Source organism: Amphiura filiformis, chromosome 9 (genome assembly GCF_039555335.1).
Source record: "Amphiura filiformis chromosome 9, Afil_fr2py, whole genome shotgun sequence".
Classification (NCBI taxonomy): Eukaryota; Metazoa; Echinodermata; class Ophiuroidea; order Amphilepidida; family Amphiuridae; genus Amphiura; species Amphiura filiformis.
The window spans coordinates 2,768,095-2,840,183 of record NC_092636.1 but is presented as its reverse complement, the minus strand read 5'-3'; the positions used below and the strand labels follow the sequence as shown (position 1 = coordinate 2,840,183).

General features: G+C 35.9%; 3 protein-coding genes across 3 annotated transcripts in view; 1 reads left to right on the top strand and 2 right to left on the bottom strand.

Annotated features, from left to right (window-relative positions):
- Positions 1-3,906, bottom strand: part of LOC140160258 (uncharacterized) — a 5,228-nt gene extending 1,322 nt beyond the window's left edge. Inside the window, exons 1-2 of the mRNA XM_072183533.1 lie at positions 3,660-3,906; positions 1-662 (exon numbers count right to left, since the gene is read on the bottom strand). The exon at positions 1-662 is cut by the window's left edge and continues 1,322 nt beyond it. Of these exons, the coding sequence (XP_072039634.1) occupies positions 1-662; positions 3,660-3,683 (686 nt within the window). The 5' untranslated portion in view covers positions 3,684-3,906. The remainder of the gene's footprint in view (positions 663-3,659) is intronic.
- A 7,647-nt stretch (positions 3,907-11,553) lies between these two features.
- On the top strand, positions 11,554-14,477 carry LOC140160454 (uncharacterized). The gene is made up of 3 exons (XM_072183690.1): positions 11,554-11,562; positions 12,902-14,018; positions 14,092-14,477. The coding sequence occupies exons 1-3, from the start codon at positions 11,554-11,556 to the stop codon at positions 14,475-14,477; spliced, it is 1,512 nt and encodes a 503-aa protein (XP_072039791.1).
- Positions 14,478-18,658: 4,181 nt separating this feature from the next.
- On the bottom strand, positions 18,659-46,076 carry LOC140160518 (uncharacterized). The gene is made up of 8 exons (XM_072183754.1): positions 45,420-46,076; positions 29,503-29,616; positions 28,666-28,827; positions 28,052-28,298; positions 26,941-27,057; positions 26,089-26,271; positions 20,865-20,984; positions 18,659-18,805 (listed from the first exon to the last, which is right to left on the bottom strand). The coding sequence occupies exons 1-8, from the start codon at positions 45,729-45,731 to the stop codon at positions 18,765-18,767; spliced, it is 1,296 nt and encodes a 431-aa protein (XP_072039855.1). The 5' UTR covers positions 45,732-46,076; the 3' UTR covers positions 18,659-18,764.
- Between the last annotated feature and the right edge of the window lie 26,013 nt (positions 46,077-72,089).

The window sequence follows — 72,089 nt, the reverse complement described above, 5'->3', positions numbered from 1 at the left end:
AGTTCAATTGCACTCTTCATCTGATCCAATTTGGATAACAGATCAGTTTTGATGCCATAAAGCTCCTGAGCTTTTTCAACTTCAATGATTTTGAGATCATTTTCTTGCTGTGTGAAAATCTGCTCCAGCATCTTGATGTACTCGCCTCTCATTTTACCAACAGCTTCTCGATAAGCCCTGGCAGCATTTTTGAAATCTTCCTCAACTTTTTCCGTTTCTCGTATAGCATCTTGGCATTCTTTTTCCTTTTCTTTGCTTTTGTCAAGTAGCTTCGTGAGAGATTTAGTATGTTTATTTGCAGCTTCACTTAAAGTAACATATCTGTGATCACGACAACACTGCTTCACCACCACACAATCACGACAGACAAGCTTAACACAAGTCTCACAATAGAATCGCTTAATCTCTCCATCATGCACATTACAGTGTTGATCTTCAATGTCAATCCCACTCAACGGAACCACTTTGCCTGATCGCAGGCCTTCGATGGAGACTACTTTATGATGCTTCATGGCTTTGAAGGCTTGGTGAGAAGTGTGACAGGAGTGGCATAGGTGTTCCTTGCAGTCCAGGCAGAAGACATCTGCATGTTCTCCTGTGTTACAGGTATTACATGTGGTGTTGGTCTTCTCTTCTGGTTGTGAGGTGGTTGTATGATACATCTGAAATGTATAAAATCAGGAAAAAGTGTCATTAAAGGTCCCCATCCTACATAAAGTAACATTTACAGATATTTCTTAGAAAATAATTATTGTTTGAATGTTTGCTCAGCTTTCAGTTGATTAGTAAGTCTATGGTTTGATTGGTTTCCAAATTTGGCTTCCTTGCTTAATGCTCAGTTTTTGATACAAGTTCTGATATTTGTCATTATTGATGTGAAAATACAGTTTGGGAGTGTTTACTGATTTAGTAAGGATTTTAAATGTACACAAAAGTATCAAGGTTTGTCAGTGACCTAGATCTAGATCAGTGGCAACACTTTCTGATGGCAGCATGTTGCATACGGTGGACACGTTGTATCTTACAATGCATTGCTCTCTCTGTGACTTAATATTTTATCTTTATTTCATAGTTTTGAGCTTCGATTCAAAGTAGCATAAACATTATCCATACACACTCAGAGATATATTTCAAAACTTATTGCAACAAATTGAAATGATTTACATATTTAAAATTGCAGGTCCAAAAGCACCCAAAATGATTTCTCTCAACTCCACCAAAATTCTCTCAACACATAACTATGTCCAACGTTTATTTTAAGATGCGGAGGCACCACACCACTCTTCGTCATACATAAATTCTCCCAGCCACATTTCCCTAACAGGGAAATTCAGTTTGGCAGAGGTGGGGCTCGAACTCACGCCGCAACGCTATCATGAATTCTGAATGAGCCTAGCGCCTTAGACCGCTCGGCCACCTAACTTGTTGGTATCCATCTTGAAACTTTTTTGAACATATAATTGCAACTTCAACATAGGCTTACCACATGACAAGCAAAGACAGAAAACGTACCATATTTTGGAATTTTATTTGCTTAAATACATTTTAATGTTTTTAAGCAAATAAAATTCAATTTTATTTGCTTGAAAACATTTGAAATATTAGAGATAGCAACACTTATTTGAACTCAGAGATAGCGAACCTTTTAACCTTGAAATTAGTGATATCGAACCTTATTTGAAATTAGTGATATCGAACCTTAGGAATAAAGTTCTAGAGCACATTTGAAATAATAGAAATAGCGAAACTTATTTGAAATTAGAGATAGCGATCCTTATATGAAATTAGTGATAGCAAACTTTATTTGTAATTAGTGATAGCGAACCTTAGAGATAGTGAACCATAGGTATAGCGGTCCTTCTATGCCTCTGACCCGCACAGTGTCATCGCCCCGATATCTTCATGGCAGAAGTCTCCATGGTAGGTTGAATCCACAGCCACGCATGGCCATTTTGTTCTGACCTTTGAGACACATAATGAGCCGAGGGACATTCGACTAAGGCTACTGACAATAGCCTGGTAATTGACCTCTCTGTGTGTGAGTGAGCATGTATACGCCATTGATGAGGTCAATGGTCATATGCTTTTAGACTGCTTGCATGAGTGAGTGCAGCTATAGCCTACGCTATAATAGTTCGGCACATATAAAATCAGAATATTTTTGTCAGGTTTTGAGTTCAAGATGCAATGGTTCTTTCTCAAGACGCAAGCTAATGACTATCATATCTGTTGAACACGTATATTCAAGTGCAAGGAACAAAATCTGGCTTCTTTAGACTAAATCAATTACGAGAGATATTCATCATTTTCTACCCCGGTATACAAAGATTTATCGTGTGAATATCAAATGTGCATAGCACATTCATGTGTATCGATCCCGGTATTCATTTCGGTGTCTCTGCTGTATAATGCTGTATAGGGCCTCTGAAACTGACAGTGCAATTGATTTCGGTTCACATGCACTACAATCGTGCAAATCATATTTAAAGCCATATTATAATATTTCTGTAAAAATAGATTAGTATTTATTTTCCATAAAATGTTAGCTTTTACTGTCAGACATGTCCCCTTTTAATTTTGAGCTGAACAAGTGAGGTAAAGCATAGAAAATTGGAATTTACTACTAGCGCCCATGCATGTTACTTCCGCGGTTGTAATACAGCACCTAAAGTCTTGATTTTTGCAGAGTATCTTACTGACTAAAGTACATTACAATCGTGTAAAAACCAGAATTTAAGAAAAATTTGAGGGTGTTCTCCTCAGCAAATGTTATAATATGGCTTTAAGTTGTCATATTTGGCAGATGAATAGTACTTACAGTGCTAATTAATCTAGGCTATGGAGGCACTTTAACAGTACCCTCATTCTAGTAGAAAATTGTGAAATTTGCTCTTATTTTAATGAAACTGGTCTCAAATTATTTGTCTTGTTGCAAGAAACCAGAAAAATGTGATTACACTAGAAGTCATGAAGATGTCAAAAGTGATACCAAAATAGCGCGAGAAGCGCGTACGCTTCTTGCGCAAAAAGGATAGTTTTAACTATCTAAGATGCTTTCTTATCCAGTTAATACAACAATTTGTCAAGGTCAAATTGATTCACTATAGAACTCAATGCGACTCAGAGGTGATTGCCGATTTTGATATATTCCGGAGGTAACAAAACATCCTACACAGTACTATTATTTTCCTGATTTATCATTGAAAGGCCAATAATTTGGGACCATTTTCAACAAAATCGGAGCATTGTTCAATTTTGCTTCATGGGGTGCCAAAATTAGACCTATGACGTCACAACGTTACATTTTTGCTCATAACTCCATAACTGTACATCATAAATAGGTCAAACTATACTTTTTCTGAATCCTTACAACTAGAGGAGCACGTCACATTGCCTTTGTTTTTAACCAAGTCTGAGCAATTTGGAACTTGACCTCTGTGTAAAAGTTGAACTACCTTTTCCTACCAAATAAGGGTGTTGTTGAAATGCCTCCATAGCCTATAATGATTAGCGTTATAAGTACTCTATCTCTGCCAAATACAGAAAATTTAACATGATTGTTTGGCAACTATTTATGCTTATTAGCTTTAATTGCTTTGAATATTGAAACTATCTTCATGATTATGAGCCTATCATGATAGTAAGCCTGTAATTCTTACCTTGTTTTCCTTGGTGATGTCCATCCTGTTTTAAATAATTCTTGCAGTAATCCTGTACAGTGATCATGGGGATGCACTCTTATTCAATCTCATACAAGAACGAAAATGCTTACTAAAATGTGGCTAACATAAGTAGGGTGGGCTTGAGGGGTCACAGTTATACAATGGTAGACCTGTAAGAGGTTGCTATATTAAAATGTATGATTCAGTGTTATGCAAGTTTAATATTGAGGTGGCCACAGCTACAGCTTACAGCCTGGGACAGATTGCTGTATGATTCATGTTGACATGTTTAGTGACTTGCTTGTTTCAGTAGTCAGTGTTATGTAATTGTCTGTTATAAGAAGTGCTAAATGCCAACGACAGGGAATGGCCTATAGCCAGGGGGAGCCCCCATAAAAATTTTAGGGTATGAAATGGGGATGACAAAGAGTAAAATGTCTTTTGAAATGACTAAACAGGACAAAAAATTGACAAATGGGGACAAATATTTGGCTTAACATCCTCCCCCACCCCACACACACACACATACTAAAATGCTGGTTATGCAGGTCAATATTGATTGTAGGCCTACACTGCAGTTTATTAAGGCCAGAGTAATGGAAGACACATTCGTTCACGCCCGAATTTGAGATTTCTTGATATTTTATCAACACTAAGATGTATTCTTTCATTTGAAACTGATAAAATACAACTTGCTAATATTTACTCGTATTTTTGCTTAATTTGTTTCACTCTTTTTAACTCTAAAAAGTCACGTGGCTCAAGACAGCTTAGTAAATTGGCGGGAAATAATGAGTCAGAAATGCGCAAATGCGAAATATTGTGATTACGCCCGTGATTCGCGTAACGTGACACGGCGCAGCTCTGCGCGTATGTCCAATGCAGTCTAGGCCCATTTGGTAAGTTGTTCATGCCAGCAAATGTGGTGTAAACAAAACAAAAATTTGCAGTCAAAATGTCACTTAGATTTTTTAATTATTTTGAATTTTGGCACACTGAAAGCAGACATTATAGATTTATTGGTGCAAAAAGATGCATATTTAGACCATGCACCAGATACAGCTTTTACAAGCGTGAAAGTCTTACCGTTTTAAAATATAAGGACGCCGGTTTTGTGCATAATTTTCACATTTTTTTACTAAAACGTTGATTTCTCAGAGTTCACTTTTGACAATATTGCACGATTTTTGTGACAAGATAACTCGAAAAATATGCAAGCAAAAGGTAAACTTTTTGCACTATCGTTTAGAGTATATCAAAGCCTATAGGGAAGGTTTTTTCAAAATATTTGTTTTAAACAAAAATATACATCATTATGTGCAATTTTTAGCTTAATAGAGTGACAAAATTGTTTTTTTCACATGTTTTTTCCAATATTTGAAAAAGAGACGAATTTAAAAAAATTAAAAACCTTCCCTAAGTTCACAAAAAAATTGGGGTAAAAAAGTGAATTTTTGTGATTTTGTCAAAAACTCAAGATTTTTGAACAAATCTGACGTCACCATGAGATTCCTTGACTCATTTCCTTTCCAAAAATGTATAGTTTTATATACTTTGGACATACAATTCAGAAATAATGATGCTCGAAAAGGTCCATGTTCTCTCCCATTACACTGGCCTTAAGTTGATCTGAATACAAATCTGTGTTCGGAAGCAGGGGCCTCACTGAATATGTGTGACAGCTTGTGACGGAATGTGCGGACACATTCACTCCCATTTTTCTAATCTCTCCAACCCAATGTCCCCATTTAACGGCCATTTTGTTTTGTTGTCACCCAATGACCCCCTTTTTAAATAGTTCTGAATGATTATGAATAGAATGTTTCCCAATATTGAATGCTTTTCTGAAACTTTTTGTATTTTGGTACTGTTTATGCATGGCGTGTCCAGGGGGATGCTTTGTAAAACATCATGTAAAATCAGCCGTTTTTTAGCGATTTTAGCCATTAAGCCCCCCGCATAACTCTGAAAGCCCCAGCTGAGCCCCCCGCACAACAGATCCTGGGCACGCCAGTGTTATGTGCCCAAAATTGCCCAGGCCTCACTGAATGACCCACATTTTTAAGGGGCTAGTCACCCATTGACCCACACAATAACACTTACCCCTAGTACTCTTTCTTGTACTTTGTGTCTCACTTTAAATGTCCCCCCTATCCTACTAACATGTTAGGCCAACACTTTTAGTCCTTGGGGAATTAACTTTAATTTTGGCAGGGGTGTGTGGCACTCCATGCCAAACTGAGAACTGATTTTCAACTTAAAGCAACATAGGGCTTCTGAACTGTCAAATTTCAACAGATTTTTTGGTCGCGTGAAATAAAATTGGGCCAAATTATAGGCTTTGAAGCTAAGAAATTCCAAATTTGAGCTAATGAGCTGAATTTTGTGTGAAGCTTGTATATTTACATATGAGCAGTGAGCACTCCCTCCAGGATTTAAGTAAAACATGTTACTAGGCCTATATGGCTTTAATGATGAGGCTTGTAAATTTTGGACTACATGTAATTACATACCCCTGTGTACAGTACCACAGACATTACTAGTATTTACATGCCCACTATATTGAAAGACAGATAAAAAAGACTAGTTTGCATCTGACATCAGGGCAAAGGCATACCGTGATTGGTTGATTACCTCGTGGTACGCCATTTTTCTGTCTAGTTGTCAGAATTTTAGACGCCTTGAACTAGTCTTTTTATAATAGGGTTGCAGTCAGGAAATTACACAAATATTACCATAGACCCTAGAAAGAACTCTACATGGTCTATTCCTGGGGGCACCCAGGGGCACTCAACTTTAATTTTGGCATAGGCCTATTCCCCTACCCTGGTGTGTACCAAATTTTTATGCCACAGTGTTGTTTCTAATATTGCCAATCCAGGGGTTACAGTCAGGAAATTACACAATGTTAGACCAAAAAAAAACAAGTTTGTTTCCTGTAGCGCTCTTTATGTTTTGACAGATTATTTTGTGCATTAGAAATGTTTTTCACTTAATACAAAGAAAGAAAAAAACCAAACCGGAAAAAATAATATAAAACACTACTGGAGTAAACATTTACACATCACACAACAAATGAACGTAGTGAAAAACTACTGGAGAAAACGTCACACATTTTATAAAATACCTTTTTTAATCTGCAGGTCGAAAGGGAATCATAAATATTATTGAAGAAATGTGATTTTTTTTGTGTGTGTTGGAGAGACCCACTGTAAATTGCAGCAAAAAAGGTATTTTGTTTTTCATTTGAAGACATGGATTATAAAAAGAAATTAAAAAAAAAACATTTCAGTATTTGACTTTTTGACCTGCTACAGAAAACAAACATGTTTTGTTTTTGGCCTTACATAACTCTACATACTCTTGTCCTGGGGGGACTCAACTTCAATTTATGTTTTTATTTATTTTTTCTACCGCTTTTTTAAAAGTTACACAGCTGAAGCTGTGATAGTAACAGAGATACCACAATATCATGGTATAAACAAGAATATGTTCCTTTAGTAAATATTTCAGAATGGCCAGAAAAATTTTTCATGTTGAAATTAATGACCGTAATTGTCTGAGTATAGTCCAACGTTCGAGTAACCACACCCAATTTTTCGAAAAATTACAGAAATTGTAAAAATTCTTTCTTCTTTTTGATTGAATTTTCGGTTTGTAGTGTATCTGAACCTAGAGCTAAATGCTAAGATAATTCATGGTTGACCTTAAAAAATTACATTTTGTTATTTTAATATGCAAAATTATAATTTTTTTTCATTTCATAATCTTTTAATGATTTCAAAATGCATTGAGGGTATATCCATTTGCAGACTATGACAGACTGTGACCCAGGGGTGTCACTCACTACTTGACTTGCTACGCACTCGCGTCCAAGAAAAAACGCCTAAAAGGGTATGTTTTTCACCACACAGCGTCGTCGACGTCTTTTTGAAAAAAGGGGTACTTTTTTAGAAGGCATCTCCATTTAGGGATCCTTTTTAAGCCAAATCCTTAGACGTTTAGGGTTAGTAAAATTATTGTTTGAGTGAGTTTGCACTAATTTTATAAAAATCACCACTTTTTAATTGATTCTTGTTACCTTTTTGCATTTTTTCTTTAGTATCTATAGGTCTGCAACATCAGAAAGACACCTTGGGTATCAAATTAGCTCATTTTCCTGTTTATGCCATTAGGGTATAAATTAGATATTTCTCAGTTGACGCTATTTAGGGTATGGTTTTTGCATGTGCCACGCCATTTAGGGTAGGATTTTGAATGTGTTTCGCCATTAAGGGGTGCAATTTGGTTATATGAAAATTCGCCATTAAGGGTGCATTTCAGAGGTGGTCGGACACGGGTGGGTAGCACTTTTGTGTGAGAGTGACCCACCCCCACCCCCGGGACTATGACATGAATACAAATTATAACTTTACATATTGAAGACACAATTTGTTTTTTAAATCAAGTATGAATTTTTTTTTTTTTCAATTCAAGTATAGTCACACCACCACTTCCTCCCTCCCCCAATTTTGGAAATTTTTCACCTAGACATAGGCTTAGGAACCAGGGAGGGCTTGAGGGGGCTCATAGGCTTAGGAACCGGGGGCTTGAGGGGCTCAGCCCCTCAATAATTTTGGTGCGGATGCTGGAATACCTTTCAGCCCCCCACCCCCAATAATCCTTGGTGAACTTTAAAAATTGTGATAAAATAGAGGGAAAAGGGGTCTTTGACATGTGACGTATCTTCCTAAGCCTAGGCTAGAAAAGGGGTGGGACTATTACAAATTTATGCAGGAACCAAAGGGGAGAGTACTTTATGCAGCTATGTGTAACAATGCCTTTCTTATCCTTGATTAATCATAATTACGTTTTGAAGATGAAAATAGTTTCAAAAATAAAAGTACAAATTTAGTTCATTTCAACATTTGTAATTAATTAGACTAGGTCCTGGAAGGACCATTAGGCCCTTCACAATTGACATTGAGTTTGCTGTTTCCTTCCCGCCTCCAAAATTGAGAATTGCAAAATATTTAATTATTTGATTTTTATTTGACCTTTTCTCTGTTAAATGACATTTTAATTACATTAATTTGGTACTTTCTTACTTTGATCATCTTAACTATGATGCTGAACGAACAAATAACACCCCTACATTATTATCAATGTATAAAATCAACCATAATTGGTACCAAAATGTACCATTGATATAGGGCTGTGACCTCATGTTTTAAAATAAAGGAAATAATAAGTAATTAATAATTAAATTTAACTCATGCCTTTTTATAATGTGTGAAGGACCATTATTACATCATGTAGACTTATTAACCTTGCATGTAATGTTGTTTTGTCAATTGAATTGTAGTAAAAAGTCAGCCCACATTTAGACAGTGACAAATGAACCTATCATCTTGACATCCAGGGTAGAGACATGTCCAGTGATAGTGCTTTAACCCTAGCATGGACCATGTTTTTTTGCTATCATCGGAAGGCAGAGAAAAGGAGTGAAGATGAACATAGATTTCAATTAGTACCCTTGGGTTTTGTCATGGTAAAGGCATCCGCTACCCACAGCCTGTATAGCCAACCAGGGTGTGGCCAGTCAGTGGTGTAGCCAGGGGGGAAATGGGCAGCTGTCCCCCAGTGAGCAGTCTTGCCCCCTCCCCAGAATGTTACATCTAATGAGCATAAAACAGCTGCTTTATTATTTATTTGGGTTATTCTCAAACTATTACAAGATACATAGGCCTATTTGATGCATAGGCACCAATATGAACCTCCCGTCCAAGCTATATATTTTAATGCTAAAGCATTGGAGAAATAGGTAACCCTGAAAATAGGGACCCACATTTTATGATTTTGCCTATAACTATAAAACTGTTAGATGTACGACCCCCAGTTTTTTTTTATTGTATTCCTTATTTTTTTGTCATTCATTTGACACCACCCTGGGGGTCTTACTCTTACTATGCATTGCCTCAAGTTTGGTAGTGAAACCAATGATCCTACAGTTATGTGACCACTTCTTTGTTCCTTATGACCAGAGGAAAAGTTTGTATCCCACAACTCTCTAGGATTGGTTAAAAATATAGAGGGCTAAATGCACAAAGTACAAAAAGTTACTATATCTGATTAACCATGATCCTGCTGATTCCTGCAGATATGCAACCCCCGGATGCAACCACTGACTTTTTTGTTCCTCATGGCCAGAAGAAAAGTTTGACATACAGCACGACTTTCTAGGATATTTGGTTTAAAAGATAGAGGGTTAAGTGCACAAAGTACAAAAAAGTGGCTATCTCACTAACCAATGATCCTACAGATATGCGACCACTGACTTTTTTGTTCCTTTTAATGAACAAAAAGACCAAGGAAAAGTTTGACATATCGCATGACTCTCTATGATGATTGATTAAAAAGAAAGAGGGTAAAGTGCACAAAAGTACAAAAAGTGTCTACCACCAATGTCAAAAAGAACTATAGATTGACCCAGTATAACACCCCTAACCAACCATGAAACCCTTGACCCACTATGACACCCACATACTCTCAATGACACCTCATGACCAACCATGACACCCCATGACCTACCCCGACACCCCTTCGCCGTCTGAGCCCCTTATTATATATGGATCCAAAATAAAAATGACAGACACAGCCCTTTATAAAGGAATTTGATCAATAACTGATATTTTCCAGTTGACGTATAAGTGACGTATATTTATTGCTTAGCTTTCCTTTTAAAGCAGGGGTGTGATTTTTCCGGATTTTTCCGGATTTCCGGATTTCTGGGATTAAAAAAAAAAAAAAAATCCGGATTTTCAACAAAAAAAAAACAAAAAAAATGGAAGTATCTATTCACAGATAATAAATGTTTTGATACTATAAAGTGAAGTATTTTAACAGTTTCTCATTTTTGCATTTTACCCCATGAAATTGCATCTCCAGTGGTGCTCAAGTGTGTAAAACCCTCTGGCGTTGCCCTGGATTCCCACCAGGGGCCCTTAAGCGGCCCCTGGACCCCCCGCCGCAACAGGCGATATAGCTACGCTTCGCTCGCTCGCCCGCCGCAATTTCATTGCTTTGGGGTTTTTTTCAGAAAGCACCAATCACACCCCTGTTTTAAAGGGAATTTTATAAATGAAAGAATGTTTTGTCAATGTATCACCACACAAGCTCAATACAATTAGTAAAAAAAAACATCTAGTCTCGGTCCTAGCCGAATTGTCCTCCTTCGTCAAAACAAACCATTTTAGTGACGGATGGACACACGCCGGCTGGGACCGAGACAAATCAACCTCAATCCAGAAAAGAAATCAATTTTGTCTAAAAACACCATTTTCTTTGAAAATAGTGACATTTTATATTTTTTATATTACACACTATCATCCCTTAAATTTTGTTTTCATGAAAGTATCATAAATATTTAAATGAAGATAAATATAATTTCCTTTATTCTGCCTTTTCTTCATATCCCCATGTTCGATTCAGAAGTAATGAGGTGCGAGGAATAAGTCATTAGATAAACTAGCTGTAACAAAATGTATGTTACCTTTTTTTAAATGTGAGAGTGGCAACTTTTTTTTTACTGTTTTGATGAGTAAGCCATTTTAGGGTGCTTCAACTTGCTGTGATAGTGATTTGTAAAACATATATATCTTGCATTTTGACATCCCAAGAAGTTTGTATTTAGCATTGCATTGATTATTCAACAGACAGTGGATATTGTGTAAGCAAAATGGTGATTCATGGATTTAATGATTCATGATTGAACCTTGGAATCAAGTTTCCCCCTTTTTAAAGTGTAAAGTTCCTGGTAAAGCTAAGTTTCAAATGGATATTTATATATGAGCAGTGTGAAGGACCGGCAGCATAAACATGTTATTTCTGTTACAGCTTTTACTGAAGAAAAATGTCTAAGGTATGATGATTGCATGCATGGGTTTGTAGCGTTTTCATCTGTAGTTCTGTTTTTTAGGCCTACCTGGTCCAGTGAGGAGTAGGTCCATCAGCATAATGTGTATGTGCAGGGACTGTCTTTTGGAAATTGCAGGAATATACATTCTGGGGCCTTCGAGGAGAGCTGTTTAGAGCATTTAGATATAATGTAAGGAGAGAATGGCCAACTAAGGCTCCTATATCAGATATAAGGAGAGCAGTTAGAGCAATTGCTCTCGCTCTCCTCAAAAGGCGGTCCTTGTATGCGCCTACAAATGTTTGTATAAATGCAGGACTAGCATGTGCGATGGTGGTTTACCTCATGAGCTTATGTGGTGCAATGATGAGAAAGTGTCGATGCTCGGATGTTTATGGTCAGGGGGTAGATGAAAATTCAGGGCCCTTTGAAAAATTCTTCAAAAAGGCGAATGGGCAAACTTTTGCCTTTTATATGTCTCTTGACTGCAGGCCCCCTCCCAGGGCCCCCTCAGACCCCCATTTTCAAGTTCTTGGAAAATATGCACACTGCAAAGGCTGTTTGTGGCCCGAGGGCGGGGGGGGGGCACTTCAATATGAAATGGATATACATGTAGGGCTGGCACTTTCGGCGCAGTAAGGGGCATTTGGTGAGAGCAAAATGTAAAAAATATGGGGTCATTGTGCCCGGTGAGAGCTTGATTTTTGGCATTCAGTGAGAGCAAAATGTAAAAAATATGGAGTCATTGGGTGAGAACATGACCTTTTTTTAAATGGAACCTTTGAGTGACAGCCGAAATAGTGCCACAGAAACCTCAAACATCGAAATTCTAGTTCTAAATGGCTCCAAATTTGAAAATAAGTAACAAAATCAGTGATAAATGAAAGTTGCTGTTCAAATTGAACTTTGGGTGACAGATCAAATGGAAAAATAGGGGGTCTTCGGGTGACAGAGCATGTGTTCGTAAAAAAATATGGGGTCTTTGGGTGACAGCGACGCTGAAAAGGGGGTCTTTACTCTTTACAGTCCTACATACGTGTCAACTCCAAAGTGGGAGTGCCCGGCAAGCCTGGCAAGCTGATTACAAACTGCTAGCAAATACAGACTGTGTATTGGGGTGTAATAACATCATCATCATCATCATCATCATCATCATCATCATCATCATCATCATCATCATCATCATCATCATCATCATCATCATCATCATCATCATCATCATCATCATCATCATCATCATCATCATCATCATCATCATCATCATCATCATCATCATCATCACTATCATTACATTAAAACCTAGATACAGAAAATTTGAATTTCTACGCATATACTTTGTTTCTAGATAAAAGATGGTCTACCAATAACCGAGTGCAGGATTTGCAACATCCCAGGCACCAAACCAATAGCATATTGCCTAGACTGCCAGGAAGCTCTCTGCCAACCCTGTCATGCATCTCATGAATCCTTTAAGGTTATGAAACATCACAATATCTTAAAAGTGGAAGACCATGATGTATTGAAAGGTGGCCTCCAACCAGAACAGTGTTGTAGCAAGCATAGAGAAGTCAAACGGTTTTACTGCAAGACATGTGATGAAGTCGTATGTGGGGATTGTATTTTGAAGAGCTTTTGCTTTGATCATCTTTATATGACTTTGAAAGATGCATCTACGGAGCAGTTGAGACAACTGAACACTCTTATTTACCAATGTAAGTTTACTGTCATAAGATGTCAGTTTGCTTTAAAGAAGACTGAGGAACTTGAAACTAAGTTTGCAGATGCGGTGGAAACATCAAGAGTTACATTGAATAATACCAGAAATGAATGTATAAGTAAGTTGGATGAAAGTTTTGCATCCTTTGAGAACAATGTGATGAAGATTGAGGAAACAGGGTTACAAGCAATAGGTGAAGTTAAGACCAATCTGCAGTCAGATTATGATGCTGTAAGAGATGTTATTCATTCAGGAGCATCTGCTATGGAATCTTCCAAGTTTGAAATTGTGTCGAAGTTTACGATGTTATCAAATAAGCTTCAAGAAATCGGCAACTTGAGGATTATTCCAGCAGATGCTTCATTGAGCAAAATGGAAGTGATGCTTCCAAGTGTGCCATTCTATAGCAAATCGTCATGGAAACGGATTCAAACGATTGATGCAAAGTGTTATTTGAATTCCACGCCTGTTGTTAGAATTGAATCTCACAGTAATGGAAATATCAGTATAGTTATGGACTGTAAGCTAGTCATTCTCTCAGAACTTGGAGAATTGATACATACTTCCGAAGTTCCTCCAAAAGATGGTGTCATCATCTTATCAGATGGAGGATTCATTTCTTACAATAATAGCAGATTGGCAGTGCATCAGCTTGATGGGAAGGGACATTCTTCATTCTCTCTTCTAGGAGCAAATGGGATCCCTCTGCCATTTCACAAACCTGTTATGACTTCCGATTCGAAAGGTAGGATCTTAGCTGGATCAAAAACAGCCAACTTTAGTCCCCAGGCCACCTTGCGTCTCCGTTCACAACCCAGATGGCTCACTCATAAACAGCTTCATTACTTCATCAAGTCCAAGACATCTTGCAGCTGTTGGCAACAATGAAGATATCATCATCATATTCTATGATAACACTGTTCAATTAGTGAAGTATTCAGGAGATAATGTCCGCATCATTCCATCTCCTCCAGATGTTACACATTGGGCACCAAGAGACGTTTGGTGCTGTGGCAATGAGTTGTACATTGTGAATGCATCTCCAGTGATGAAGATCTTCTCTTATACTCTGTGTGGTATTTATTTGGCACAGGTGGATGTTGATTTTGACATCTCTGATCAAGTTGGGGTTTCATTAGATGGGAAGAAGTTGTTTGTGTTGAAGGAAACCAGTGGAATGATTCAGGTTTATGAAAAAGAATGAATGTGAAAATGACTAATTAGTCTAATTGTTAGTAATGTTTTTAGCGGGTTCGCCATCGTACAAGTTTAATTGTGACTGTTATTTTACCAGCAGATATGACAAGAACTGAAATCATAGCAAGTCAGTGACATATTGTGAAAACAGGATGATGTGGTAATTTTGGTTCTTGTTTTGATAGTGCATCAGCTTAGGTGGGAATATACATGTGTATTTCATTCTCTCTTCTGGGGGCAAATCTGATCAAGTTGGGGTTTGGGAAGAAGTTGTCTGTGTTGAAGGAAAGCAGTGGCGGCGGGGGGGGCATTAGGGGAAAAGTGAATTTCAGGGGGGCAAAATCAACAAAGTTTGCGCAAAATTACCGTAATAAGTGGAAATTTTCGTAATTTTGGGTTTTTTCTGGGGGGGGCAACAGGGGGGCAAGAGTTCTGACTGGGGGGGGGGGCATTTGCCCCATCCCCCCGTGGCGCAGCCACTGAAGGAAAGTGGAATGATTTAGGTTTATGAAAAGAATGAATGTGAAAATGACTATTTAGTCTAATAATGTGACTATTATTTTACCAATGGATGATACAACAAGAACTTAAATCATTTTTGAACATAATGAATACGGTGAACAACTCAGCAAAAACAAAAATGTTTTGAAAATGTTATAAATATGTTATAAACACATTCTGGTTTTGGTCAAAACTTTTGATAACATTAAATGCGGGTTATATAAAGGTTATGGAAACATTTTAAAAACGTTTTATATGAAAAAACACTACAACATCATTTTTAAAATGTTGTCAAAATTAATTTTTAGTTTTTTGGCAAATATCTTTGCAAAATATTTTATGAACACTTATAACTTTATATATTATAATGTTTTGCATTAAGTTTTCAAAAATGTTTTCCGAATGTTATTAAAACGTTTTATACCCTTAAACCCAAAATTTAAATGTTTTCTGTTAAACAATTAGTGTTTTCTGGGATGATTATTTTGTGTAAATACTGTTGAGACAACACAATGGTTGGTTCCAATTTTTTATTTAGAAATTATAACTCACAGACAAAGGAAATTGTTTTGTTTTTGGATTTTTTAATTGAATATATTTAGTTACACCTTCATATTAAACATTTCATGTGATTCAATTGTAGGCTACTTTTGGAAACCCTAACAGCTTTAACTTGCCAGTATTGAGGGCAGTATACAGTGATCACACTGGCGTTGGGGGGGGGGGGTACTTGTATTTCAAAGTAGACACCATGCTTGGGAACAAAAACAAGTAAAACAAGTTGTTTTTCAGCATTGGGCAAGTACAGCGCTGTACTTGTTTAGGGTGTCAAACATGCCACAAATCAAGAAAAAGGGTATACTTGCCAAGCAAAATACTTGCTTAGGCATGTTAGGGTACCAAAGTTTAATGGCAAAATAAAAAAGGGTGAAATAGGCTATGTTTGGCTTCTATCAGCACACAATTGTAGGGTAAAACATTAAGAAACATCAAACTAAAAAAATGGCAAAATACTAGTTTAGGGTATGTTTTGCACGCGCCGAGTAATACTCTTTTAGGGTGCGTTTCGAGAGTCCATACCTGAGCATGGTGTCCATCACGTAATGTAAGTGCCCCCCCCCCCCGATCACAATTTTAGTGTAGCATTAGCTTCAACTATTTTTGGGATAAAATTGCACAGCATGCATTGTGAACATGTAAATATCAAATTGTGCATAGTGTTTGGGCCTGTGCACTCTAATTCTAAAACAATAAAAATGGCCTATATCTCCATGGCGATGTAGGCCCAGCAAATAAAAACATGTTTTTAAACATAATAAATGTGTTTCAGTTTTGGATAAAACGTATCAATAACATTAAATGTTGTGTCACATTTAAAAATTGTTATATAAAGGTCATAAAAATATTTGTTTTGTATGAAAAAAACACTACAACATTTTAAAAATGTTGTCAAAATGTCATTGTAAAATATTTTTTCAACTCTTAAATAATGTTGTGTTTGAATGTTTTGCAGCAAATATTTAAAAAATCATGTTTTTGAATGTAAACACGATTTACAGCCCTTATACATGTAACCTGACATTAAAACATTTTTTGTAAAGCATTTTGTGTTTGCTTTGGGATGCTCGCTTCGGAACGTTTGGCCTCTTGAGCATGTCCTCATTCAAATGTTGTATAGAATTGTATTTTGTTTGAATAATAAATGATGAAACTTGTATGATATGATGCAAAACATCTGGTGGTTATTTTTTGATCATATGGAATTATAAAATAATGATATTATACATCTCGTTATAATACAAATACAATCATTCAGAACAGTCCAGATGAACCTAATACAACACATTCAGAACAGTATATTTGGTTGCTTTTATATTGTATTATTAACACCAAAACTATGTACTATAATCATGTTGATATAAGTCCATCTGCAACAGGGATGCACCATGATACAAGAACTGTAATTTGGCATGATTTGAGCCACAAATAACTTAAAGGAGGATTTTGTGATCCTAGCATCCATTTTTTATGACATTTTTCAGTAGATATCCATAAAAAAAGCTTATTCCCAAAATTTCAGTTGATTCCGATTTTGCATTTGCGAGTTATGCATGATTATGTGCATTACACTGCGCCATAGGCCACTGTTGTAATTTCATTCTGGTATACCAGAACGAAATTAAAATTTGACAATATTTTGGTTAAACCAATTAATCTGCAAGAAATTTTTGGTACATAAACATAAGTAGCGAGAGGTTTCCAGTGGTATAAAAATCTCAACTTTTTTTGAGAAAAGTGGGGGGATGAGGCTGTGGATCACGAAATGCCCATTTAAATTCAATAACTTAGATCACATAGATGCGTGTGTATACTTTGGTTCACCTCAGGTTTGGTAGTGACATAGCGGGTGACGTAGGTATGTATTTCGCTGGTCACAGTATTGAATCATGGACATAAAAGTTATTCATGCAGGTTTGTGGCAATGTTTTCAGAGCGGGGCACATGTCTTGGGCACCACCTTAGGGGGGCACTGAATTGACCATTTTTTAGCATGGATTCTGCACCCCCTCGACGATGGAAGTAAAAATTTTGAGCATTTTTGCATTTTAACACAAATACTCATTTGAAAAATCAATTTAAGACCGAAATTGACTAAACTTCACTATAACCAAAATTACTTAGTGGTACCGTATTTGTGAAAATTTTCATGAGCTTCACACATAATTGTTTCAAGAATGGGATGGATGGGGCGTCATGTATCCTTGGGCGCCACAATTAACCCATAGCTACGCCACTGACAGCATTGATGTCACTACCAAACTTGAGGTTGGCCTCGGTTTGAGGCTTCTGGGCTCTGGGATGGTGTTTTTTTTCTTCTATTTTTTCTATAGAAAAATAAAACACCATCCCAGAGCCCAGAAGCCTCGAACCGAGGCTAACTTGAGGTATGCTGATGTTTAAATTGCACATAATACATGTACAACATAAACATGCACTGACAAAATTACTATTATAATAAATAATTAGAAAATTGAATACATACTAGACTAACTTAAAAACAACCACAGATCTAAATCTAAAATTACTACTCCCAGATGGACGCAGCATATACTTTCACTTTTTAGCAATTTTACACAATTTTTTCTACACTTCCACTGAAATGGCATTTTTATTCTAGGCATTTTTATGCAAACTTTTGCAAACTCCCCAGCAACATGGGCCTTATAATAGTGTTTTTAAACCAAATTCTTCAACCTGTCTATATCTATCTTCCATCATCCTTATAATGTAGCCTTTACTGATATTTTACTGCATCTTTCAATTGCCTCCTCTTTTCTACTGAAGCAGGGGTGTAGTCAGCTTTGGGGGGGGCAAAATAAAATTTTTGGGGAGCACAGATGAAAAAATTACAGTTGCATTATACAGTACATAGAGACTGTATGTCTGAGCTTTAAGAGAGGCTTTACTGGGAAGATGTGTACATGTAGCGTGCACAATTTTGGTATTTTACACTATTTTTGCCCATTATCAGGATGAAAATTGCAAAGTGTGCACGTAGCCCACAAAAAATTGTATTTTACACTATTTTGGCCCATGATCAGGCTGAATTTTAGTAGTTTTTTTTTCCTTTGCCTTCCTGATTTTCTCTTTTTTTTTTGTCAGAGGGCGCTTTTTCTTTCATTTCCCCCTGCTGGCTATGCTACTGTACTGAAATGCCCCCATTGTTTTTTTTATATACTCCACAGTGTTCTGGTCATCAATCTCTGTATCTTCTAAACAACTCCAGTCTTTGCTAATCATTCATACTCATGATACTCAACCGAGCAAGGAGAGCTGTGAAAAAATGTAGAACAGCAAGTAAAGATTTGATCAGGAAAAAGATATACAAAGCATAGATTATAAAATCAAACCTTTAAAAATAACATAAATTCTAAATTCAGATTTTGTCTTCAATATTTTAACATTTGCTGAGGAGGATCCCATCAATTGGTTTTACAATTTTTATGATTTTTACACACGACTGTAATGTATTTAATTAAAGAAAAATTGTAACTTGCTGAGGAGGATACTCTTAATGTTTTTCAAAATTCTGACTTTTATGTGATTGTAATGTACTTAATAAACTAACATACCCTGCAAAAACAAAGGCTTCAGGCACTGTATTTGTGATAAAAATTTAAGATTTTAAATAAAACCATGGAGTCAAAACAAAATTACAGCTCTTTGCGCAAGATAAGGGCCTATCTGCAATAGATGACGGTTGTCATATTTCTAGATGTGTACAATTAGAATGCAGAAATTGTCAAATGTCAATTATGGAGTACAGAAATTACGATGTGATGTGATCAAGCAAATGAGTTAGATGTCTGGAATATTACTTATGAGATATAGCCAATAAATTATGCAGAGATTGCTGTGTTACCAGCAAAGAGAATGATGGGATAGCAAGTACTCTGAAGAAGTATGTTGTCCAATAGCAATACATACAAAACTGTCAGGTCAGTGTCAATATTTTGGTTTTAAAAGATCAAATACTCAATAATACTTTCTTTTGTATTTTGTTTTTCTAAGCAACATTTAAAAGGCATTATCACTGGAAATGTACGTTTAATTATGATGAAGTTTTCAGCAAAATAAAGGTATATGAGAACGGCACTTGTAATGAAATTGAAAACTGAATTTTGATTTTGATCGACAGACTCATAGCTTCATCGCATCACAAAATTCTATAGGGTAGCTATTGCAGATACAGCTTATTGGTACTAAATCATTGATAATAATAATATCTCCCATTTTATTGTGATTTATCCCAAGTTGTGAAGTTAAACAAGAAGACAATTTACAAATTTAAAACAAGTCCAAATTTGTTCTAAATCTGTTACATTTGAATATGTGTCTGATTATTACGGGGTGGGGTATGATCGTTTGGACAGTATTTATTGTGGGACATTGGAGCACATCAGACATATCGAATTGCATTCTGAATGCGAAGAATGTCCTTCTGATATCAAATAATTTTGATTTTTTGAAATTAGCAATGTAATACACATTTTATGGCAAATGATTAAAAATTGATATTTTTGATATTTAACAGTACTGGTAAACTTTATAAATCTGATGATTTATACTTAAAGTGTATGTAGGTGGGATGAAAAGCCGACGATCAATTGAAAATTTTGACCTTTTCGTATTGAAGATATGGATTTTTTCCCAAAACACCAGAAAAAATTAGGTCTTTTTGGGAAAAAAATCCATATCTTCAATATGAAAAGTCAAAATTTTCATTTGATCGTCGGCTTTTCCTCACAGCTACATACACTTTAAGAATATATCATTAGATTTATATAATTTATTTCGAGGACTGTTATATATCAAAAATGTGAAAAATATCAAATGTTAATAATTTGTCATAAAATTGGTATTATAAATTATCATGAATTTCAAAAATGAAAATTATTTGATATCAGAAAGACATTCTTCATATTCAGAATGCAGTTCGATATGTCTGATGTGCTCACATGTCTCACAAAAGATACTGTCGAAACGCTCATTCCGGATCCCTTAAGCAAAGTCAGAAAATCACAAAAACAAGTTTAACAGATTAATTATTAATTAATAATAAAGAGTTTTTAAAAAAATTAAAAGATTAAAATCTGTCAAAACCAACTTAGTTTCTTGCTGACAGTTTTGTTAGTGAACCACTGACTTTTTAAAGCTTATTTTGTCGTCAAAAATGTTTGGATAATCTAATGTAAGAACACGGAAAAACAGTGGCAAGATCAATGGGAATTATATAAATAAACATTATTTTTCACCAGGTTCGCCGTCGCAAATGGCGAACCTGGTGAAAAAATAATGTTTATGTAATGTAAGAAATTAGAACACTACCTACCTCTCTGTGATGGATTAGTTTTAGCTTTCATTAAAGGTGTGCATATATGGCAGTTCTTTCTACGAGCAGAGCAGTGGTTCCAGTGAGAAAGGATTTGTCTTGATGACCTACAATTTGGAACTGAAATTGGACAAAATATGAGTTATAAATAAATATTCATTATTATGAAAAAATATCTTAATAGAGAGTAATAGCACTTACGAACAGGTAAAGTGAAGCTGCCAATGAAAAGGCTAGCTCTATCTCCAGCACCCTTCTTTGCTGTAATAATGTAGAAAAGATCTGATTTCACACCACCAAATAGAAATATAGTTGTGCACCCTTAATTTCAATTCTCAGAAAAAATCACTGTCTGCATTAAATTAAGCATTAAAATGAGCAGAAATTTGCATAATTTTGGCTAAATTTGGATTGGTCATGATTAGTGATGTTAAGAGAGATTTTCTGAGAAATACTGATGCCATGGGAAAAAGGTGGAAGATGGGGGTCAGCAAATTTCAACCATATTTTGGCAATTTAATAAGTTTGGATAAGTGTTCATAATAATCAGTATAAAAAAATCTGCTATGCCCCTCCTGGGAAATATGGGCCCCTAAAATATGCCCCCTAACACGTATTTCCCTGACTTGTAAAATGCCGTTTTATGCCATTTTGAACAAATTTTTGGCACCTAAGACAAGCATCTATGAAAGTAAATTTTTCTACACATCTTCTTTCATCCTTTGTCTTTATCAAAAAATATAAAACAACAAATGTTTATATTGGGATGTTCCATTTATGAACAGGGGTGGGGGCCAATATTTCACATTTTACAACTTTTGAAAAAAGGTGAAATATCCCTCTACTTTGTGACGTCATTGTAGGAGTTCCTCAATCTTTCTCAAATTGTTCATTACAGGAGAGAACCTCTGTACATAGGTCATTTATATAATGCAATAAAAATCATGGAGACTTTTTTACTTTTCATAGAAGACAAACATGGATATTCCCAATATGTGAGATTGGTATAATGATGCTGTATATAACGCCAACATCAAATATAATATCTTTTCACTGTAGCAGTCCCTTTTCTTGAGCCAATAGTCAGTTATTCCATTGAGGAGTTAAGAACCACATTTAAGAATGCAAATCAAGTACAGGGGTAGGTGTTTCTCTTTTACAGCATATTGGTAAAATCGCCAGTAGATAATGCTCCTTGAATATGAGCCCCTCTAATGTCACAAGCTCGTATTCATACATGTTAGTGGTATTATGATTATTATGAAAATCACAAGCTCCTATTCTGATTCTTAATCATTTCACATGCATCAGTACTTAAGCTATAGGAACTAGGCCTAGTAGGGCCCCATACCCCAAAGTACTAAATCCTAATAACCTGGGGTGGAACTTAATGCTAGGAGTGGGCTATAAATGGGACTTGTTTTGTTTTGCTTGGGATAAGTTTTTTGTATGTTCTATTTAACCTAGGCTTATCTCAACATGAAATTACAAAATGTTAAGCCTGTGTTTCAAAAAGAATGTGCACAGCAAAAAATCCAAAATGGCCACATTTTCCCTGAAAATCACATTTTAGCCATAACTTTGTCATTTTTGGGTCTTTTACCAGGTTCTGGTGTCTAGTCTATGGGTTTTTTGGTCAATCAATCTATTTATGCAGTTAGAAGTAGTCTCAAATCTTCATGTGTTGAGTTACGACCATTTCTGACCCAATGCACCTTTTTTACCCAAATTTTGAACCAGGCCCATAGACCTCATATTTAAATTACAGAAAAAGCTAGACAACAGGTAAAAACTTCCATAACACTATAAATTGGAAAAACGAAATAGACACACAACATACGTTACATCAAGTAAAAAATGTAGATTTTTGCATTGCAGACTTTTATACAATTTTGATAGTTTAATGGATTTTATTGTATTTACATTTTTAGCAATTTCTTGCATTACAAAAGTTACACTTTATATTTACTGATTATATGAGGCTTCTTTAATTGTGAGCTAGGATTATTCAAAGAGAAGGCAGTTTCCATGGCAACGGCCATATATACTAATTTTAAAGCAAATTTTCCCCAGTAACATTTGACAAATTCCCTCATCATGTGAACATGACCTATACATTTTACCCGGAATAGCCAGTATCAGGGATAATAAATTCTCTTTTCCTGATCTCATTTTTTACACTGTCAGTATGGGAGAGCTCCAACTAAGCCATGTGTATTGACCCTTGACCTTCTACGGTGACAGTGGTATGTTAAAATAAGATGAGGGAAAGAAAATTTGTTATCCCCAATACTAACTATTTGGGAGTAAAACTTTAAGACATCTCCACAATATGAGGTAAAATTTACAAAAAAAACCATAATATAAATGGCTACTTGTTATGTTGCTACGGAAACTGATAAGTGTCACAGGCACAATCTCAAACTGCTGCATGATAGTGTCCTAGATATCATCATCAGTGCCATGTTGTCGCTGCTAACTTTCATCTCCGGTATCAGTACCAAACGCCAAGCATCAGGTGATCCACTCGAAGGTTTTGTCCCCGCGTTTCATCCCCATTATCATCAAGGTAAAACCCAATATACCAACTTTTGTTGCCTCCCTCATCCCAGATGACAGCAACAACATTTTGAGCAATTTGTTGTTTTAAAAAAGTTTGTATTACACTTAATGAGTATATTATTGATATATGGATTCTTTAATTTTAAGTTACATGTATTAGGAGATTTCAAAGGAAGGCAATTGCCATGGCAATGGCCATTTATACTAATATTTAAGCGAATTTCCCCAGTAATCTATGATCTTTGAATTTTGGGCAGTTTGACCCAAATTGACCCATTTTCTTCATTTTGAGCAATTTGTTGCATTAAAAAGTTTGTATTACACTTTATAAGTATACTATTGATATACATGGATTCTTTAATTTTAAGCTACATGTATTGGAGATTTCAAAGACAAGGCAGTTGTCATGGCAATGGCCATTTATACTAATATTTAAGCGAATTTCCCCAGTAACATTAAGCAAATTCGATTTCACCAGAAAAGTATAGGCCCTCTCCGAATAACTGCTAACAGAGCCCGTTTTAGTACTAATTTCGATGTTGAAATAGCAGCATCACTTTCTAACATTTGTTAATAAAAACTGAACCTTACCTGTAAAGATAGACAAAATTGGAGCTTAAGTGAAAATTTAGGCTTTATTTAATACAGCTAAAAATAAAGAAAACTATTGTCATGCGTGGTAGAATTGCCGCTTAAAAATGTTGATTTTTACATGCTTTTCACTATGATGGAGAGGTTATTTGGTGGTCTGCGCCCTTAATAGACAGAGGTCACTCAGATGAAAGAGAGCAGTTTACTAGTATATTGACCATCAAAGGATCCTCAATACAAACCCCAAAATCCATATAATATGTCGGCATTTTTGGTATTTCAAAAATCGAGAATCATAGATACATAAGCGTTTTTATGTTTAACACAATAACACCCCTACTTGATCAATGTAGTGTTCCAATATATTATTGTCTTTGTTGTTAACTACATAGTGATAGAAAATAATTATTGTAAGCCCTACCTGCGTTCCTTGGAAGAAAAAGGTAATATTCATTTGAGGGTGCATAAAGCATGATGCAAAAAGGTTATTTTTAAATCAGCACAGACAGAATTTTAGTACTGACCCGGGGTAGGCCTACTGAACCCCTTTATAGAATAGTCCTGTTCTATAAGCATTTATCCAACATAATTTAGGCCCCAATTTATTATGTAATAGTTTTGTTGATGTTGTTTACTTCTGATAGGCTCCCTTTTCATCAAATTTCATTTTTAAACTTAGAAAAATCACCGTACCTGAGTTTAGCATGAAAATATCGCAATTTTGCACTTTTCTGAAAAAGAGCATAAAGTAAGATGTGCTCATTTTAAAACGGAAAAAGTCTCCACAATTTTTATTTGCTCAATTGTTCAACCTATATCAACTTTATCCAACAAGTAAATAACTTTGACAAAAATATTGAGGAACTCTCACAATCATCTTGCAAACTTTGCTTCAAAATTAGTATTTTGCACTTTTCTGAAAAAGAGCATAAAGTAAGATGTGCTCATTTTAAAACGGAAAAAGTTTCCACGATTTTTATTTGCTCAATTAATCAACCTATATCTACTTTATCCAACAAGTAAATAACTTTGTCAAAAATATTGAGGAACTCTCACAATCATCTTGCAAACTTTGCTTCAAAATTAGAATTTTTCACATTTACACAATTGCTGAAAAGGGCATTACACCCCTCTCTGAATATGGAACAACCCAAATGTTGTACAAAGAATTTTTAATTGTTATGTCGAGACAAAATGTGTATTATTACTGTGAAGTATAAATAAAATGTCTGCAGATGCGCGTTATTACGTGGCTCTAATCAAAAGTTAGTGCACATTTCAAAGTTTTTGTGTCTGAGAAGACAATCATGGGGGTCAATTTGAGGGGGGTCCAGTATCTCCCAGTGGGGGTCCTCAAAATTTTTAATACCTCCACTGTAAATACTCATGGACACATGTTTGATTGACAAAATATGAACAAAATTTGCTGACCCCCATCTTCCACCTACCATCTGAGTCTATCGGATAAACCCTCTTAAATCCTGCAAGTGTACAACAGATGGGAGAGGTCAAGTCATTTTTAATGATTTTAAGCAGCCCTTTTTGTTCTATACAGTAACAATGGCATGATTTTGCATGTAAATTTTCAGGACACAATAATACTTTTGTGAACCAGTTGTGCAAAATAATGACGGTCAACCTATTTTTTTCCAGCCAGAGGGGCCAGACAAGGGTTGATTTCAACCCTCATAGCTTCCGCTAAGAACTGAGTCACTCCTATGAAGAAAAAATGATTTAGTACATTATCTCTATGGGACTTTGATTTGGTGGTGGGAGATCTTCTCTACCTTATCATGCTTATGAGATGATCTTTTTACAGTCAGGCAGTTATTTACTTATGTTGAAATCTGTTTTCCGTACTTCCAGTTTACAGGAAAAAATGCTGTGCATCTTTCGAGACACAGCTTTCTGCCTCAGTAGAAACAAGAGCTAACAAGCTGGGTAATCATGGCGGTTGGAATATGATCGGTATTTTGTACCCCGGAAATAGCATGTCAAAAAAACGCCATACTCTCAGTATAAACACACTGAATGTTAGCTGCCATGCAATAAGGGACAAGGAATACCATACCTTTACAGGACTTTCCTGCATGACAGTTTCTCATGTGATTCAGCACATTTTTCATAGCTTGGCAGTGAGGGACATGTTGAGTGCATGGTCGGATTGGTTGGTTAGCCTGGTTCCTTTCTCTACGCATACAACGGTGTGCATGTAACAGCAGCAAAAGCCGACGTATGATCAACCTGTTTTTGTCTGAAGAGAAATTGAGAGAAAAACAGAATTTAAGTCATCATTGAGGGCATTGAGGGGGCAAAGTGAATTTTAGGGGGGCAAAATCACCAAATTTTGCACAAAATTGCAGCAAAATATGGAAATTTTCGTAATTTTTGGTTTGGGAAACAGGGGGGCAAGAGTTGTGACTGGGGGAATTTGCCCCCTCATCAACCCCCCTCCCCATTTTAAACACATTGTCAAAATGTAATTGTAGAGAGCACTGAAAGACACTTGATTTCCAGGTGATTTTCAACCAGAAAACTGGGAAAGCCCTAGATTTTGACCTTTTGTTGGTCCAAATGACCCCCTTTGACTGGTATGCCTTCAGCTCCCAAATACCATGCCCTCAAAATTGTGGGGAGCATTCAGTCAGTCGGACATCCATTTTTTTGTTGTTGCTTTGATGGATTTCTACTTGGACACAATGACCCTTGGGTACATTGACATTTGTGATGTCAACAGACACAAGGTCATATGTCATCTAGGGGTCAATGGAGGTCATTGTGCTTATACTTTAATATCATATCATAACAAACCATGAAAGCCCTTCTGGGAGGACCCATTTTACGCACTGCATGATAAACTATTACTTGTTATGTACTATGGAGACTAAGCCCAACCAAAATCCAAGAATCTTGAAGTACTTACTACTCTTTCGCCTTTCTGAAACTTGCCTTATAGGTGTGCATACAGGGCAGTTGTTTCGAGGAGCAGGGCAGGTTTCCCAGTGAGAAAGGATTCGTCTTGATGAAGCACAATATGCAACTGAAATGGGATAAAAATGCAGACTATTAGCCCAAATAATAGCATATTATTTTTAAAAAACTATAAAAAACTATTTTATACTAACTTTTTGTTAATATTATTAAAATATTTTGGTAGTGTTTTTGATTTTTTTTAAAGTTTAAAACATATTTATGATCTTAATTTAACCCATCCTGTCTAAACCATGATCTTCTTATTTCTTTTATAACAAACAAGGTTAAAAAGCACACAAAAAACCCAGGACAGTGGCCTTCATGTCAGTGCAAAACAACAGCATGGACCAATGCAGGGAAAACAAAGCAAAACAAACAAGTACATACAATATTGTTCAGTTTACATTATGAAGATTTGTTCTTACTGTACTATCTACTGAAGATAGCTTTAATGTTTTATACGAGTTGATGGGCTACAATAGCTATTCAAGACACAGGGTATATAAGGGATAAACTGTGCAAATAAGATATGTGTTTATCAAGTGGAATCATAGTTCACTCCACGAACAAAACATTCTTGTAAGTGTTTGTGGTGTGGTTGGAGAATTTTTTAATGAGCCATGTATAATATGTGCTGCCAGTGCTATCTACTGAAGATAGCTTAAATGTTTAATTTGCCCTTTTAAGGCATCCTATTAATATTCACCAAAGATAAAAATATTAAGTTGTGGTGTGTGATTTTAAACTTTTGGAATTAAGTGGAAAGCAAGTTTAAATATATTAGTTGAGCACAGCACCCTTTTTAGTTTTTTCAGAAAAATTCGGCGAAAATCAGACTTTTTTCCTAAAAATACCGTAAAAAAAGTCGGGAATAAAATTTTTTTTTAAATCGCATTTCGCATTTGTTTTCAAACCACTCGTGGTGACTGGCACACACTTATGTCAATTTAAGATGGTGCTTAATTGACATGTGCAGTAACAAAAACAATCATTTTCACCAATTATAAGCCTAACAAACCATAATCATAAAACTAACCAAGACTTTGTAGAGAATATCATACCTTGGCATAAGCTTTTGGAATGGCAGAACTTTGTCATGTGATTCAGCACATTTTTCATCGTACGGCAATAAGCACGAAGTCGATAACGATGCAAAGTGCACTGTCTCTGGCACTTTTGTGCATGTAAGAGCATTGCAAGCCGCTGAATTGCCGTTTGTTTGTCCACCCGACCATTGATTGCAGCCATGTTTGGTTGGTGAGATTGAGGAACTGGATTTCGCTGGATTTGCTGGTCCTGTTTGGGAGGCTGATAGAAAATAAATGCACTGTTAGCAATACAATGTTAGCAGATATAGTGAAGCTTATATTGACATGATTATTTTTTGTAAAAGTGTGATTTTGGCATCATTAAGTATCGTATCTGGAACTTAATTTCCCCAACACAATTGAATATCAGATAATTTTTTAATCATGTTTCTCACAAATAGCTTTTTCCTGTATTATACAGACTTTGTTCTGCATCTTGCCACTGGGCTGGGCTGCTGCTAAAATTCAATCTATCAAAATAAATTGTTCTCATCTCATATGCCTGTAAAATATCACACGGCTCCCGCCTTTAATGTTCATTAATAAAAATGATCAAGTCTCAATGATTTAGCTATACAAATATGTACCTGCATGTCAGTGCTATTCAAATTGCAGACTAAGCAATCTATAGTGGTGGCAGGAGGGCGCTTTTCACATTGGGGACATATATCTTCATTTTGGTCCATACTGGCTGCAGATTCGCTTTCCATGAGCAATGACTGTTGCTCCTGCTGACCCTGTTCCAGAGGCTGATATCAAATAGAAAATAAATGCACTCTTAGTCGGTTAGTCCCTGGGTGTTAGCGCCCAGGGCCGTTCCTAGGGATTTTGCCGCCCTAGGCAAAGCCTCTCCCTGCTGCCCCACCAAAACATACCAAATAAGTGTTTAGGGGGTTACACCCTTTCTTTTTCTTCACCCGTGTCCTCTTTCCTTTTCTCTGCCCCGTTTCATTTCTTTTTCTCAGGTCCCCCTTTTTCGCTCTGTTTTCTGTTTCTCTTTTCGCCCCCTTTTCATTTTGTCCCCCATTTTTTCTTTTTATCCACCCTCATTTTTCCTTTTCATTTCTTTCTCCATTCCTGTTTTTTCTTTTTGCGCCCGCCCCTCTGCGTTTGCTGCCCTAGGTGACCGCCTTACCTGGCCTAATGGTCGGAATGGCCCTGTGTTAGCCATTGTGTTTTTTTTAAAGATATAGACATGAGTCCAAGCTGCCATGCCAGTTAAGGCCTGCTGCAGACTTTTTATTCGACATTCGATGCTACATGCCTTCGTTATTTAATCTGGATTTACTTGGTAAATCAATATGTAATTTTACATGCTGGAGTTGATTAATAGAATTCTTTGCATGTCAAGTGTAAATTTTGCCTTGTGTGTCATGACACAAAAAAGTTGAAGACCTTTGATCAGTATACTGTATACAATGTACCTGTAAATCAGCGTCAACTAAGTTATTCAGATTGCAAACCAAGCAATCTTTAGTGGTAGCAGAAGGGCGCTTTTCACATTGGGGACAGATGTCTTCAGCTTGGTCCATACTGTTCTGAAATGAAGAAAATATTAATTTAAACCATTCTATTGAATAGTTTTTGTTATCCATGCACTCTCAGCAATATTATAGCAAGAGTATCTGTAATAGCACTCAATACAAATAAAAATTAGAGCTTTTCGTCAGCCTGCTACGCTAATTGCCTAAGTCATTTTTTGTAATTTTGAGAACAAAGAACAAAATGTGGTTCAGGCATGCATCAGTTACGTAATCATCCTAATTATTTCGGATTATTCCCTTTCATTTGTATTATTATCATTTGTTCTTGTGCAAAGATTGGTGAATAAATTTGTTTAAATGCATGATTGAACCATATTTCGTACTTTGTTCTCAAATTTATCAAAATTGACTTTGGCAAAAAGCGTAGCAGGCTGACGATTTATAAAATATTCCGGGGGTCATGTCCCTTTGGTGAGTATCATAGATTTGTCAATGTTAAAATGTAATTGTGTTAGTTATGGCAAACCCGGGTGATAGGTCAGTGAAAAGGATAGCTTATGGTGGTCAGTGAAAAGGGTGCCAAAATATTAATGGTCAGTAAAAAGGGTCCTTTTTTTTACAAGAAGGACATTGATTAGGGTATGAATATGAGTATCCCCCCCCCCTGGAAAATATTACATCGAGTTACAACTCTGAATTTCACGCCATAGGTGCACAAAACTTAACGTTGTAATAACTTTTAAGCTAATTTGGGGGTATTTGGAGGACAATTGAGCCAAGTGTGTCTTGGAAATGAAGTTGGACTAATTACATTTGAAAAACATACTCCCCAGGGGTAATGTGTATTTTAGATGGAATAACCCATTCTAATAAGGCCTAAAAAAGCAAATTGTGTGATTGGCGTAACATAAAAAATAAATTAGGTTAGGTCAGTCGGGATTTTTTTTTTTTTTTCTTTATAAGATGTAAATTTTGTTTGACAAAGGCTTTGGAACTTTTGTTCATCTTTTTTTTAAAATTTAGTTAGAAGAAATTTAGAAGAAAAAATGTCAGGGTCTGGCCTACTTTTAGGGTCGGTCGGGTTACGCCAATCAAACAATTTTCTTTTTTAGGCCTAAGATAGATATTCAACCAGGATGCGAGTACATTCATATAATGTGACTTTCAAAACATCTTCTTTTTTAATACATTGCATACAGGAAAGTGAGTGCTAATGTTCGCTTCCCAGCCATTTACAGAAAACGTATAAATGTCTGGTTATATAAAGGGTATAAAACGTTTTAATATAACTTCCAGAAAACATTTTGAAAATTTGATGCAAAACATTCTAACATAAACATTATGTTTTTGTAAGTGTTGATAAAATATTTTTCAAAAATGTTTCAGCATAAAATATTTTGCAATAACATTTTGGCAACATTTTGAAAATGTCGTTGCAGTGTGTTTTCATGTAAAATGTTTTTAAAATGTTTTCAATGACCTTTATCATAACCTGACTTTTAAATGTTGTTAAAAATTTTGAACAAAACCAAAATGTGTTTATAGCACCTTTATAACATTTTTAAAAATGTTTTTTTGTTTGCTGGGTTTTCTCCCTTTCTTGTGAATTACTCATTTTACAGACATACGGAATTCTGTTTCTAAAGATAAGATCAGTTTTATGTTGCTGAAAATAAGAAATGTAATTGACCACCTCTTCCCAGCCAACGTTCAAAATTTTCTGATTTATATCAAAATCTCAATCTGGGAGATGAGGCTTTTGAACTGTCACACCCAAAGAGCTCAACACACAAATTTTACATTCATGGAAAAAGTTTGAAATAATATTTTTTGAACAACTGTTTTCTAAACTTTTTGTCCATGGCTGTATAACACAATATAAACAACAACAAAGCAAAGCTATGAATACTTACTTCAGAAAGGAGCTGTAGTAAAACTTGCTTTCCAATATGTAAAGTCCAAATGGAAGTATAACTTTTTCAAAAATTCAAAGGTATGGTAAAAAGTCCAAGTCACTACATGTACTGTCGATGCCAGAAGATAATATGACTGGGCAAGACACAGGCAAGCTTATAAAAGGAGAGATAGACATCAATGGACTACATCCTTGGTGATAATTAAGGATGATAATTAAAAATAGAGATAATCAAAAGAGAGATGAGAGTTTTGGAGTGTAACAAAAGAAACAGGAAGTGTGTAGTGATGGGAAATTGTAGAAGGAAGCAATTAAAACAAAGGAGAGTTACCTATGGGAGTGTAACAAAACTAGGGACAGGAAATGAAGTGGTGTGATGTGTAAAATTGATAAGTAAAGAAAGTTGCCAAAAATTCCTGCAAATATTAATAATTTGTTGCTGCACTACATTTTTATTTGATTTAGAAATCTTTTACAAGCATATGTGTCAAGGTATATGCATATTCATGGATATGATATTTTATTCACTCGTAGAAAAAAAAGGTTCTTGGCTGTCCTGGTATGTAAAACCCTCAAGAGCAAAATGTTCTTAAAAATTGAGAACCCCAAAATGGTTCTATCTGGCCTTTTTAGAACCTTTTTCATGTTCTTTCTAGCCCTTCTAGAACCCTATTCAGTGCCCTTTGTAGAACCATTTAAGGTTCCACCGATAGGACAACTTAAGAACCTCTTTTCTACTTTGAACCTTTTTTACTAAAAGTGTAAAGTGTATAAAAGGATCATACAAACTATATCTTCATTATATTATTATAACCATCTCCAATAAATGTTTTTTAGTCTCCAATAAATGTTCTTTTAGTGTATGTCCATTTTGTCACCAATAACCCATATTTTACAAATAAAACCTCCATTTGACAACAAACAATACACACATTGGAAACAAAACAAGAAAAATGTCAAAATTTTGTATTTTTAAAATTATTTTCACTCTTCAAATTAACATTATAAAACTATAGTATATAGAGTTATATAAAAAAGATAATTTGTCACCGGGTTTGCCGTCGCAAATAATAAAGGGAGAATTGAAAAGTGATCCCTCCTGAGAATCGAACCCAGGACCTCAGCCTCAGGTTTACGAGACTTGTGCCTTAACTACTTGCCCACAGGAGCTTCATGGTTAGGCTGGTGAAATTTGAACCTATAAACGGTCACTTTCAACTATCTCCTCTCTGCAAGTAGCCAATAGTAGCTATGGCCGTAAAAGTGAGCTGTGAGAAATAATATACTTTAGAATTGTATAATGTTATATAGATACTTTGAAATGAAAATAAAAACTTTTTTTACCATGTATACTTTTGAAAATATACTTACACAGGGAATTACCCCGGGGCACTCAACTTTGGAAGTGACAGTATGTGCCTGTCAATAGGCCCCCTCTTTTGAAGTCGACTAGACCCGATGACCCCTTTTTTAAAAGTTATACCCGATGACCCCTTTTTTTTAGTTGCAGGCTACCCAATGACCCCTTTTTCTAATTTTTCTAGAATAGCATCATCAAAATGCCAAAAAATAATGCCGAAACTTTCAAATTTTGCTCAATTTTTTCAAAATTATGCCGAAAATTTCAAAATGTTGCTCCATTTTTTCATAATTTTCTACCCGATGACCCTTTTTTAAAAATCTTATACTCAATGACCCCCTTTTTTCAAAATATTATACCCAATGACCCCCTTTAAATAAAGCAAAGAATGGCTAACAGCACACAGGGTAAATCGTTGTCTGTTGCACATACTGCCATATTTCATAAGGCTGCCATTTGTGATTTTTGTATAATTGTCATCTAATTGTGAGGAGATACCCTGCAAAATTAACTTTATATATATATTCATTTTGAGGTATTATCACCGTATTACAATCTCATGCCCATTCATAAATGAAAGAAGCATGCTGAAATATAAAATTTAAATAACAATATGAAATACTTCATTGAATAGATTCATCAGGTTTGTTCAGTAAATAAACATTTTGGATTTTTTGTTTGACAAAACCAAGTGAATACTCACTACAATATTTACGTCCTACTGTCGGAGGACTTCATCAGGTATGACTGATATGGTCATCTGATCCACTTTCCCAACAAACAAGTTTGAGTGATTTCGGTTTTCCTTAGTCTCTTTTGCAGACTTCAGTAGTGGATCATAAGGCGTGACTTAAGAGGTATGTGCCCTCCTCTCTGTTTAGGGTCTTGGTGCCCCGTCTCCTTATTTCCATTGCTTCCCGCACTTCTCTAGACCTTTTATCGTGTTCCCGTCCAAGGATCATAATTGTGACCTCAGTTATGTAGGAGAAACTTCACGCATGTTAGGTACCAGGTTAGCTGAACACCAGGCAGAAGTCAAAAGGCGAGTGAGAAAAAGTACACCGCTCTGAACGAAAGACATCCGAAATGGAACAAACAAAATCAGCAATTTCAGATCACGTTGCACGGGCAAACCATGTTATAGACTGGGAAGAATCTAAGATCCTTGGACGGGAACACGAGAAAAGGTCTAGAGAAGTGCCGGAAGCAATGGAAATAAGGAGACGGTGCACCAAGACCCTAAACAGAGAGGAGGGCACATACCTCTTAAGTCACGTCTATGATCCACTACTGAAGTCTGCAAAAGAGACTAAGGAAAACCGAAATCACTCAAACTTGTTTGCGGGAAAGTGGATCAGATGACCATATCAGTCATACCTGATGAAGTCCTCCGACGAGTAGGACGAAATATTGTAGTGAGTACTCACTTGGTTTTGTCAAACAAAAAATCCAAAATGTTTATAATATGAAATACAACATTGATAATAGAAGCCACACAAGGCAGCCTTTTGACATACGACAGTATTTGATATCGATGTCAAAATGTACCATGTTAGGATATGATGAATGCAAATTAGGAGACGGCATTTTGGAGCCGTTGTCGTGTATTAGATATTCACATATCGGTCATGTACAAATATACATACATACATACATAAAGGTATTTATATAGCGCCTTAAATTTATCAAAGCGCTGAACAAGGAGAGAAAGGATGGGGAAAAAAGAAACACAGCGGAACAAGAAAGAAGCTAACTGAAAAGGTGAGTTTTCAGTTTCTTCCTGAAAACTGGAATTGATGGAGACTCCCTGATGGCTTTAGGGAGTTTCTTCCAGAGAAGGTATTTAAACCAGATCCTCTATGTGCCCTAGGCTGACTAAGCAGAGTCTTATCGGAAGAAGATCTCAATTCTCTTCCGGGAGCATAGGCTGAAAGAAGCTCACAAATATAATTGGGGGCACGGCCCTGAGAGCACTTGAAAACATAAAGCAGAAGTTTAAAAAGAATTCGGTCCTGGATTGGAAGCCAATGCAATTGAATGAGAAGGTCGGAGGTACCAGTTGAGCGAGGGACAGAGAAAATCAAACACACAGCACGATTTTGCAGCTTCTGCAGTCTATTTCTTTCACCTTGAGTGATACCATAGAGGATTGCATTGCCATAATCAAGTTGGGACAGTATGAGAGAGCGAACAGCATGGTGACAGGTATCCTGGTCAATTGTATATACAAATATTGAATGTTTATGAGTTCAATGGTAAGAATGTTTTCATGAGGTGAAATATGGACTGTTCCATTCAGTGAGGCTTTGTCGAGTTGAATGGAGTATATATTTCACCGAATGGAAATATTCTTTCATTTGAACGAATAAATAATCAATAGTAATTAGCCAATCAAATGACAAGAAACTTTGCATGAGTTACATAAATCTTATTCATACATTCTCACGATATAACGACGTTTCTGATTGGATTTGGGCCCTTTTTTGCTGGTCATAAATACCGTTTATGACCAGTACGCAGGGCATAAACAAGCTGCGTCGCGCAGCGTTGGAACCCAATTAACGTGATCAACGATTTGCTAGTGTTGCGTACATGCGCATTTAACCGCGCCCATCTCACGCGGAGCGCAAATATGAACGCGTTGACTCCCGGCCGTTGACCTTATGAGCCGAGGTGCTTCCTGCAAGTAGGCCTACTCATTTTCTCCCAATTTTTGAAGGAAAACGGTATGGAAATGTTATTTAAACTTGTAAACCCTCATTATTTTCATTTGTATTGAATAACAATGTTCAGAATATTGGGTATGTATGAACGGGGTTCATTCATAGGATTTCGGGCATGATCGTTGATTTAGGCCCTCGGCTCACGCCTCGGGCATAAACAGCGATCATGCCCTCAATCCTATGAATGAACCCCTAAATAATATATAGTAAACAGTTACTAACTCTTCATCCAGAGCCATCTAAAATGAACTAGAGATTTTATCTTTTTTTTGTGTACATCCATATCAAAGCGATGCACTTGTCGGCTGCTACATGTATCTCTTTTTTACATAATAGCTAGGAATAAATTTCATCTCAAGCGGAGGTTACTTCAAATCATCCCCAAGTTACATGGTTTAGGAATGTTTTCTGTATTCCTAAACCATGTGATTTGGGGATGATTTGAAGTGAGCCGAGTCTGTCTGGTATTTGTTCCTAGCTATTATGTAAAAAGAGAAACATGTAGCAGCCGACAAGTGCATCATTATCGTTTTGATATGGAGGTACACATTTGAACATTGTAAATAGTAACAAATATTTACATTTAAATCTATTTTTAAAACAGCAATGTACAAATAACAAGTGTCAATAAACCTAATTCGAAACCAGTTGCAAATTTAAAAAAGAAAGAATGAAATAAAAAAAGACTTTGTACATTTGTCTAAGTTGTATTTGACAGTTTTGGTATTATATTTGATACAATTAAATATATGTAACAAACTATTTGGCATAGCTTTTATATACCAGATTTATATTAAAATGCCATTTAACACATTTTTGATACATAATAATTTGACATAAAAAATCTGCATGGGCACTGTGTGCACAACAATAAGGAGAGGCATTACATAACTGAAATATGGATATTGTTTTCTGATACCATACATAAAGACAGTGGCGGCGCTACAGGGGCATGAGGGGGCAAATGCCCCCCAGTCAGAACTCTTTCTCCTCTATTGTCCCCCCAGTAAAAACCCAAAATTACAAAAATGTCACCTTTTGCAGTAATTTTGTGCAAAATTTGTTGATCCCCCTGAAATTCACTTTGCCCCCTCAATACCCCCCCAGAAAAAAATTCCTGGTGCCACCACTGCATGAAGATATGTATTACTTCAGTATTACAGTATAATCATAGGCAGAACCTCTATTCGCCAGTGAAGTGTTAATATGTAAGCCTATTATGCGCATGAACTTGAGTCCTGAACTACGCTCAAAATGATCACACACAAAGTCTATCTCATTTAGTCACATTCCAATAGGTATGTGATTCAGTTACCAGGAATTTAAACCAAATTGCTATTGAGTCCTGAACCATGATCACTACACAATGTATAGAGGCCTTGCATGTGACGTATCATCCCGTAAATATGGCGGACTACTCAAATGCATTCAACAAAAGCATGATTGCAATCTACCGTGACAGTTCCTCTCACACACATAACCCTGCACTACGATCAAATAGGTTAATGACAACATTTGATTGAATGGACTGCACTCCGCTATAACTACGGTGAAGGACACCGGCTCAAATCCTTTGTTTGGAGCTAAACGATAATTTCATGCAGGGCCTCTATACCACATTCCAAAAGGCGTGTGATCCAGTTACCAAAGAGATGCCCAAACACTTCGCTTGTGAATTACTTTCAAAATTTGTATTGTATTTCATTCATGTTGGTTTACGATCATATACTATGGAACAACCTTCGTAAACTTTTTAACCACTTAGGTCCGGTTTCTCGAAGCATGGCTACTGGTCAGGTTTCCTAAGCCATCAGGCTTTTAAAGCCCAATTAGTCCTATATACCAGTGTTTACAATTTAACATCATAAATCACCTAGAAAGATAAATCAATAAAATGGATCCACATTGGTAGGGCAGCTTACTGAATTTAAGCCTGACCACTAGCCAAGCTTTGAGAAATTGGACCTAAGAGTTCTGTACACTAAAATCTGTCCCACTCACATACATAGCTGTAGACTGCAAACATTTGCATGTATACAACAACTTCATCTTCATTTCCATGGTAACTTCATAGGATGAAACAGCGCCAAAAACTTTCCGCAGGTGCCTCATCATCTGCAAAATTAATAATTGAAGTTTTGTTTCTTCATTTAAATATTTTAACACTTATGGTATATGCTGTCATTGCACAAGAACCAGTCCAATCTCCCTTATCCGGACCTCTTAACAGATCTCTCTGTTATCCGGATGTGTGAATTTACAGGAAAAACATGGTTTTAATGTTTTTAATTTTATGCTCTGAAGCGATGCACTCGGCAGAGGCGCCATATTTATCATTAGCTTTAGACATTTAATTATTTTCCAAAATTTTTTGACCAAAAATAAGCATTTTTACATTTTTTTTCAGAAAAATGAAAACTGATCTTTGTGAAGAGGATGTGTGCTTGGTTCATTTTAAGGGATCATCTGTCACAAAAAACAATACACCTTTGTTCCGTAACCATTAAGATATAGGACATTTTTCGTTTTTGCTATAGCCCCCGAATGAAATGTATTTAATTATGTTTGTACTCACTCAGGTAGCATTGTGTGTGAATTATACATCCCAACTAAGTGCTATTCTTTTTTTATGGGCATTATAGTGTCAAAAAATCAAAAATGGCCCAAAATGAAAGTTTTTCAATATTGCCGTCCATTTCTAATCGTCACCCCCATAGACTTTACATGTAAAATAAAAAGGCTCATAAAAATTTCATAGCACTTAGTTCTGATGTAAAATTTACACAAAATGCTTTTTGAGTGATTACAAAGATAATTTAATATTTTTCATTCCGGGGCTTGTGGAAGTTTTTTTAAATGTATTCCTTGTACAGTGACATTTCACAATAAAATGTCCATTGGAAACAATGGTGAATAACTTGCCCATATATATTTTTTCCTTCATGGAATGTAATACCTTGACCTAAGTTGCCCCAAATGCGGGGTAACTTAAAAATGATAAAAAAATATTGTTCAACTTTAAGGCATAGAGGCCCTTAGAGGGGAACCCTAATGTCTGAAATAACAGTTAATTAGAAATATAATTGGTTTTGATGGGAAGCAGTGGTTTAAAAACCACTATGGCTTAGAATTGATCAGTGCCGTTAGGCCAAAAAAAAAATTGTTGTGTTGCCCTCAACCGCCCGACCCTAAATCCTGAAAAATCAGGGGTGCAATTTTTTTTTTTTTTTTTTTGAATGATGATTTTTACAGATTTGTTCAAAAACTCAATGTTTTTCACTTAAAATTAATATTTTATTGAAAGACTAGTCTTTAATTGATGTCTAACAGGTACCCAGAAGTCAAAATTGACAAATGTCCCTAATTGAAGAAGCATTATTTAATATTTGAGGGAATTTTTAAAAACTGAAGGTTTAAAAAAAAAAATTTAAAAAAATCTGACCGTCCGACCCAAATTTCCCATTTTCCCACTTGAGGGCAACACAACAATATTTTTTTTTGCCTTATTGCTATGTGCTTCAGATTGGTTCAAATAGTGTGTATGAGTATTACATCGACTCACATGCGCTGAATCATGTTATCTTGTCATATCACACGGCTAAGAACAAATAAGATTGCAGGAACTCAAGGATTTAAGGGTAGAGTAGATTGTTGGCCGAAGCAGCCAAAAAAAATTGATCTTCATTATCTAAATCAATATATTATTGAAAAATAACACTTAATGTTTTGCAAAAGTTCATTTTACAAATCATGTACTTTGAAAACTTGCTTGATTTATTGTTGTTAATTTTACAAAAGTACATTTTACAAAAGTGTTGTTGTTTCAGCCCTCTTTACAACATAACTCAAGAACCGTACAGGACCTACAAAAGTATATCTGTAAAATTTGTATTCCTATACACACTCGCTATGAAATGATAAATGCAATTTTTGCCAAAGCTCACTACCATTCGCAAGATGCTGTGAACTGCCAAATCGCAGCAATTTAAAATAGTTGCTAACCTTAATGTATAATCAGGCCACACTCATCACCTGTACTGTGTACAATCATTGATTGATTGCATGGATACCTAATTAGCCCCATTGAAATCAGTGTAAATTGGCCTGGTTCATATCAATGGGGCTAATTAGGTATTCATGCGGCCATATCTCGGGCCCTCATGATCTGATTCCCACCAAATTTGGACTGTGGATGTTTTTCATCATGTTCTACTGAAATACGTATGGTCATGAAAATGCTGAAATTCAAAAAAAGTTTTTTTGTGACGTCATCACTTGGGTACTCTATACCTTGTTCAGGACTTTCAAAAGAAGTACCTGTATGTGCAACCATGACTGTTTCAAAATAGCCCGCCAAAGTCATGCAGGTAACTCTGAGGGCGTGCACTGAATTGGTTTGAATGAGGAATACTACGGGAATCATTGCCTTTTGTTAGAAGTCACACATGAGTGAAGTGGATAACCACAATTGCAGTACAATCTTTCCGTATACAGCCACTATAGGCACTCTTTATGAGATGGACAATTTCCCATTTTAATCTGTATCACATACTTATTATACCATGAGCATCATGTTGAACATTCCCCAATTCTCCGTATCCATTGTCCTGAACATCTCTATGCTGACCTCGTAGTTCCTGAATTTCCCTGTCTTTTTCTTGAAGCTCCCTGTCTTGTTCTTCAATTGTTCTTCCCATTTCCTTCATCTGGGCTTCCAGAGTTGCTACTTCTTTCTTCTGATCTTCTTTGCCTGCATCATCAGCTTCTTGTAGTCTCTTCTCCAAATCTATTGCAGTGGGTCAGAGACAAACAAAGTATTTTCAATAATTATTGTTTACCTATCAAATTACCACAAACTGGCATCTCAACATAAAACATTGAAAAAATAGAAAAAAAATGATAGTAAACCATTACTTGAAATGAGGTGCCAATCTACATAGGTGTTCTATATAATGTCAAAGAGTCCCAAAAGGTCCCATGGAAAGGGCTACCCCAGCCTGGATTTGCAATTGAAGCCATCGCTTGCACAAACATCAGTCTTCATGATCCCTTCTTGTTTCATCTCTTTGTCGTTAAATTACTTGCATCTAGAATATTTAACCCGAGGATCCATATTGTTCCTATTACCAGAGAAGATGTAAAGAAAGGAGATAGATCCAGCTATCCTCAAACAAAATATGTGTGTTGCCGCTCATTCAAAAGCAATCACGCTATTTAGGTTTAACAATAAAATACAACAAAAGGGTTCGAACCCATGACTGGTGTGATACACAAGTTGCTGCTTACTAGTTTTAAGGAAAGGTCAGTGTCTGTATACCATCAATACTATGCATACCATGCATGCAGATCCTAACATCCAGTTTATTTCAAATAAAATATGACCAAGTTCCATGGCAAATAATAATTCTGCACGCTTGGTTACGCTTTCAACCTCTACGATTTATGATACAGCCTATTTTCAATTATCAAAATATCTTTATTAGGTTTGCAGGAAATGACAGGAAAATACATAAAACAATAAAATATAGATGATCAAAAATCATCCCTTTTCTAACAAAATCCTAAAACACTCTCCTAAATAATTAATATATGTTCCACAATGGGCGGTTACAAAACTACATTTCTTTCTTATAGTATCCACGTGTGCATCCCTTCAGAGCAACATCAGGTACTTAACACACACGTGTCATACTTTCAAGGGATTCTCTATAGAAACATTGGATATGGTTTCAATTCTGGAGTGAAAATTAATCAACCGTGAGTCGGCAACACACATCACATCAAAGGCTACTTTCAAGCAGATGAGTAACTACTTGAGAATAAAGGACGATGAATAGGTGCAACAGGATTACCTACGGGATTATCTCAAGGATATAATTCCGTTCTCCTCCTTCTTTTTTCAACTTTCCTGCTATTACATATTGACTACTTCTTTTGATACAAATCGGAAGTTTTTATGCAGGCTCATATATGATATAATGATCCATTGTATTGTTTTTGCTTTATGCTGTGATGCATGAGTAATTTAATTCAATCATTCATTTTATTTTGGCATTTGAAACTTACTACTTCTGAGAGTCGTCTGGGACTTATAATGTATGAAAATCAAGATATTTGCATCAGTTTACATCCCATGATAAAACTTACCTCCAACCATGTCAACTGTTGCTTCATCTTCTATCAACATGACTTTTGGTTGTTCTGATGCAAGTGTACGTTCATGAAGTATCTTCTCTTTTCCTCTATTTCGTTTTTCAGGTCTTCTATTTGTTTCCTCAATTCAGCCTTTTCAACCTCTGCTAGATTTTCTCCTTGTTTCAGTTTTCTTGCTGCTTCTTGCAGCTTCTTCTCCAGTTCCATCTTCATCTGTGTCAGTGTCTTGATCTGCTCTTTTGTTTGGTTAAGCTTCCTTTCTATCATTTCTGCTACCCTGGTGGATAGAGTATCCTTAAAGCACTTTCCATCATTACTTTTGGCAATATCTTCAGCCATTGTCAAGAGATTGCTGATCTGGTTTGAATTCTCTGCTGACAGAGGCTTGACCATGTTATCAAAATGTACATATCGATTTTCACATTCTTGCAGTAAATCTTGAATTGGCCCCTCTTAATTTGCAACCACTTCTTCGATATCTTCACCGGTAGCCTTCAACTGATCAGCTCCAGTAAAGACAATCATGAGAAACTTGATTGAGTCTTCTCCAAACACATGTCTCATGAGTTCAACTGCTTTGATATCATCTTCTGTGTGACGTCCTATCTTAATGACAAGCAAAATAGCATGAGGGCCTGGAGCTGAGAGATACATGCAGTTCAGGATTTCAGTGATGGTGCTCTCATAATTCTTCTTAGTATCATAGAATCCAGGAGTATCAATGACAGTAACCAAGCGACCCTGAATTTGAGCTTTCTTTCTTTCACATTTTGAAGTAACAGAACCTCCACTTGCGCTTAATCTTCAAAGGACGTTTTATTGTTCCCCACATTCCACTCTTGCCATAGTGAGGTGCTTCTGTGGAAAGGTAAGCAGGTGCTAGAATGCTGTTACCAGTAGTACTTTTCCCAGCTCCTGTGAGGCCTATGAGAACCAGACGTAATGTATCTACACCTGAGAAAAGATACAATATAGGCAATGTTTATTATAATATATTATATAAAAAGCAAGAGAAATTTGAACAAATTGTAGTGTAGCATTAAAATCACAAAAATGAACTTTGCCGACAGAAGGACTCAAACAACGACCTCGGCGTTACTAGTTGCTGTGCTCTACCACTTAGCTATGACGGCATCTTATAGTGGTAAAGATCGAGTTTTAAGCCTATAGTCAGTGTTCGTTTGTGACATGCCACCACTTGAGGGTGATCGCCCGTAGAAACAGTGATATAATCACTTCACAGCAATATACATTTTACGGGAGAAATTTGTGAAGTAATATATATAACCCCCCAAGATGATTTGTTCAACAAATTAATACATAAGCGAGAGAAATTTGAACAAATTGTAGCGTAGCATTAAAATCACAAAAATGAACTTTGCTGACATATACTTATGTCAAGACAAATCAAGGCATTAACACAATAACAGCTAAACATTTAGACCTATATGGTAAAGCTGATGGGTTGGTGCCTAGATAGCTGTTATTGTTGATATTTTAGGAAATCATGATCTTTTCAAAATAACTTACCTTGAAACTTGTAACTGCCATCCGGAAGAGGCATATCTGCAATATTCCCAATGTCCCGCAACTCAGCTTTTTTCATCTTCAGTCAGCTTTTTGGGTTGGATTTGACTTAACTTCTCCACATTCTTTGCAAGATTGGCAAACTTCCCAGACACAAAGTGGTCATCTTCACTCTCTTTCGTACTTGAAACTTCTTCTATGGCCTGTTGTAGCTGCATTTCTCTTTCAAATAATTTTGCGGTTGTTTCAGCAAGCTTTTTGGCTACTTCTTCCTGTCTTTGCTGTTGTTTCTTTGCCGCTTCTTCAAACTTATTGGAATGCTGCTGTTTTTCTCTGGCTATTTCTTTTACTTTTGCCTCTACTGCCACTGCACATCCTCTTTGGAAAGAGTTGATCTCAGCTATGGCATCTTGAACTTCTTTTTGTTTACATACCAGCAGTTCAGCTTTGTCCTCTAAGATTTTTTTATGCTCTTTTGCTGCATCACTCAAGTATACTGTATGATGATCATGGCACATGGTTTTCAAATTTGAACAATCTCTGCAGATGGACTTTTCACATGTATGACAATAATAATCCTTTGACATTGGTGAAAGAGTGTGAACCTTGCATAATTCTCTTGTTTTTGATGAACGGCGACTCTGAAAATGGTTAAAATGACCCTAAGTGAAATGCATTTTGTTTATTTTGCCCTTTGTGTATTTCTTTATTTTTGTTTCAAGTCTATATTGTTATAGCGCCCTGATAACTGATAACAGAGAAATATTATAATAATAGTGTTCACATGTTTGCGGGCAAACTGGTATCGGGCTAAAACATCTCAAATTCATCCTGATTTCATTCTTTGGCTACCTGCAATTCCTGGGCATGTGAAATATCACTGAAATTGATAACCAGGCATAAATGGACTGTTTTTCATGATTTCTTTGGAAATACATCAAGTAGGAGCATCAAATTTCACGATGGTAATTATCTGTTATATGATACCAAAAACTCATCCACAATGAGAAAAATCAGGGGGGGGGGGTGAGGCTGTCGATCAACTTACATAAATGATCGCTAAAAAATGAGGAGTGCAGATGCAAAAAGTGATAATCCATTTTTCTTGATTTGAGATATAGGCTATAACTTGTCAAATGCTTACAAAAATCTATGGCTATCTATGGTCAACCATGATCTGCACTGATGACCACAGACATGGACAAGTCAGCAAATGACCATGGCTAACCATGGGCAACCATGCTTAAGCCATGCTTGACCATGGTGTGATCAACCTTTGGTCAGTAACCATGATCAACCATGGTTAGAGGCTGTGCAATAATTATGAGTCAAATTTCCAAATGGCTCGCCACAAATCACTTTCCCCCTCCTCTCGGCCTGCTAAAAATCACTTGCCCCCGCCTGCCAAAACTCCCCCCCTTGCGCATGCCAATATTTTTGAATCCCAGTTTACAAACCTTAAGTTAAATGGTTTAGATACATGTTGCGAGTGCAGCGAGCAGGAAAATGTGCATATTTATACGGTGTTTCTGTACTGTTTTCCTAAGCCTTTTTGGAGCACTTTATTTCAAAGGCGCCCATGTGTACCAAAAATCACTTCCCCCTCTCGGCTTGCAAGAAATTGCTGCCCCCTTTTGGATCTCCAAAATTTGTTTCCCCCAATTTTACCCTCCCACCAGGGCTCATAATTATTGCACAGCCCCTTGAACTGTTTACCATATCATGGTTAACATTTTTTCCAGAGCTATTGACTGATTGAAATATTTCAATCTTTTAACAATTAGTGAAAGGCATCAATCCAAATAGATTGAAATGGTTTTGGTTTAACTCTTATTACTCTTTTGTAGACTGATTTCAATTTTCAATCATGTGTTACTCCTAAATGTAGGCCTACTGCCAAATGGCATGTCGAGAGTTAAATGGGTTTGGAATGAGATTTCAAACTTTTTAGAGTGTATATTTTCAATCTTTTTTTCAACTGGAAAGAATTTGTCCCTAATTCCAGTCTTCAAAATATTAGAATGAAAATCAATCCTTTCTATACTGTGAAAATTCAATCAAAAAAAGATTTGCCCCTAACTTTAAATCACTGTTTGATTGAAAAAAAAAATATTCAAATCACTCCACTGAACACACATATGATTTGTCCCTAAAGCCTACTATACTGGCAGAAACTTACCTGGTACTTGGGCCTAACACCTCGAACGGATTGTCTACTTGAACGTTGTGATGAGGGGAAAGCTCCAATTCCATCCATCGGTTTGTGACAAGATTTGTGACACACACAACAAATGATTGTCTCTGGATCCTCACTGGCGCAACATTGATCTACCAAACATTGATGACAAAATACATGCTTACATGGAAGACAGCAGGGATTGGAAAGTTCCTTGTGACATATTCCACAAGTATTCTGTTCAAGAATAGGCCTATTTTGAGATGTTAAATCTGTAGGTAGTGAAGTAAACTCTGTTGTAACATACTCAGCCATGGTGAAAGTCTAGCAGGCCTATGCTATATAGCTCTATATCATGTAAGTCATAATCACTTCCGTGCACAATGGGATGCTGTTTCACTTGTAGGAATTAATTAAAACTCCAGATTCAGCAGAATACATACAACCCAGCTCGGCTGAAATTTGATGGTTTAAAGGTTTTTTACAAGAGGTACACATCTAGTAGACTAGAGTAGCTTAGAGTCACAGCTATTCCAACTTTTCAGCAGTTTAATTTGTCCTAATAATTAGTCAGGTATGGTGGAATAGAACTGACAAAATGACCTGGTAAGGTTGTGCCAGTTGTACATGTAAATGAATGGTGAATTTAAATTCAATGGTCCAGCACCGAGATTGCTACAATCTTTCTAGCATGCATATCATGTATCAGTATGGCTGGAATAAAATAAGTTGTAGGAAAAACCCTAAAATCCTAAATACACACTGTCATGGTCATGGGTTATAGAATCATTAGCTGGGTTTTCCCCATCATGTGGCAATTCTTGCATTAGCTGGGTTTCCCCATCATGTTGCAATGAATGCCAAATTTTAAACTTTCATGGTTTGATCAGTATGAGATACTGTCAATTCATTCATAGTTTTTACTTTATAATTTAATAAAAAAAGTAATCGACCAACCAACCTTTTTTTCCCAAACCAAGTGAGTCCAAACATACCACTTTTTTGCCTATTTTAGTATTATGAAAAACACCCACCACCATTGGCTGAAATGCTAATTTTTGGAGAAAATCACAAACAAACATGATTTTAACTAAAAAGTTTGGTCGAAATGAAAAAAAAAGTTAATAGATCTTAATATCCAGTTTTTGACAATTAGTAAGTAAAATAATTTTACTGAAGAATTATTTTTTGTTTTGCAAACAAAATTGGGTCAATGATCATGCTTTCGGATTTTCTCCACCCAAGATCCGAGGGGGGTGGGTCATTTTTTGTGAAAATTTGGTTTCAGTAAGAAAGGGTGTTTTTATAAGTTTTTGTTTTATTGAACTTGAAAAGCGCCAATTTTTCATTGTTTTTAGTAAAATTTATGTATCATTTTCCTTAAAATGGTATAATTTCGGGTTGGGTAGTTTTTTGGAGTCCCAGCCGGTACATCCCCACCCAAACCAAAGTTGACCCCCCTGGCCAAAGATTCAATGCATAAACTAGAAATCATGATAGAAATTCATGATCTTTTTGCTGAACCATGAAATGGTATCAGCCTATAAGTGTGTATGTTACTACAATGCTGGCCATAAGTGTTGGGACGGTTTGATAGGGTAATGTAAATAAGCCCCCCACTCCCCCCGATCAATGTTGAATCCTACTTTTTTGGTCACACGCGCCTAGTGGCACCCAACATTGATTGATGGGGAAGGGGGAGGGTTGGGGTGTTAGGAAAGGGTTTAGGCTTGTCACCAAAGAAACCTCCATTTTATCACGTTAACAATAACGGAAATAAGGCCATAATATAGTGTACGCTTTCCGTAAGTGTCCCAACACATTTTGGCCATGGTTGTATTTGAAAAGTTGAAAAAAATCATCTAATATCAGTTTTTGCTTATAACTCAAAAAGTAATTATGATATTGACACCAAATGTGGAGCAGTAAGAGATCCTATGATTATGCTTGACCACAAAAAATATAAATGGCTACATTCTAAATTTAGGGACTGGTCACTTAAAAAGGCTTAAAGCCATATTTTTGGCCATGTTTAAGTTCACTATTCGTCACTTTAACTGTCAAAAGTTAGGTTTTAAAATGACAAATTATTGTTTCCACCAATTAAAATCTTATATTAAAGTTATAGAAGAAAATAAAAGTTATCACAACATCTCGTGATCAAAAACAAATAAAGGAATCGAACCCATGCACACTTGTTTTTCCAATTTAATGCTGTCTACCTCAATTGAAGTAACGGAGTAAATCAACTTGTTAGGATTAATTTAGACTACATACAATAATGGATGAACAAGTACAGTGTGTTAGCTCAGTTGATGCTCTGCTTTTATTTGTGATCTTATTTATGAAAAAAAATCCTACACATTTTCATTTCAACAGAAATTCAGTGATATGAGAGATTATTTATTTTAAAAAGAAAGCAAAAAAAAAAAATAAATAGGAATTGAACTCGGACTTTTGAGTACAAGACAGACAACTTATCAAGTGAGCTAACATGTTCAAGTGACATTATGAAGTATTTTTGGGTATAAAAGCTATTAAAATGGAATAAAAGTGTTGAAACTAACCCGCTGCTTTTAGGACATGAAACGTAACAACGGTATTCAAGGCCTTTTCAAGAAAAAATCGAGTCTTAAAGTGTAAGAAAGTTTGAAACCCACGGTATGCACTCGTAAACTGAATCAAGAGATAGTAGTGATTCTCTTTTATTATAGTGCATACCGTGACATGAACTCAAGCATGTCCGCATTCAGTCTCGTTCTTAAAGTAAGACTAATCATGAAATTTAAATATATTGTATGGACTTTGTATTAAGGATGCGACGGTAAACCAACGAAACACCATCATGACCATACACAAATGAATGCATCCCATCGATAAACCATTGCTATAAAGTCTGATCATAGTCAATTGCTTTTATTCTAAGAATACGGTGGTATATCGTGGATTCATGGCGTTATGTTTTACAAATCGACACAATATTTTCACAACAATATGGATTAACGATATGATCATTTCAGAAATTCAACTTATTTAGCACAATATTGTCAATTTAAATATCATGATTAATTTGACACTTGTCAATAAACAAAACCATACGAACACCAGTGGTTTCCGATAGCTCAATTGGTTAGCGCGCTGGTCATCTCCAATAGACAGCGCGGGTTCGACTCCATCCAATTTTTTTTATTGTTATAATATAATTATTTCATGACAATTTTCTTTCAAAATTGCTTTGCAGACGAACAAACTCCTTTTTTCAAATAAAATGCAAAATGTCACTATTATGCGCATTTATTGTGGCTTCTTAGTATTATATACTGCGTTTGTTGTGTTATATAGATAATGTTGTATCATGAAGATCATTCACCTTTTGTTGTAACTTATCTCTAAATCATGAAATATTATATTTGTTAGTATTCATCCTTAAAATCGGCATGACCTATGCTGAATCCATGTATCACAGATACCAAAAATAATGTATATGCTTTGACCTGCTAATTTGCATATATACCGTTTTTAACTAAAAAAATGCACCTAAAACTTCTATTTCTCAGCAGGAAGTCGACTAGTCTAATAGGATAAATAGCTTCCTGCTTTCATAGTGAACGGACGTGTCTCTGCACTGCTCTCATTCAACCGGATATATATGCATAGCAACATATTTGTTTATGGTAACGCCGTATAGCCGCTAATATTGAACACTCTCTTTTTCAACGTGCCATTTGATATTTATTATATTTATACTGCTATTTATCTGCACAATGAGGTTTTGTTATGACTGCAAAGTTGATAAGAAGGACACTAAACCTCGTCAAGGTGATCTCATTATATGTTCGGAATGTGCTACAAAAAGATGGCCAAATAGCGACAACTGGTCAAAATCCAAAAACGCTGCCAACTCTTCCAAAACAATGTCCGTGGATCAAGCTGCTTCAGCAGTATACGCATCCAAGTTACGTAAAATGAAAGGAATGGACAGAACGGAATTAAGCAATGTAAACTTGAATCAAATGTTACAAGATATTCGTTCTGGAATCGTCAAGATGGTCCCCGCCGACGCTGATCAAGTTGCAATCGGGTATGACGCTCGGCCCAGGGATAACAACATCAAGGAATTTATTACAACAAGGACAGTAGAACTTTCGGTTCCTGACGTTTCACAGTCATTAGTTTCGCCTACTACAGATCTCGATAACTCAATACCTGCTCCAAGCGCAACCGCATCCAGAGTAGAATGTTTAGAGTCTTGTGAACTGCAACACCTAGAAAGAGGCAAGTCTATGGAATGTGGTTTGTGTCAGGCTCTTTTGCATAGATCTTGCGTGGGTTTGAAACCCAACTCTAGACCGTCTTTGTGGATATGCCCTGACTGTAAGAACATCCCGCAAACTATGAAGTTACTTGTCGCCAACCAGAAGACGCAAGATAAAGTGATAGCGGATCTACGCACTGAAAACAGCTCGCTCATGAAGATTATGTCCGACCAACGACTTCTTATTGACAATCTCATTGAACAACAAGACAGAAGCGCAAATATGAAAGCCAATGTCAAGCCTATGCCACCGTCAACTGAGGATAATACTTCACCTACCGCGCATTCGGAAGATCCTAAAGTGCTACCGCGATACAACACTCTTCTCATCGGGGACTCTATCATTAAGGACATAAAGAGAAAGGCTTGACCGACACCAAAGTCACCTGTATTCGCGGCGGATATGTCAAGGATGTTATGTATGAAATTCTAAATGATGACTTGAATCAGTATGATACTGTTATGATACACGTTGGCACCAACGATTGTTCTGCAGATAATAAGTTAGCCGAGGGAATTCAGCGGTATGAAGAACTTGTGGACAACGTAAAGTCTAGTGCGCCGACTTGTAAGGTTGTTTTATCTTCGGTTTGCCCGAGTGCAGACAGTACTTCCAACTATGAGCGCGTCCAGAAGTTTAACGTGGCATTGAAGCGAATATCTACAGAGAGGTGGGGGCATTTTGTGGACAATGATGGCAACTTCCTACACGAACAACGATATTGATGTGAACAATTTCAACGGCAGAAAGTTGCATCTTTCGGTAATGGGTACACGGAATCTTTTAAGGAACTTAAATGAAACGCATAAGATAGTATCAACGAAGACAAGACCTACAGAATCGGAACCATCAGAGCACAGGAAACCAGCAAGAAGAGACTCGCGTGGCTATCAAAACGAAAGAAGACAACGACCGCACATGAACCAAGAAAACAGACGCAAACGCGATGCCCGGTGCAATTTCTGTGGCCTGACAAACCACGAAACCAGTGACTGTAGACATCGTCGCCCGTGCAATGTCATTCTTGCCATGAATTCGGACATAAGTCATATTATTGCCGCCGAAAGCTACAACAGACATGAACATAATGGATATTATTACCAGGATAACCGCTACTAGGATATAGCAAGCATCGTGGAATGCACGAACTCTTTTTCACCTTTAATTGATGAACTTGAATATGTTGATGATTATGATGATTGTGTGTGTATTGATAATAATGATGTGTTTAAAAATGATGATAAAGTCACAAAACCTAAAAAACGCCGTCATAGACGGGAGGTAAGAATAAGTCAATTAGAAATAACTGTACACAAACTAAAATTAAACTTGCTTTCAACAATGTAAACAGACTTCATCCAAAAGTTCATGAAGTTGAGAAGTTAATTAATGATGAAAAATTTGATGTTTTTGGCATTGCTGAAACTTTCTTTAAAGGAGATGATGGAGTTAATATACAAGGTTACAGATGGGTGGGCAAAAATAGAATTAATAAAGGGGGAGGGGGCATCGGTCTTTTAATTTCTGAGTCGACTTGTGTTATTATTAATGACGATGTCTTTAATTCATTCACTGATGAGTATGAAAGGTTGTGGGTTAAAGTGTGTTTTCGATGATAAACCAATGTATATAGCAGTAGCGTATTTCCCAGGTGAAGGTGTTAACGCGGACTTGACTAATGAATTATATAGTCAATTACTTTCTGAAGTTATGCTCATTGAGGATCAAGATGACGATCCAGATATCTTGATCATGAGCGACATGAACGCCAGAATTGGCCGGAAATTCCTTTGGGGATCCTGTATTAAACAGTAATGGTGAACGCCTACTTAATTTTCGTGATGATTCAAATTTAGAGATTTTAAATTGTACTAAAAATGTATTGGTAAAATAACTTGGTCTAGAGGTAACTTGAAGAGTACTATTGATTATATGTTATGTTCTGATAGTTTCATGCAAAGAGTAAGTCAAATGATAGTTGATGAAGAACGTAAATACGGTTTAGGCAGTGACCATAATGTCTTATTATTGACTTTGAACATGTTGAAAAAGTGTAAGGATATGGATAAAAAGTATATTAACAATAACAAAAAGGTTATTTGGAATATCCAAAAAGACACAGATTATGTAGCGTACAAAATAAATTGAGGTTAAACTTTTGCGATTGGGATATTGATTCTTTTGATGATGTTGATACAATGTGGGATTCGTGGAAAGGTAAAGTTCTGGCGGCTGCGTCTGAGGGATTAGGATCTAAAGAGATTAAAGGAAAATGCAATTCTTGGTTTGACAAGACAATTGATTCTGGTATAAAAGATCGTAGAAACGCAGCAAGGGAGCACAGGAAGTGGGCAAAGGGTGATCAAGGGACAAAGAAATAGGCGATAATTTATGGAAATCCTATCAGGATAAGCGTCTTCATGTCAAAAATCTAATTAAGAGTAAAATTACACAAATGCGAGTTAACAGGTCTATCGATCTTGCAAAGAAAGGGGGTCCAGCTTGTAAAGACTTCTGGAAAGTACTTAAGGGTAATCATAATAGTCACAAGAATTCTGATGTACATTGTATTAAAGTACCGCATTCTGATGAAATATTGTATGATAAAACAAAGATGAACCAAACTATTCTCCAATATTGGCGTACTTTTAGGCAAGATGTACATGAATATTAATGATAATGATGAGAATAATGTAAGTACAAATAGAGTAAACATGGTTAATAATATGGTTAATTCAATTAGGTGTCACTCAAATGGTAATATTAATGACGATAATTGTTTGCATGATGTTGAAATTAATATGGATATTGTTTTAGAAGCATTGAGCCTAGCGAAAAATAACAAATCACCCGGTCTAGATGGAATCACAAATGAACTTCTTAAAAACGGTGGTGAATATATGCATACAACTATCCTAGTTATGTTTAAGAAATGTATTGCTCTGGAGAAAACTCCTAAGGAATGGAATCGCGGCATAATTGTTCCTATTTTTAAAAAGGGATCGCAAAGATCTCAATAATTACAGGGTATATCACTTACTTCATGCGTTTCAAAAATATTTAATAGAATAATTGCGATGAGCATCTCAAAATTTTTGGAAAATTCAAACACGCTTTTCGAAGTCCAAGGCGGTTCCGTTTCTACATAGGTGCGAAGATCACGTGTTCACACTAAGAAGCATTACCGCATGCCGGTTAGCAGAAGGAAAGAAAACGTTTATGGCATTTTTTTAGATTTTCGTAAAGCGCTTTGACACGGTTTGGAGGGAGGGTTTGCTGTTGGCAGCTTGGAATTCAGGGTTGAGAGGGCGTATGTGAGATTGGTCGATGCTCTTTATGATAATGTTCAGGCTCAGGTCTAATTTGGTAGCATCGAAACTGATTTCTTTGAAGTTTCTGAAGGAGTACAGCAAGGTTGTGTATTATCACCTGTATTATTCTGTATTTTCATTCATGAATTCACTAAATTGCTTAAAAACACAATGTTGGTGTGAGGATTCATAACGTATGTGTTGGTAGCCTTTTTGGGCAGATGATGTTGTCTTACTTGCAAACGATGAAAACGAACTTAACAGAATGTTAAACATAGCAGCAGAATTTGCTAATGACTGGAAACTGAGCTTTAATCACGATAAATCTAATATTTTAATTGCAGGTCAGCGTATCGATAATAGTAAGTTATGGAAGTTAGGCGATAAATGTATTTCAGAAGTTGATTCATATAAGTATTTAGGCGTAAACATATCTCGTAACATCTCAGATCACCATCACATTCAGGAAAAAATTAAAAAGGTAATAGACTAATTGCGTACATTAAGTCTGTAATCAATAATTTTGATAACTTTAATCGTGTCTATTATGGTGATATTTTATGGAGAACAATAGCCCTACCATCAATTAACTATGCTAGCGCAGTGTGGATTCCTAGTAGTCAGGCAGACATTGATAAAATTGAAAATCTACAGCTTCAAATGGCGCGCCATATTCTAAAAGCACCACGGAATACACATGAGCAGCGCTTTTACGGTGATTTGGGATGGGTCCCAATTTCCACTATGCAGAATTCGTTTAGGGCAAAATACTTTGCACGTGTTATTGAAATGGAGCATCATCGTTGGCCTAAATTGCTTCTAAACACGATGATTAGTTTAGACATTGAGCCCTCTAAATTGCGATACAAATTTTAAATTGTGTTCAGAATATTTTAAGCAAATGCGACTTAAATGACGCCATTGATCGCGCAAAAGTGGGAATAGCTTCTAGTAATCCACAATGGGCTAAATCAATTAAAGGTACTATCTATAACATCTTTAATAATGAATGGAAAGATGATGTTAAATCTAAATCTTCTCTCATCGATTATTTGACAATCAAGAACGCTCCATGTATGGAAACTTATCTCTTAGATGAAATTGATTTTCATGGTGCTTGTCTCAAATTCAAGATTCGCTCAAATACACTTCCTTTAGAACGTAAAATCAGCAGATGGACTCCAGATAACGACGGTATATGTAAGCTTTGTAACATTGGTGTTGAAGATGTAAAGCATTTTCTTTTTACTTGTTATGCACTTAACAATATTAGAGTTGATGAATACTGTAAACTAGAGAATGAATTGATTAATTTAAATGGCCTTGATATATGGGAATTGTTTATTTCTGGCAATCTAGATGTAAAATTTAATCTTGCTCTTGGAAGTACAGCGACCACTTTCTGTAATATAACTAATGCTGATGATATATATGAAATTCTTGATAAATTCTGTAAATCTTTCGCAAAGAGAGCGTGGAAAGCAAGATCAGAATTGAAGACTACTGACAACTAATAATAATTGTATGTGCTAAATTCTACGTTGCTTGTTTTATATAATCTATATCGTATATAATATTTTTATTGCCGTAAACCCACTTCAAGTCAACTTGGGTTCAGGTAGTTGTGTGTTTTCCTCATTCATTTGTCATTCAATATGTATTTCTTTTGCTGTACAACAAGTTCTGCTTTTTTAAGTCACCTTTGTATAATATTTGTGTAATTTGCTTTGTTTCCTTTAATATCTTGTTTATGAACGCATCCGGATTGGCGTGTGCCACTGTTACAAAAGTGTATGTTCTAATAAATAAATAAATAAATAAAATATGAAGGTGAATAGTCAATGATGTTTGCTATCTTCTGAAGATGAAATTCTGATTTAGGAAATATGTGTTATGTTATAATAATTACTCTTTTTATGTGCTATGTTATTTTTCAAACGTAAGTTTCTTTGAAAGCGCTTTAATAGATTTCAGTCATAAAGCGTAATTTAAGCCCACTCCTGCCGACTATAATTATATTTACACGATATACATGTACTCGTTGCAAATACCATATACATTTTTTGATGCAAACGATGAAAATTATTAAAGTTCGTTATTTTGTCTAAAAATTAGCTTTTTTAAATTTAAGTATTAATTTTTTTTCAAAGTCACTCTTTTAAAAGACTTCAATCAATTCCTGTCAACAAATATTATGTATTTCTGGCGGACTAAATCACTATTCTTTCAAAATAAAATGTCATTTTATGCAAAATACGTAGTTCGCGTAGGCTAATAATGTACAGCACGCCCTGTAAAATACACGATATTGCATATAAAAAGTGACCGTATCTTTATATCACGTGAAGAAAATCCAATAGTTTTTATATAAATGAAAAAATAAATAGTTTCTCCATTTTCATGTAAAATTTGATGAAAATCCAAGCTATGGTTGAGGAGATATGGGCCAAAACACACATTTTAAAATTGGATTTTTTGTACCTTGGAGACATGTATTTGAAAAGTTGAAAAAAATCATCTAATATCAGTTTTTGCTTATAACTCAAAAAGTAATTATGATATTGACACCAAATTTGGAGCAGTAAGAGATCCTATGATTATGCTTGACCACAAAAAATATAAATGGCTACATTCTAAATTTAGGGACTGGTCACTTAAAAAGTCTTAAAGCCATATTTTTGGCCATGTTTAAGTTCACTATTCGTCACTTTAACTGTCAAAAAGTTAGGTTTTAAAATGACAAATTATTGTTTCCACCAATTAAAATCTTATATTAAAGTTATAGAAGAAAATAAAAGTTATCACAACATCTCGTGATCAAAAAACAAATAAAGGAATCGAACCCATGCACACTTGTTTTTCCAATTTAATGCTGTCTACCTCAATTGAAGTAACGGAGTAAATCAACTTGTTAGGATTAATTTAGACTACATACAATAATGGATGAACAAGTACAGTGTGTTAGCTCAGTTGATGCTCTGCTTTTATTTGTGATCTTATTTATGAAAAAAAAAATCCTACACATTTTCATTTCAACAGAAATTCAGTGATATGAGAGATTATTTATTTTAAAAAGAAAGCAAAAAAAAAAAAAAAAATTAAATAGGAATTGAACTCGGACTTTTTTTTTTTTTTTTTGACAGACAAATCAACTGAGCTAAAATGTTCAAGTGACATTATGAAGTATTTTTGGGTATAAAAGCTATTAAAATGGAATAAAAGTGTTGAAACTAACCCGCTGCTTTTAGGACATGAAACGTAATAACGGTATTCAAGGCCTTTTCAAGAAAATCGAGTCTTAAAGTGTAAGAAAGTTTGAAACCCACGGTATGCACTCGTAAACTGAATCAAGAGATAGTAGTGATTCTCTTTTATTATAGTGCATACCGTGACATGAACTCAAGCATGTCCGCATTCAGTCTCGTTCTTAAAGTAAGACTAATCATGAACTTTAAATATTGTATGGACTTTGTATTAAGGATGCGACGGTAAACCAACGAAACACCATCATGACCATACACAAATGAATGCATCCCATCGATAAACCATTGCTATAAAGTCTGATCATAGTCAATTGCTTTTATTCTAAGAATACGGTGGTATATCGTGGATTCATGGCGTTATGTTTTACAAATCGACACAATATTTTCACAACAATATGGATTACCGATATGATCATTTCAGAAATTCAACTTATTTAGCACAATATTGTCAATTTAAATATCATGATTAATTTGACACTTGTCAATAAACAAAACCATACTGCACACCAGTGGTTTCCGATAGCTCAATTGGTTAGCGCGCTGGTCATCTCCAATAGACAGCGCGGTTCGACTCCATCCAATTTTTTTTATTGTTATAATATAATTATTTCATGACAGTTTTCTTTCAAAATTACTTTGCAGACGAACAAACTCCTTTTTTCAAATAAAATGCAAAATGTCACTATTATGCGCATTTATTGTGGCTTCTTAGTATTATATACTGCGTTTGTTGTGTTATATAGATAATGTTGTATCATGAAGATCATTCACCTTTTGTTGTAACTTATCTCTAAATCATGAAATATTATATTTGTTAGTATTCATCCTTAAAATCGGCATGACCTATGCTGAATCCATGTATCACAGATACCAAAAATAATGTATATGCTTTGACCTGCTAATTTGCATATATACCGTTTTTTAACTAAAAAAATGCACCTAAAACTTCTATTTCTCAGCAGGAAGTCGACTAGTCTAATAGGATATGAAGGTGAATAGTCAATGATGTTTGCTATCTTCTGAAGATGAAATTCTGATTTAGGAAATATGTGTTATGTTATAATAATTACTCTTTTTATGTGCTATGTTATTTTTCAAACGTAAGTTTCTTTGAAAGCGCTTTAATAGATTTCAGTCATAAAGCGTAATTTAAGCCCACTCCTGCCGACTATAATTATATTTACACAATATACATGTACTCGTTGCAAATACCATATATACATTTTTTTGATGCAAACGATGAAAATTATTAAAGTTCGTTATTTTGTCTAAAAATTAGCTTTTTTAAATTTAAGTATTAATTTTTTTCCAAAGTCACTCTTTTAAAAGACTTCAATCAATTCCTGTCAACAAATATTATGTATTTCTGGCGACTAAATCACTATTCTTTCAAAATAAAACGTCATTTTATGCAAAATACGTAGTTCGCGTAGGCTAATAATGTACAGCACGCCCTGTAAAATACACGATATTGCATATAAAAAGTGACCGTATCTTTATATCACGTGAAGAAAATCCAATAGTTTTTATATAAATGAAAAAATAAATAGTTTCTCCATTTTCATGTAAAATTTGATGAAAATCCAAGCTATGGTTGAGGAGATATGGGCCAAAACACACATTTTAAAATTAAAATTTTTTGTACCTTGGAGACAATGCTGGCCATAAGTGTTGGGACGGTTTGATAGGGTAATGTAAATAAGCCCCCACTCCCCGATCAATGTTGAATCCTACTTTTTTTTTTTTTTTTGCCTAGTAGTGGCACCCAACATTGATTGATGGGGAAGGGGGAGGGTTGGGGTGTTAGGAAAGGGTTTAGGCTTGTCACCAAAGAAACCTCCATTTTATCACGTTAACAATAACGGAAATAAGGCCATAATATAGTGTACGTTTTCCGTAAGTGTCCCAACACATTTTGGCCATGGTTGTAGGTTACTACAATCAAAGAAATTTATGTTGGCACACTCGGGCATACTAAATGTAAATCGCCACCCCTCTCCCCCAGTTCAATGTTGATGACAGCACTTTTTCCATTGGGCTCTCCAGTCTCCCCAACATTGATTGAGGGGGATTGGGGGAGGGAAGGTGAAAGGAGAAGGTATGTACTTCTCATCAAACATAGTTATACTAATTTCACTCAACTATCAGAGCAGCAATGAAGAGTTCCAACATATTGTCAAGGTGTACCAACTATTAAATTCCTTGATTGTCCGAGGCGAACGCAAAATATGACATCTAAAATTCGTTTTGTCTCCTAACTCAACGACAGAATATCGTATGAACTTCATATTGCACACGATGTGGGAGTGGACCATGTGCTTTAGAATGAGTATAAAATTGTTGATAAATAAATTGGTTTATTTAGGAAATGGTCACTGAAAGCATCTCCTATGCTAAATTACGTCATTTTTCGTATTAGGCTCTAAACGGTAAAATATGCATCTAAATTTCGTTTTGAACTCATAATTCAACAACGGAATGTCATATGAACTTCATATTGCACACGATATGGGACTATACCATATGCTTTGGAATCTTAATAAAATTGTTGATAAAGAAATTGGCTTTTTTAGGAGCGGTCAGCTTAAACAACCCATACCCTAACCTACACCAATTTCATGATTAGTTCTCTAAGCTGTCGCGCGCAAAGTTATTTTTTTTTGGTGCTATATCTTAAAAAACGGGAGGTCGTATCAAACTGTTGTTACTCACAAGTTTTTAGTAGTTACTTTCCTTTTGAAATATGTTACAAACTTTAGACGGCAAAGAAATGTGTTTGTTTAGGGAGTGGTTATTGAAAACATCCACAATGCTGAGTTTTATATAGGCCAAATAAACACGCTTTTCTAACAATAGGCGATATTAACACGCTGTTGCATATTTCTTCTTAATTATCGTAATTAATTTAGCACGAATTGCTGTATACGAATATTTGGTTGTCCTAATTCAACGCCTAATTATTGTTGAAAACAAATAATATAACAAAGTCAGGAATTGGTCATAAATCATTCATTACATAATTATGTATTAGTTATCTTCAGTAGACAGCATGGTTCAATGCGTATACGTAACCGTGTGATAAGAACTTGAACTGTTAAATGTGTTTAACTTGTTTTGTTCTTTCTTCATTTATTTCCATAAAGGATTGTTAATATCATTCACCATTTTATCTTTAAAAATATATATATTATAACTGTATTGATGACAGAATAAAAGGTACAGTTTCCATCCATTTCAAACATGATGAACCGGTAATTTAAGTTATCAATAAGGAAACACCGGAAATATAAATCAATCAAAAAGACAGATATATTAAATCAAAGAAAAAAATAATAACAACATTGTCATTCAGATAAGTTTGGCCAAATTAACAATTCCAATACAAGTAACCTTTTGAGTGGGAAACAAACAAAAATTGCGCCAAGTTTTGAACCGTGGACCTCTCGATTATGAAGCGACCTCTGCTACCATTAAGCTACACGGATCGACGTGAAAATGGTCTTTCATTTTTAAGTCATAATGGTTGTCATCATAAAGTTGCAGGGTCATTCAAGCAAACGGTATTCCAAAACAAACCTATTGAATTCAATAGCAATTGCACGGTAATCCATTATATCATTAGAAAAAAGAATAGACATGTTTTTTTTTGGTGGATTATCGAGGTATATCGTCAGTTACTGAGCAACGCCATTATATTTTGAGGTGTTTCTGTACACAATATGAATATATATCGTGGATTACCGAGTCAATTCGCAAAACTTCATGCATAGAGCATAATTTATTCAGTTTACACAATAGTTACAGAAAAAAGTATTCAATACGCGTCATGGTTTAACATCTTTAACGTATTAGTACAATGATTCAAGCCTTAATCACAGTTGCACATAATAGTCCAATGGTGTGATATGTGGCCCATGATCTGGAGGTACCGGTTCGAACTCCCGCAATTTATTTTTATCTCTTCTTGATAACGTTCAACGCTATTCTCTCAATGATTAATACCATTAACAAAACCTTAGTAGTTTGTTCGTGGTCCTTTTTTCTGTGTTGTCAAATCTTTTTTTGAGCTACAATGCAAAATTTCACCATTTTGCAGCTTATTTGACCTTCGCCGGTTTTCACATAGCTTTACATGGTGTGCTACATATTTGCATTGTGATTCTCGTAATTGAGTGAATATCGTACTGTACATTTGATAGAAGTGGAAACATATCATCATAACAAAATGTGTAAAATTTGGTTGTAATACATGCTTTTGTTTTAAAGATATGGACCAAAAACCAATTTTAGATGCAGTTTAGACCCATCACAAAATGTGTTTAATTTAGCATAGGGGTCATTTCAATGACCACTCCCTAAATAAACCAATTTCTTTATTTACAAATTTATTATAATTCAAAGGCCTATAATCCACTCCCAAATTGTGTGAAATATGAAGCTCATGCGACATTCCGTTTTTGAGTTATGAGACAAAAACGAAATATATATGAAATATTTTACATTCGCCTCGGACAATCAAAGAAATTTATGTTGGCACACTCGGGCATACTAAATGTAAATCGCCACCCCTCTCCCCCCGTTCAATGTTGATGACAGCACTTTTTCCATTGGGCTCTCCAGTCTCCCCAACATTGATTGAGGGGGGATGGGGGAGGGAAGGGGAAAGGAGAAGGTATGTACTTCTCATCAAACATAGTTATACTAATTTCACTCAACTATCAGAGCAGCAATGAAGAGTTCCAACATATTGTCAAGGTGTACCAACTATTAAATTCCTTGATTGTCCGAGGCGAACGCAAAATATGACATCTAAAATTCGTTTTTGTCTCCTAACTCAACGACAGAATATCGTATGAACTTCATATTGCACACGATGTGGGAGTGGACCATGTGCTTTAGAATGAGTATAAAATTGTTGATAAATAAATTGGTTTATTTAGAAATGGTCACTGAAAGCATCTCCTATGCTAAATTACGTCATTTTTCGTATTAGGCTCTAAACGGTAAAATATGCATCTAAATTTCGTTTTGAACTCATAATTCAACAACGGAATGTCATATGAACTTCATATTGCACACGATATGGGACTATACCATATGCTTTGGAATCTTAATAAAATTGTTGATAAAGAAATTGGCTTTTTTTAGGGAGCGGTCAGCGAAACAACCCATACCCTAACCTACACCAATTTCATGATTAGTTCTCTAAGCTGTCGCGCGCAAAGTTATTTTTTTTTGGTGCTATATCTTAAAAAACGGGAGGTCGTATCAAACTGTTGTTACTCACAAGTTTTTAGTAGTTACTTTCCTTTTGAAATATGTTACAAACTTTAGACGGCAAAGAAATGTGTTTGTTTAGGGAGTGGTTATTGAAAACATCCACAATGCTGAGTTTTATATAGGCCAAATAAACACGTTTTCTAACAATAGGCGTATATTAACACGCTGTTGCATATTTCTTCTTAATTATCGTAATTAATTTAGCACGAATTGCTGTATACGAATATTTGGTTGTCCTAATTCAACGCCTAATTATTGTTGAAAACAAATAATATAACAAAGTCAGGAATTGGTCATAAATCATTCATTACATAATTATGTATTAGTTATCTTCAGTAGACAGCATGGTTCAATGCGTATACGTAACCGCAGTGATAAGAACTTGAACTGTTAAATGTGTTTAACTTGTTTTGTTCTTTCTTCATTTATTTCCATAAAGGATTGTTAATATCATTCACCATTTTATCTTTAAAATATATATATTATAACTGTATTGATGACAGAATAAAAGGTACAGTTTCCATCCATTTCAAACATGATGAACCGGTAATTTAAGTTATCAATAAGGAAACACCGGAAATATAAATCAATCAAAAAGACAGATATATTAAATCAAAGAAAAAAATAATAACAACATTGTCATTCAGATAAGTTTGGCCAAATTAACAATTCCAATACAAGTAACCTTTTGAGTGGGAAACAAACAAAAAATTGCGCCAAGTTTTGAACCGTGGACCTCTCGATTATGAAGCGACCTCTGCTACCATTAAGCTACACGGATCGACGTGAAAATGGTCTTTCATTTTTAAGTCATAATGGTTGTCATCATAAAGTTGCAGGGTCATTCAAGCAAACGGTATTCCAAAACAAACCTATTGAATTCAATAGCAATTGCACGGTAATCCATTATATCATTAGAAAAAGAATAGACATGTTTTTTTTGGTGGATTATCGAGGTATATCGTCAGTTACTGAGCAACGCCATTATATTTTGAGGTGTTTCTGTACACAATATGAATATATATCGTGGATTACCGAGTCAATTCGCAAAACTTCATGCATAGAGCATAATTTATTCAGTTTACACAATAGTTACAGAAAAAAAGTATTCAATACGCTGCGTCATGGTTTAACATCTTTAACGTATTAGTACAATGATTCAAGCCTTAATCACAGTTGCACATAATAGTCCAATGGTGTGATATGTGGCCCATGATCTGGAGGTACCGGGTTCGAACCCCGGCAATTTATTTTTATCTCTTCTTGATAACGTTCAACGCTATTCTCTCAATGATTAATACCATTAACAAAACCTTAGTAGTTTGTTCGTGGTCCTTTTTTCTGTGTTGTCAAACTCTTTTTTTGAGCTAAAATGCAAAATTTCACCATTTTGCAGCTTATTTGACCTTCGTCGGTTTTCACATAGCTTTACATGGTGTGCTACATATTTGCATTGTATTTCCCGTAATTGAGTGAATATCGTACTGTACATTTGATAGAAGTGGAAACATATCATCATAACAAAATGTGTAAAATTTGGTTGTAATACATGCTTTTGTTTTAAAGATATGGACCAAAAACCAATTTTAGATGCAGTTTAGACCCATCACAAAATGTGTTTAATTTAGCATAGGGGGCATTTCAATGACCACTCCCTAAATAAACCAATTTCTTTATTTACAAATTTATTATAATTCAAAGGCCTATAATCCACTCCCAAATTGTGTGAAATATGAAGCTCATGCGACATTCCGTTTTTGAGTTATGAGACAAAAACGAAATATATATGAAATATTTTACATTCGCCTCGGACAATCAAAGAAATTTATGTTGGCACACTCGGGCATACTAAATGTAAATCGCCACCCCTCTCCCCCAGTTCAATGTTGATGACAGCACTTTTTCCATTGGGCTCTCCAGTCTCCCCAACATTGATTGAGGGGGGATGGGGGAGGGAAGGGGAAAGGAGAAGGTATGTACTTCTCATCAAACATAGTTATACTAATTTCACTCAACTATCAGAGCAGCAATGAAGAGTTCCAACATATTGTCAAGGTGTACCAACTATTAAATTCCTTGATTGTAGGTCCCTAACTAACCATTTGGTCTGAAATGGACATATCTCTAAATGCCACGAAGGTATGACCCCATGAGTGGTGTCATATGAAAGAGGAAAACATAAAGAATATAATAAAAATATTTCCAAACCTCAGACGTCATCCAGGGGTCACAGGGGTCAAAAAAGGTCATTTTAACCAAAAATGCTCCAATTGAGCTTAAATTTAAATGCAATGATCCTTATGACATTCTAAACATGTTGCAAATATTGTAAAATTCATTTAAGGTCATTAAGGGGTCATAAAGGGGTCAAAGGTCAAGTTGTTCAAAATGCTCCAATTGAGCTGAAATTTAAACGCAATGATCCTTATGACATTCTAAACATGTTGCAAATATTGTAAAATTCATTTAAGGTCATTAAGGGGCAATACAGGGGTCAAAGGTCAAGTTTTCAAAATGCTTCAATTGTAGGTATAGGCCTACCACAATATACTGCCGAAGCCACGGTTATCGCTCTAGTTTTTTTTGATGGGCAAAGTCTCAATCTACATGCATGCATGCTTTTGCACAACTGGCATTTTGGTCCATTTTTAATGACACTTTTTTCTGAACCATGAAATGGTATCATCCTACATGAGTGTATCTTACTTACTTACAGACTGACTAACCTATTGGTCTAAAATGGGCATATCTCAAAATGCCACTAAGGTATAACCCTGTGAGTGGTGTCAAATGAAAGAGAAAAAAAAAAAAAGAATATAATAAAATATTTTCCCACCTGGGGTGGCACTCCTCATAAGCCCTGGGTCAATATTCTTATTTTGTGTCCTTTTCATATCTTGAAATGCCAAGAAGGTGTGACCCCCTGAGTGGTGTCAAATGAAAGACAGAAAAGTAAAGAATATAATTAAAATAATTTCCCAATTGGGGGTGACACTCCTTGAAAGACCTGTGTCAATATTCATAACTGTGTCAAGTTGGTTAAAATTTAAAAAAATTTAAACAAAAAACAGTTATGAGGCCCGAAAGTTTCCATAATTCCAGGGTTAAGGGATCTAAAATGAGCGTTTATTGTGTTTCGACAGTATTTTTTTGTGGGACATGAGAGCACCTCAGACCTATCGAATTGCATTCTGAATACGAAGCATGTCTTTCTGATATCAAATAATTTTCATTTTTTGAAAATCACAATATAATACAAATTTTATGACAAATTATAAAAATTTGATATTTTTCAAATTTTTGATATATAACAGTCCTCGAAGTAAATTATGTAAATCTAATGATATATTCTTAAAGTGTATGTAGCAGGGAGGAAAAGCGACGGTCAATTCAAAATTTTGACCTTTCATATTGAAGATATGGATTTTTTCCCAAAAAGACCTAATTTTTTTGGTGTTTTGGGAAAAAAATCCATATCTTCAATACTGAAAGGTCAAAATTTTCAATTGATCGTCGGCTTTTCATCCCACCTACATACACTTTAAGTATAAATCATCAGATTTATAAAGTTTACTTCAAGTACTGTTAAATATCAAAAATATCAATTTTAATGATTTGCCATAAAATGTGTATTAAATTGAGAATTTCAAAAATCAAAATTATTTGATATCAGAATGACATTCTTCGTATTCAGAATGCAATTCGATATGTCTGATGTGCTCTAATGTCCCAAAATAAATACTGTCCAAACGCTCATACCCCAGCCCTTAAGACCAACCTTAAATATTTTCCTAACATATTGGACTAACACCACAGCTATATGTGACCCGTTCTGACAAAACCACGAACAAGTCGCATTTTTGACATTTCATGATTTGAATAAAAATGTAAGGCACACAACCCACCTTGAAAAAAAGCAAGGGTATGTGCCGGCATGGGAATCTTCCGATCTCTAGATGGACGCCTTATCCATTTAGGCTACCAGCTCCCACTGATAAACGGTGGTTAAAACTGGGTCTAATGCAAGCAGTCGGGGTATACAATACACACAAACAAATATTACGCAAGTACACAAGTGAAGGAACTCATTACTTATGCTTAATCGTTTCCCCAGTATAATATAAGTAAAGTAGGTAATGGGGATACGCATCCTACACAAGAACAAATAAACACAATGGGGAACGATTGCTGCTACAAGAGGAAACTGAATATATTTAATAAGAAAGAGTGAACAGTTTACCAACCCAAAATGTTACAATTAAACATGACAACAAATAAATACAAATCTCGACTGATAAAGTTTTAACTTAGAAGTTAAAACTTTATATATTAATTTTTGAGGTATTATCACAATATTACAATCTCATGTCCATTCACAAACTGAAAGAAGCATTCTGAAATATAAAATAAAAATATGAAATACAACATTGAAAATAAAAGTAAAAAAGGCAGCCTTTTGAGGTACGGCAGTATTTGATGCAGACGACGCCAGGGACTGCCTTTTGAGGAGAGTTAGAGCAATCACTCTACTACTCTCCTTAAATCTGATATAGGAGAGTGATTTGTAGCTCTCCTTAGTTGACCATTTTCTTCTTACATTCTATTTAATTGTAAATGCTCTAAACAGCTCTCCTTGAAGGTTCCAGTAGACTTCTCCGTAGTCCACTTGCCATTGTGCATATTCAGAATTACCTTTGCATTTAAAACTCCGATTGTGTGCACAATTGATAGATTTTCCTGATCTATTCAGTCACCGTACGCCCTCTGTTAGCTTGATACCCAAGTGTAGTGTAGTATTTTTCGTGAGTAACGTGAGCAATTCTCCAAAATCATAAAAATAAAACAGACTGCTAGAAAATCACTGGTAGGCATGAAGGGAGCCCTCTTTCAAAAAATATTAAAAAACAAAAGTAAGGCAGGACACAAATGATCACTTAGAATGCTTATACATCTAGGGCACCGGCAACTAGATTTGCTTATAGACTATTTATTACATTATATCGAGATTGATAACATAGGCCTATTTCTAAATTTCTCAAAATTCGACTATGGCATAGTCTAAGGTTCCAGAAGACCAGGGGCGGACTGGTGGTTTTAGGCGGCCGTGGCAAATTTGTTAAGACCGGCCCTATTACTCAAATAGAGCGCAGCGAGCCAAGCGAAGCGTGAAGCGACTAGCTTGATGGGGTCCAGGGGCCCGTAAGGGCCCCTTGAGTCGGGTCCAGGGCAAAGCCCTGGTGGGGTCCAGGGCGAAGCCCCGGACAACTAAGGGTTTTAGCTATTCTAGGGGTCAGGAAGCCCGGATTTGACAACGATTTCTGAAGCCAAATTCCATTTGTACAGACTTGAAATATTCTTTATCCATTGTCACTCACTTGCAATAATCAAGATCAAACCAACAGTTATTCAATCTATAAGTAGTGCATGTTTTATGTTTTGACTCATTTGCACACATATAGAATTACATATTTGCAGAACAGTGTTATCATATCGTGAGTAGCCCCCCTATATATTCAATCATTAAAAGACAAATGCTAAACATTGTTTAGGCCTACTGGGTAAAGGTTAATAGCAACTTTTTTAAACTATTGCGATTTGGTAGTTAACAGCATCTAGCGAATGGTAGTGAGATTTGGCAAAAATTACATTGATCATTTCATAGCGAGCGTGATAAAACTCCAGTGGCGTAGATTTGTTTTTGACATTGGGGTTGGAAAAATATTCTTGAAATAGCACCTTTTGGCGACATAAGTTTTTTGTACAAATGCGCGTGAAGGCGCAGACATTTTTGGCATTATTATTGAAGCTAAACTGGTGACGTGATGATGCAGTGGAATAAATTCGCGGGAAGCGCGAAAAAATGGACACTTTTTAGGCTAAAATGGCCAAATATGAGATTGATTTGGTCAGAAACTCACATAGGCCTACAGGTGTCATCATGGGGGCTTGTATGGACCATCCCTTTTAAAATATTGGGGGGGGGGGTATCCCCCATCCCCGGGATCTACGCCTATGAGTTGAAACATCGAAAGGGAAAGAAATTGGTTTGAATATTGAACTGTAATGTTGCTGTAATTATGTAATGTAATCCCTGCATTACAAGGAGCACCCCAGCCAAGAGGTTTTCGAATGATGGTCTAGCCGTGCTAGTTTTGACAGCTGATGGTGGTCCAAAGGGCCAAAGGCCGGGAGGGGGCACTCACTAAAATGACTGAAGCGATGTGGTGCAGTGCGGCCACAACCCACATTAACCCCATTTTCAACTCCCTCTCACTCAATGACCACTTTTTTATTTTTTATTTTACTGAATTACTGAACTCCTCACTCAATGACCCCTATTTTTTTTTTTTTTTTCACAATAAGACCTCCCTTTGTAAAGAATTTTTGACAAATTTCTGGTAGTCTTTCACCGTTGTTTCTCAAAAACAATCCCATTTTGATGACTTTTTAAAAACAATTATCAAAAATTTGTCAACTTTTATATTTTGACCCAAGTTTTGTCCCAGTCTCAGCCTCACTGAAAGTGAAAGAACCCCTTTGAGGCCTCCTTACTGAATGACCCCCTTGGTTATATGGGGTCGAAATGCCTGTAGGCCTATCAGCCCCTATTTCTACAGGCCTTACATGTAGGCCCTATCACTATGCAGACAAACAGCGGGCACACTGTGTACAGGCCCTTATATTACTCATCCCCCTCAATGATCCCCCTCCTTTCTTCTCTTTTCCTTTCTTTCTCCCATGTCTGCCTAATACCAAATGCCCATACCGCCCTAGCCTCATTCCATGCAGCAGCCTGAAATACCAATATTCCATTGACAGCCAGCCCAATATTTTGCTGTTGGCTTAAAATTTTACTGTATCGCATCTTTTGCTGTGTTTACGGTCTAGAGAATTGATTCAAAAGGCCATTTGTAGGTGATGCCGCGCTAGTGGCCGGCCTATAATAGCTTAGTGTTAGGGCCTATACCTTAAGCCCTAGGGCCTATGTCTTGGGCCTTACGCCTTCGGCTCTCGGACCTATGCCTCAGGCCCTAGGGCCTGTGTCTTAAGATACTCCTTCCCCATTCTCTCCCCTTTTCTTTCTCCTCTTTTCCATTTTCTCTCTTTCTCTTTTTTCTCCCCTTCTCCTTTCTTTTCCATTTTCTTTCTTTTCTCTTCTTTTTGAGCAACCGGCCCTGAGCGGCCCAGAACCAAGCGGCCCATGTGGCGATCGCTACAATGCCACAGTGGCCAGTCCGCCCCTGCAGAAGACTATTTAATGCTCTCCTGCAAATTCAAAAAGACAGTCCCTGCGACGTATGTGCCATGCAAGGATATGATATGTACGCAAATTAGGAGATGGCGCGTTGCAGCCGCTGTTGTGATTAAATATTCATATAAGAACTGTCACCCTTGCAAGTGAAAATACAGCTTAGTTAGCCAATGTCAACATGGTGTCATCAGTTTAAGGTTGGTCTTAACCCTGGATTTATGGAAACTTTCGGGCCTCATAACTGCTAAATTGTTGGTCTAAAGTATAAGTATTGGCAAAGACTTGATAAATTCATCTGTGAGGTCAAATTTGGGCCAAAATGCTTATTTTTGGCCCAAAATCCCAAAAACGTTTTTTTTTTGTTAATTAATTTTAAAAACTAGATAAAAATATCTAGGAACAGTTTTTTAATTTTTTTTAATTTTGACCAACTTTGAGAAATTTGCACCAAAAATGGTCAAAAAATGCTTACTTTTCAAAAAAATCATAAAAAAGCCTGATTTTTGTCCAAATTTCAAATATTTTTGGTGAAGTTGGTTAAAATCAAAATTTAAAAAAAAAAAGTTATGAGGCCCGAAAGTTTCCATAATTCCAGTTTTAAGACCAACCTTAAATATTTTCCTAACATATTGGACTAACACCACAGCTATATGACCCGTTCTGACAAAACCACGAACCAGTCGCATAGGACAATAAGCTTCAAAATGATACCAAAATTATATACATAGCATCAATACTTTTCAAGATATGGATAATTTTGTAAATGATACCTTGATACTTTGGCCGAACTGCTAATCTGAGTAATGGGCTAATTAGTTTCCTGCTTTATACAGGATTGAATAGAGATTATCATAGTTCAACTGTCAATTATTGATTAAATAAACATCTTCTTAATAAATACTTTCAAGGATTTGAAAGTCCACTCACTCAGTCCCAAGGTCAAATACCATGAAATTAGGAATTCCAAAATTTGATTTTTTTTTAATGGGAATGTCATTTTTAAAGGCCTATAACTCAAAAACATGCCTGGCGAATTGTTCCGGGTTTTGTTGGAGCTGGTCACATATTATGGTTTTTCACAATTCAGTATCGAAGTTACGTAATGTTACTATGTCAACGGGATCACGCCCAGAGTAATGAACCACGATCGAAATGATCACCACATAAAGTATATGGCACTCAAAGGCATACCAAAGTAGCGTGATCCGGTAACCAAGAGAATTACGTAACCACTTCGATGCTGAATATAACAATATTAAATGGAAAAAAAAGTGCAAATGTTTGTTATTTCTCAGCACAAATAATAATTTTGGCAAAAAATGATGTCACAGACATAAACATCAATCTCCCAATTTGCATTTAGCCGCCATTCCTCCAGCTATAGCTCATCCATGTGATTGGTCCTTTGTTTAGGGGCTGTGTAATAATTATGTGTACCCTGGAGTGGTCAATTCTGAAAATGATCTGCCAAAAATTGCTTCCCCCCCTCCCCTTTGGCTATGCCAAAACATCTTTGCCCCCCCCTTTCAACATGCCAAAAAACCTTTTCCCCCTTACACATGCAAGATTTGGGGGAACCCAAATTTAAAACATTAAATTGTCTTACCATATAATGCGAGCGCAGAGAGCAGGAAATTTTGCATATTTGAACATAGCTCTTGATCAGAGCCCTCGCAGTACCTTAGAAGATCCAGAGATCCCCAAGTAAAATAAACCCAAGCGAGTGACTAGTTAGTATTAGTAAAGAAAATGTATATAGGCCAATCCATTCTGTAAAAAATTAATACCACTCCCATGCATCACCCAGCAGTACATGTATTTGTACAGAGCTTGCCGAAGGCAAGCTTCACTATAGGCAAGTCACCAACATAGATCACTGTCTACCTGAGATATTGGTCTACCCCACACACCAACCGCGAAAGTCCACTGACCGACGCGCCAGCGGAGGTAGTGTCAGAGGGCATATGGCATGGTTTTTTCATTTTTTCTTTCAATTGGATGGAAAATAGGTTGGCTTTGGAGACCTACAGCCGGTCTTTACTATAGTGTCAGAGGGCATATGGCATGGTTTTTTCATTTTTTCTTTCAATTGGATGGAAAATAGGTTGGCTTTGGAGCAAAGCTAATTTGAACATGGATAACATTCAGTCAAGATTAATAGGAAAATTTTCACGGGAAAATTTTCTGGACACGTGACACCCATGGGCGCAGACATATTAGCATAATGGAATATGACCACGAGCACAGCGTGTGGTCTTTCAATGTATTTGAATAGGAAGAATTTCTCACTGGATGCAAAATAAGTTACTTGTCGGAAGTTTATAATGTTATAACAAGAGTTTCCGTAGATAAATATTTTTTCCGTAGGTAAATATTTTTAAATTACATTTTAATGATATTGTGAAGAAATTAAGATTGCATGATTTTCAATAATTTTGCAAAGCACTAATTTCTATCGAAACTTCGCCAAAAATGCTATTCCAATTCAAAATAACTAAGACTTGAATAGCGAGGTCACCGCCGGGGGTCAGGGATCAGGCTCGAGGTTACACTCACATTGAAACGCATTGGTCATGTGTCCAGAAAATTTTCCCGTGAAAATTTACCTATTAATCTTGACTGACATTTTCCTACACCTCTTTAGGGTGTAGTATAGAAACGGTGCCCAAACATCTGCGCCAAAAATTGCTTGCCCCCCCCCCCCCTTCGACCTGCCAAAAATTGCTTGTCCCCTTCGCTTTTAACCTACCAAACAATGCTTGCACCCCCTGCCCCTTTTGGCCTGCCAAAAAATCTTCGCCCCCACCTATAATTGACCACCCCGGAGTAGACATGATTATTGCTCCACCCCTTAGCCTGCCAAAAATCTTCGCCCCACCAATAATTGGCCACCCGGTACACATTATTATTGCACCACCCCTTAGCAATCTAGGTATGATCTATATCATTGTTTGTGACATAATCTGGTCCATGGGGCTAAAGGAGGCATTTTTGACAATTAAGTTACTAAACAATACTGCTATCAGTAGGCCAATTACATAAGCCTAATATCATGATTGCATTCATCAAAGTTTTTCAATTCTAAATCTGTAAACCTATTCTTTTATATAATTTCAGACCTGTTTTGAGGCAATTATTTATTTATTTGCAAGGCACATGAGGTTAATAATGTGCACATTGTTTTGTGATACATCATGACAACAAAGTTTTGGAGCACCTGTACCAAAGCAGTATGCCACCCCTGTCATACA

Bases quoted from the DNA above. Each gene is read 5' to 3' on its own strand.
- LOC140160454 (XM_072183690.1), top strand. The intron at 14,019-14,091 runs GTAGGATCTTAG...TTCACAACCCAG, and splicing joins TATGACTTCCGATTCGAAAG to ATGGCTCACTCATAAACAGC.
- LOC140160518 (XM_072183754.1), bottom strand. From the start codon at position 45,731: ATGGCTGAGTATGTTACAACAGAGTTTACTTCACTACCTACAGATTTA. The intron at 27,058-28,051 runs GTATGATATTCT...ATCCCATTTCAG, and splicing joins TTCCAAAAGCTTATGCCAAG to TTGCATATTGTGCTTCATCA. The intron at 20,985-26,088 runs GTATGGTATTCC...GTCCAATTTCAG, and splicing joins TGCAGGAAAGTCCTGTAAAG to TTCCAAATTGTAGGTCATCA.